We start from the raw sequence: 71,720 nt of genomic DNA on the forward strand, positions 1-71,720 counted from the left end.
GACTCACAAAAATATGTTAGGACCGAGAAAATTAGGAAAGACCAAGATTGAAAGAATAAATTCAAATGTATTTGAATTTAATTCAACTCGTTTGAAAGGAGTAGGGATCCGAAGTTTCCAAAAATGTTGAACATCTAGGAAGAGCCTCGATAAAACGATAAAAGAAAATGAGGACAAGTCGGAGACCAAGAATTGAGATAACCAAGGCATTGGGATTTATTTGCAAGTGTGTCAACGGTTAATTCCAAAAGAATGGAATATTTAATAATAGCTCCATAATTATTAGGAGGATATGTTATATAGAGAAATCACCAGGTGAACTCCCTCGGTTTAAATGGACTGAAAATCCATACGATTTAATTATTTGATTTGAGATGCAAAGATTAAAGACATGATGACATGCAATGCACATATGCAAATGAAAACGATGAACCAAACAAATCACACGACGATGAACCAAACAAATCACACGACGAAACCCGGAAACATGGAAGGCATCTGAAGCTCCGGTCTTGGGGCGTTACAAACAACATGTTAGACATGAAGTTTGGGCTTAGGTCGGCCTGAGGTCAGAGTTCACGCGGTGACCACGCATGTGCACGATGCCAACCTACATGTCGTCGTGCTTTGTGTGTCGCTGAGCGCTCTATTTCGCGCGTGCTCACTGCCCCGACTGCCTAAGCTTGCCAAACTTCGCCACAATCTTTGTCCAAACCCTCTTAACTCCCTCCTGCCGCTCGCCGACGCCGGAGCTCGCCGCAGCGAGCACGGGCGCGGTCCGGCCAACGTAACAGAGCGTTGCACACTGTTCTCGTCGTCCCCCCCATGCCCCTGTGCTCGTCCCCGCTCGCCCATAGTTCCCGCGTGAGCTGCGTCGCCTTCTCCCCCTCTCACTGACGCCGTTCATCGCCGGGCGCCGTGTCCAGGTGTCCACCGGCGGAGCCCGATCCTCCCTCGACGCTCGGCTATATATAGATCCCTCCCCAGCCTCCTCCGGCACCATCCACTCCACCCACGCACTCCACGATCTTGTAGAAAGCCGTAGCCCGGCCGGGCAGGCCGTGGGCCGCCGTCCCCGAGATCGACCTCGTCGGCGATCCCCTCGAGTCGTCTCCGTAGCTCCAGCCCCTCCCAGGCTCGGGCCTCCCTTCCAGGGCCTCCGCCGTGCCTCGGTGGTGCTGTTCCGCCCGGTTGGAGCCCCCGAAGTCGCCTCTGGTCGTCGTCGTCTTCATCTCCGGCGACCTCTGCTCTCTGCCTCCGCTAGAGAGGTTGTTTCCGACGCCGTTCGACCACCCCTAGCTACTCTACGGGTATGGGCAGGTGCGCCTCCGTCTCCTCTTTCAATCCCTCCCTCTTGTTCTGGCCAAGAAGCTCTCCTCGCCGGTGTGTGCTCCGGCGGAGCCGCGCCGTCCTCTATTTCTCTCTCCCCTCCCTCTCACCTGACTAGCGGGGCCCGCTAGTCAGCCACTCAGTACGCGCGCGAAGCGGTACGAGTGGTGGCGCCCGCGAGGCTTTACGCCTTCGACGTCACCCCCCTAGTCTGTTTTTATTTAAATTCAAATTTCCTTTTTTTCCAGAGAGCTTCAAACAGCCAAAACTCTTTAACCATAAGTCCAAATAAATTGATTCTTTTTTGCATTGTGTTCTTTATGAAGAAATCTAGCAGCTCACCAAAAATGAGATTTTTCTCTGCTGTCTAGATTTTCTGGTGAATTTCAGAAGGGTTATTGATGTTTTCTTTTGGTGTTTGTAAATATTTTCAGAGAGTATAGCTTGTCTTGAGGGTCACCAGGAGGCTTGTGAACCTCATCTGCACCAAGGCAAGCCACAGCAATATTTTCATGGTGCCATTACAATATTTGTGATTTTACAACTTGAATGAATGATTTAATCCATGCATTTAAATCACTATTATATTATTTATATTCTGTTGGTTGTTTGTTTAGGTTGTCATGCTTAGTTTACAGAAAGGTTGAAGCTAACTAAGTTGGTAAATTAATGAGAAGTAAATTTTGTTATGAAGAAGTAATATAGTTATGAATATAAGTAATTATTTGGAGTTATTCTTCTTGCATGAGAAAAATCATAAAATTTGCTAGAAAAGATTCTGTTTAACGTGAGGTTTAATTCTAACCAGAGAAATGTCATGAGTTGTTGATGTTTATGCTTAGTGTGGATATAGTTGACCCAGTTATTTCCGATGATATATGATGCATATGTTTGTGTTGCACTTGCATGGCATGTTATGACACCGGTTACTTTCACGTTAAGTTGAACCTGTTAATAACCCAACTTGAATATATCATTGACCGGGTCATGGTGCCACTGAATTGAGTTTTTCCTAGTGCAACCACATTTGCCTTTATGGGAAGGCCTTTATTCGGTCCGTTGTCATGCCTCTGGTCAGTGCCTCCAACGAGGGAAGGTTATAGGCATGCAGTACCCTGGCTCGGTAAGCAGACATAACCTTGTGTGCCCGTTGTTGAGATTATGGTACCGTGTTCCCGTGTGGGACGTTTATGTTTTGGCCACGACGGTGGTCGTTGGTGTCTTTCGTAGACACGGGGCCACCCAGGAGTAGCCCAGTGGGGAGTGAGTCGGAGTGGCCGGGAGAGTGTCATGGCAATGGAGGGGTTTCGTCTGAATGCCGTTGGTCCACCCAAATGGGAGTGCGAGGCCATGGGTTCCGTGGTGTGGGTACAGTGTGCTACCTCTGCAGAGTGTATTAATCTATCGATAGCCGAGTCCACTATTACGAACATGCTCGAAAGTAGGTCACATCACGGGTCAACGTTTAATAAATTTTGCACACTAAGTCATGAACTTTGCACTATGTATGATGGCGGGAAGGCCATCTTGATGTTTGAGACCAAGTGTTGTCGTGGCTGTGATCACCGGTAAGATCACGAGGTAACCTGAGTTAAGACCACAAAGCTGGTATGTTCGTGATCCAAGAGATCACCGTTGGTAAGACAGTACGAGGGATTTTTCTCACAAGAGCTTAATCACATCATGTTGGATATATTGTTGCATGATTAATAATTGGTTAATTATCATGATATTGTTTGTCATTATGTTTATGCTTGTTGTGAGCTTGCAAGTACATTCAATGTACTGACCTAGCGTGTCATGCCAGATTTCAGGAAAGTCTCGTTGGAAAGGAGTGATGTTCGCGTCTAGATCGTGTCCACATCGGTGTCCATGTGCTATGGAGTTCTGCTACGACGTTTTCCCGCTGCTGCGTAGTTGTTATGATCGAGGCCCCTTTATGTTCACTAAATAATGTACATATTGTTCAGCCGCACTGTGTGTGCCGCTTGGCCTCGCCACCTGTTGTAATATAAACTTTGGTCCGCTAGCATCAATAAAGCAATTGTTTTCTGTACCAATATGTTGTGTGTTGCCAGAAGACATGATCTCTGGGTTGGCAATGCATGGTAAACCGGTCGCTCTGAGCCGTGGTGCCATAGTGCATATTCCCATTTTTCACGTCATTGTTTGGATAGTACTCGTCGTCATCTATCCAACAAGCTTGAGTTTGCTCAATTCGAAGCTCATATGCAGAAGTTATGGCAATTCTCGTTTTCTTGCTGCATTTGTTTTGCTGGGGCTTGCTTGATGCACCCCTGCAGTAGTACCGCTCTGGGCAGCTGTACTACCGTTTGCATGCGGCAGTACCGTCCCAGTCGGGCGGTAGTACCGCTTTTAAGTCGTACTTCTACTATTCCAGTACCGCTGCACTTCGACTTATTTGGGGGGTTCTGTTTTTGTGTCAGGTTCAGCTATAGTAGGGCGGCAATGAGGTGTGGTAATACCGCCTATAAGCGGTAGTACCATCCCGGTCGGGCGGTAGTACCGCTGCTAGGGTACTGCCTTCGTTCTCTGCTCTGCGCTACCTCCTCTACTCCTGTGTTCTGCATCTCTCACCATAGTACCACTAGGATAAGCGGTAGTACCGCTGCGAGGCTCTACCTCCCCTATGTTCCTCGCCTTTGCTCTATTTTCTTGAATCTGCCGCCCGAGCGGTAGTACCTCTCCATGGAGCGCTAGTACCGCTTGTTAGACTTCGTCATTACATGATATATGTTACTTTGTGTTCACTACTAAATCACAAATCATTGTTAATTAAAATTGGCTTTGATATACCTTGCGATCCGGGTGGATCCATTACTTGAGCACTATATGCCTAGCTTAATGGCTTTAAAGAAAGCGCTGCCAGGGAGGCAACCCGAAAGTTTTAGAGAGTCATTTATTTCTGTTGTGTGCTTTTATAAAGTTTAAAAACAATAATAATGTGCCAAGATTTGCCTTCAGGATGTTTACATTGCTTGTTGGTTTGTGTGGTGTAAGACAGAAACTTTGGCTGTAGTGCGCGATTTTACATTTTTTTTACTGGAACATCAAACGGTTCTGAAACTTTTTGCACTGTCTTTCTATAGAATTTTTTTATTTTTCCTAATTTTTTCAGAATTTTTGGAGTACCAGAAGTATGGTGAATGTTCAGATTACTGCGGACTGTCCTGTTTAAGACAGATTCTGTTTTTGATGCATAGTTTGCTTGTTTTGATGAAACTATCGATTTCTATCAGTGGATTAAGCCATGGAAAAGTTGTATTACAGTAGATACAATGCAAAAACAAAATATGAATTGGTTTGCAACAGTACTTAGAGTAGTGATTTGCTTTATTGTACTAACGGATCTTACCGAGCTTTCTGTTGAGTTTTGTGTGGATGAAGTGTTCGAAGATCGAGGAAGTCTCGATGTGAGGAGAAGGAGGAGAGGAAATAGCTCAAGCTTGGGGATGCCCAAGGCACCCCAAGTAAATATTTAAGGAGACTCAAGCGTCTAAGCTTGGGGATTCCCCGGAAGGCATCCCATCTTTCTTCAACAAGTATCGGTATGTTTTCGGATTCGTTTCGCTCATGTGATATGTGCAAATCTTGGAGCGTCTTTTGCATTTAGTTTTCACTTTTCTTTTATGAACCATGCAGGTATGAGATAGTCCATAGTTTATTTAGAGAATTCTCTTTGCACTTCACTTATATCTATTGAGTATGGCTTTATAGAATGCTTCATGTGCTTCACTTATATCATTTGAAGTTTAGATTGCCTGTTTCTCTTCACATAGAAAACCGCCATTTGTAGAATGCTCTTTTGCTTCACTTATATTTGTTAGAGCGTGGGCATATCTTTTGTAGAAAGAATTAAACTCTCTCTTGCTTCACTTATATCTATTTAGAGAGATGACAGGAATTGGTCATTCACATGGTTAGTCATAAAATCCTACATAAAACTTGTAGATCACTGAATATGATATGTTTGATTCCTTGCAATAGTTTTGCGATATAAAGATGGTGATATTAGAGTCATGCTAGTGGGTAGTTGTGGATTGTAGAAATACTTGTGTTGAAGTTTGTAATTCCCGTAGCATGCATGTATGGTGAACCGTTATGTGATGAAGTCGGAGCATGATTTATTTATTGATTGTCTTCCTTATGAGTGGCGGTCGGGGACGAGAAATGGTCTTTTCCGACCAATCTATCCCCCTAGGAGCATGCGTGTAGTGCTTGGTTTTGATGACTTGTAGATTTTTGCAATAAGTATGTGAGTTCTTTATGACTAATGTTGAGTCCATGGATTATACGCACTCTCACCCTTCCATCATTGCTAGCCTCTTCGGTACCGTGCATTGCCCTTTCTCACCTCGAGAGTTGGTGCAAACTTCGCCGGTGCATCCAAACCCCGTGATATGATACGCACTATCACACATAAGCCTCCTTATATCTTCCTCAAAACAACCACCATACCTACCTATTATGGCATTTCCATAGCCATTCTGAGATATACTGCCATGCAACTTCCATCATCATCATATACATGACTTGACCATTCATTGTCATATTGCTTTGCATGATCGTAAGATAGCTAGCATGATGTTTTCATGGCTTGTCCGTTTTTTGATGCCATTGCTACGCTAGATCATTGCACATCCCGGTACACCGCCGAGGGCATTCATATAGAGTCATACTTTTTTCTAGACATCGAGTTGTAATATTGAGTTGTAAGTAAATAAAAGTGTGATGATCATTATTATTATAGCATTGCCCCACTGAGGAAAGGATGATGGAGACTATGATTCTCCCACAAGTCGGGATGAGACTCCGGACTTTAAAAAAAGAGGCCAAAGAAGCTCAAATAAAAAAAGGCCAAAGAAGCCCACCAAAACAAAAAAACAAAAAATGAGAGAAAAAGAGAGAAGGGGCAATGTTACTATCCTTTCACCACACTTGTGCTTCAAAGTAGCACCATGTTCTTCATATAGAGAGTCTCTTGAGTTATCACTTTCATATAGTAGTGGGAATTTTCATTATAGAATTTGGCTTGTATATTTCGATGGTGGGCTTCCTCAAATGCCCGAGGTCTTCATGAGCAAGCAAGTTGGATGCACACCCACTTAGTTTCCAGTTTGAGCTTTCATACACTTATAGCTCTTAGTGCATCCGTTGCATGGCAATCCCTACTCCTCACATTGACATCAATTGATGGGCATCTCCATAGCCCGTCGATTAGCCGCGTCGATGTGAGACTTTCTCCTTTTTGTCTTCTCTACACAACCTCCACCATCATATTCTATTCCACCCATAGTGCTATGTCCATGGCTCACGCTCATGTATTGTGTGAAAGTTGAAAAGGTTTAAGAACGTCAAAAGTATGAAACAATTGCTTAGCTTGTCATCAGGGTTGTGCATGATTTGAATATTTTGTGTGGTGAAGATGGAGCATAGCCAGACTATATGATTTTGTAGGGATAACTTTTTTCGGCCATGTTATTTCGAAAAGACATGATTGCTTTATTAGTATGCTTGAAGTATTATTGTCTTAATGTCAAATGATAGACTATTGCTTTGAATCACTCGTGTCTTAATATTCATGCCATGATTAGATTACATGATCAAGATTATGCTAGGTAGCATTCCACATCAAAAATTATCTTTTTTATCATTTACCTACTCGAGGACGAGCAGGAATTAAGCTTGGGGATGCTGATATGTCTCCGTCGTATCTATAATTTTTGATTGTTCCATGCCAATATTATACAACTTTCATATACTTTTGGCAACTTTTTATACTATTTTTGGGGACTAACATATTGATCCAGTGCCCAGTGCCAGTTCCTGTTTGTTGCATTTTTTTGTTTCGCAGAAAATCCATATCAAACGAAGTCCAAATGAGATAAAAATTGATGAGATTTTTTTTGGAATATATGTGAATTGTAGGAAGTGGAACCAACGCGAGACGATGCTCGAGGGGCCCACGAGGCAGGAGGCGCGCCCCTGACCCTCGTGGCCACCCCGTAAGGCGATTGGTGCCCTTCTTTCGCCGCAAGAAAGCCAATATCCGGATAGAAATCGTGTTCAAATTTCATCCCAATCGGAGTTACGTATCTCCGGAAATATAAGAAACGGTGAAAGGGCAGAATTTGGGAACGCAGAAACAGAGAGAGACAGAGAGACAGATCCAATCTCGGAGGGGCTCTCGCCCCTCCACCACCATGGAGTCCATGGACCATAGGGGAAACCCTTCTCCCATCTAGGGAGAAGGTCAAGGAAGAAGAAGAAGAAGAAGGGTGGCTCTCTCCCCCTCTCTCCCGGTGGCGCCGGAACACCGCCGGGGCCATCATCATGTGAAGGCGATCTACACCAACACCTCCGTCATCTTTACCAACATCTTCATCACCTTCCCCCATCTATCTACAGTGGTCCACTCTCCCGCAACTCGGTGTATCCTCTACTTGAACATGGTGCTTTATGCTTTATATTATTATCCAATGATGTGTTGCCATCCTATGATGTCTGAGTAGATTTTCGTTGTCCTGTCGGTAATTGGTGAATTGCTATGATTGGTTTAATTTGCTTGTGGTTATGTTGCTGTCCTTTGGTGCCCATCATATGAGCGCGCGTGTGGATCACACCATATGGTTAGTTGTATGTTGATAGGACTATGTATTGGAGGGCAAGAGTGACAGAAGTTTCAACCTAGCATAGAAATTGATGCGTCCGGGATTGAAGGGGGACAAATATATTTTAATGCTATGGTTGGGTTTTACCTTAATGAACGTTAGTAGTTGCGGATGCTTGCTAATAGTTCCAATCATAAGTGCATAGAATTCCAAGTCAGGGATGACATGCTAGCAGTGGCCTCTCCCACATAAAACTTGCTATCGGTCTAGTAAAGTAGTGAATTGCTTAGGGACAATTCCGCAACTCCTACCACCACTTTTCCACACTCGCTATACTAACTTTATTGCTTCTTTACCTAAAACACCCCCTAGTTTTTATTTACGTGCTCTTTATATTCTTGCAAACCTATCCCGTTACACCTACAAGGTACTTCTAGTTTCATACTTGTTCTAGGTAAAGCGAACGTTAAGCGTGCGTAGAGTTGTATCGGTGATCGATAAAACTTGAGGGAATATTTGTTCTACCTTTAGCTCCTCGTTGGGTTCGACACTCTTACTTATCGAAAGAGGTTACAATTGATCCCCTATACTTGTGGGTTATCAGGGCCCACAAGCCCTGGGGGCGCCCCCCTGGGACGCACCCCTATGGCTTGTGGCCGCCTTGTAGGTCTTCTAGCCACCTCTCCAAGTCTCGTGGGTTTCTTCTGGTCTAAGAAAAACCACCGTAAAGTTTTGTTCCGTTTGGACTCCATTTGATATTCCTTTTCTGTAAAAGTCAAAAACAAGGAAAAACAGAAAGTGGCACTGGGCACTAGGTTAATAGGTTAGTCCCAAAAATAATATAAAGTAGCACATTAATGCATATAAAATATCCAAAGCAGATAATATAATAGCATGGAACAATCAAAAATTATAGATACATTGGAGACGTATCACCACTCAGCTATATTCCTCCCATTATGTCTAACATCTTGCTATTTCTCCCTGGTCGTTTCTATCTCCTGAACTCCTCATGTTGCATCTTGTGCCTCACGACGTGATGTTGCTACTCTCTCGCAAATACAACAATGTCACAAAACATCATACATCTGACTATTTGTGTTCCATTTTTTGTTCTGAGCAACCACGCTAGCTATGGGATTGTGTGTTGCCATTTTGATGGAATTCATGTCCCATTACTACATGTGAGCGATTCTTCTTGTTTTGGTGCCAAGAACCACTCTTGTCCCCATTGTTGCCAATACCCATTCTTTGTTGTTTTGGTGTCGAGAACAATTACTGTCTTTGCCAAGTTTAGGTTGTTATCATCCATGTTGCAACAATATCCCGTCTGTTATGATGTCCGATGCTGGCAAGGGCGAAATAGACAAGAATTAGAATAGGGTCGTGGACTCATTCTTGGCTTCGTCTGGCGATAGATCAAGTTCCAAGGGTTAAGATAAGACAGGATGATTATCCTCTGAAGGTGATACAGGAGCTATGACTAGCTGTTTTATATGCACTGCAGGAATTAGGCGATAACATAACCTTGAAATGTGCTTCAGAACCCCTTGATGTATGGTGGATCCGATAAACCATCAATTTTTGGAAGCTGTTTGTAAAATGGGAAATTCCATGTATTAGTAGCTTTTTGGTGATATACCAAGTTGTTCCTTTCTGCAGGGATACTTGAGGGGGCAAAGTTATCGATGAGGTATTTGCAGCCTTGCAAAGGTCTAGCTTTACCCCAAATGTTGTGCAACATCGTACCTGGGGAAATCCCAAAATCTTGTACAATGATTCAGGGGAAAACACCACGGTGACTTTGATCCGAGGAAAAATAGTTGTTCATAAATATACCACGGTAATTTGTATGTAAATATCATGATAATATATGCATTATAACCTTGATAATTCAGGTACTAACACCCGATAACATTGACACAGTGGAAAAAGGTTAATGAAAAATATACCCCTGGTAATTCTGTGTAAATAATATGATGATATATGCATCGCAGACCTGATAACATACATACAAACACAATGGTAACTTTGACAATGGGGAAAAGGTTAATGGAAAATATACTCTGATAAATTTTATGTAAATAACATGGTAATATATGCACCGCGGACTTGCTAACTTACATACAAACACAACAGTAACTTTGACGCTGGGAATTTTTTAATGAAAAATATACCCCTGATAAATTTTGTGTGAATAACATGGTAATACATGCAGTGCAGACCTAACTACTTACATATAAACACAAGGTAACTTTGACCCGTATAAAAACATAATGAAACAATACATCCGATAATTTATATGTAAATAGTGTGGTAATATATGCATCATAGACCTGATAAATTACACGCAAGTACGACGGTAACTTTCACCGAGAAAAATGTTGCTGAAAACTTCCTTTGATAAATTATGTGTAATAGCATGATAAATTATGCACCATAGAGCTGATAACACATGTGCAAACACCATGGTAATGTTTGATCCGGGGAAAAAGTTGTTTTTGAAAACATACCTGTTAAGTCATGTGTAATAACATGGTAATATATACACCGCAGACATGATAACTTACTCACAAACACCATGATTACTTTTTAACCGAGGAAAAATAGTTGTTAATAAACGGTAACTTCTGAGTAAATAAGTTGATAATATATGCATCGTAGAGTTCATAACTTACGCTCAAACACATTGGTAAATTTGCCCCGGGTGAAAAAATTGTTGAAAACATATCCCGATAACATTTGTAAAAATAACATTGTAATTTGCAGAAGTGGTAACTTACTTAACGCAGGAGTGGTAACTTTTAACACTAAAAAAAGTCGTTGGAACATACCAACATGGGATCTACTTTCGAAGGTCTTGTCGCGACGATTTTTTTTTGTAAAAACATATTTTACATCAGACCCGCGTTTTACGTACCAACGCATTTGAATTTTTGAAATGTGGAGAATCTAGGATGTCATGATATCCTGCGTACAAACATCAAACATATTCCAGTAATTTCTGTGTAAATAACATGGTATAGGCACCACACGCGTGATAATTAGGTACAAAACACCGCGATAACTTTTAACGAGGAAAAAATTGTTGGAAAACATACCTCCAATAACTTATGTGAAAATAGCACAGTTATTTATAAATCGCATACTCGATAACTTACATACAACATCACGATAACGTTTGGGAAAAGAGTTGTTGAAAAATATCTTCCCGTAACTTTATGTGAAAATAGCACGATAATATATGAACCACATACAAAATAACTTATGTAGAAACAGCGCGATAACTTTTTTGACCGGGAGAAAAAATTGCTGAAAACATACCCTAAGTAACTTATGTGAAATAACACATTAATATACAAATTGCAACCCAATAACTTACGTAAACACTATGGTAATTTTGATCAAGGGGGAAAAGTTGTTAAAATCATACTCCCACGACAACTTATGTAAAAATAGGACGGTAATATACGAACTGCATACCCGATAACTTACGTACAAACACCACAGTGACTTTTGACTAAGGGGAGAAAAAGTTGTTAAAAAACATAACCACAATAACTCATATGAAAATACTAGATAACTTGCATACCACTGGCGTGGTAACTTTTGACCTAAAAGGAAAATCATCGGAACATAACAATATGAGATCTAGTTTCGAAGAATTCATCAACACAGATTTTTTATGTGAAAACGGTTTTCGCATCAGGCCGATGGTTTGAGCTACAAAACATTTTAAATTTTTAGAATAGGGAGAACCTAGCATGACATTAACTTTTCTGTCATCTAGTGCATGCATGTAATTAAAGAAAAAAATGCACGTGTTACTTATATGGCACATGTGTGCCAAATATCAGTCCTAAACTTTTAAAATTTGGCTAAAAAGAAAACTATGTAGCCAGCAACGAGACATGCACTGACCTTGATTTATTTTACTCTTGGTTTCAAACGGAGGGAGCTTATCTCTCAAGATGTCTGCATTTCTTTTCTGCTCAAGTCGTCGGTTGCTTGTGTAACCGATCACAATTGACTCGTGCGACGAGATGGGCAAAAATCTTTTCTATACTTCAACGACCATAACCGTTGGCAACGGTGCGTGCACGCCCTTCTAGGACATCGCACCACTTATCTACTACGCTTCCTCTTGGAATACTTAGAAACTTCGGGAAGCCCTCGAGATGATGCTTGGGTTCGCAAGATCAAGGTCACTCCCAAGTTCACCCTCGAACATATTCGACAATTTATTGAGTTTTGGTCCACCATCCGCGACTTTTCTCTTGAGGTGCACGCCGAAGACGACATTGTGTGAAAACACACAAAGCGAGATATACACTGCCAAGTTCACCCACTTGGCCCAATTCTTTGACATCGTCCACTCCCCCATGGAGCTTGCGGTGTGGAAAGCCTGAGCCCGCCCAAGGTCAAATTTTTCACGTGGTTGGCCATGCAAAATAGGGTATGTACTGTTGGCTATTTGGCCAACCGGGGGTGGCCCAATTGTGGGCTTTGTCCTCTTTGCAAGCGCGTGCAAGAATCCATCAACCACCTCTTCAGATGCCGGTACACTACTAGACTTTGAGAAATGATAAAAAATTAGCTCCAGCTCGAAAGCATCAACACTTCCACTTGACACGGCCAACCGAAGAGTGGTGGATCAGGCTCTCCGACTCTACCATACCGAATAGGAAGGCCATGGCTATCCTCTCCTGCTCACCTCTTGAACAATCTGGAATGGAAGGATCTTCCAACTCAAAAGTGTCCCGCCAACGGTTCGACTAGTTAACCTCAAGATTGAGGCTCAAACTTGGGTCACCGCGGGTACAATGAAATTGGGATCCATCCTGCCGGGAGAGTAGGCCTTTTGTAGCGGTGTAGTAACACAAGCATTAAACTCGTTTTCCCTCTTAATTAATGAATGAGGCAGGTCTTTTGCCTCATCTCAAAAAAAAAATCACACACAGCCAGTCAGCCACACATAAAAAAAATGTGAGCTGATGTATACATGCTTTGGCTTTCACGCTAAGCAGGCTTGTGAATTGGAATTGATATCACATCCCTTAGTAGGTGAGCGCCCTTATGAAAAAAGGCCAACAATATCTTAGCAACAACTGAAAGAAAGCACACGCTCATGTTATTCCGGAAGGAGTGATCCTTTGGTCAGGTCTGAAAACATCAAGAAGGCGTACAACTCCAGAGGAACTGGCAAATTATCTAATGGGGAAGTAAAGTGGGGCAAAGATCTAATTTTCCCGATTATCATAGTTTACCCCATTTTGTCACCCAGGCTCTCTAAAACTCCAGAGGAACTGGTTAATCTCCATTTACGGAAGATAAACACCAAGATTAATTATTGCAACTTGCTCAAATTACATTTGTGTATAAACTATTAGGATATCAAAATCGCTCTTATTCACTGAAGAAGGCCACAGCAACCCTACAATGTGAAGAAACAATGGCGGCCTCCTTGTGCAAAATCAAATCTTAGCACCATGTCAGGATAAATCAAGTCTCAACCGTCCACGAGGTCAAAATGGCTTTTTTTCTCTCTCATTAAGCTCCTATGTGCCGCATGGTTTACCTGCGCTTCCGAGATTTGCCTCTAGATTTCCCCTTCTTTTCAAGATTTTTTACCCGATACCCAAGAGCGGCAGCATCAGGTTTCTCCAAAGAAGACTGCTGGGCTGCCGTGAGTGCTAAAGGTGACTTTTCTGAAGGTACTGCCTTGGATCCACCAAACATATTCAAGGCTGAATTCAGCGCAGGTGCAGACGGAGCTTCCCAAGCAGGAAGATTAAACAACTTCCTCACAGCGGGTCGACGAATAACTGATAAAAGAAAAAATCAAAGTATCACATGTTATGAGCTATTAGACCATCAAACAGAACCTAATGCCTTGCAGCAATCATCGTTGTCTCAGTTTTTAAAGACTCGAAACATACTCACCAATACCATATACGAGGGAGAACAAGTTCGACGTGACCCAGTAACAGAAAATTCCCTGGAGAAGGAGAAACCATTAGGAGATTAGGACGAAATTGTTGAATACTGTGAAAATGGATATATTTAGCACACTTGACTAGCTCCTCTAGAAAATACCCATAGGTGAAAGATCTCAATATTATTATACCTTGGCAAAATTCATTGTGAACGGGACTGTCATGAGTGCCATTCCTCTAGAAAATGTCTTCATTTTATCAGCCATAGAATTGCCCTCCATTCCTTCCTGCAGGTTAAGCTGACATAACACAATATATTCACTATATTAGAGTGCAGTACTGGAAAATAAAGTAGCCAGCACAGCAAAATTTTCAAATTCACAATCAGCGGTAAGAAATTCTGGATGTTCAGTAAATAAAGGGTGCCATTAAAGCAGAGTTGCCAACTGGATGCAGACATGAAGAGTTTGTTTACCTTTGTAAGTGTTACAAACAAATGCACCATTTGACAGGGATACATGCTTATGCACTTATGCAAGCAAGATGGTATAGAACAGAAACGGAAGGAAATTCAGGTCTGGATCGTATGTAAAAAATGATCACCCCTAAATCCTGCAACACTAAGCATGCAAGCAAGAAGCAGCGGCACACCAAGTTTGAATGCACAATTATGGACAGATACACAGACATCACAATCACACCAGACAAACTGCATACCTCCACTGTGACCAAGAAGGTCAGTGCTGCTAACACAGGACAGATGTAAAGAGGATCCGGGGTTGTCAGATCAGTAAACCAAAATACTCCTCCTGCTTTCATTGAAGGGACTTTCTCAACCATGTTATTTATCTACAATCAGAAAAACAGCAAGGTAAATAGTACATTTATTTTCTTCAACAGATAGTATAACATGGAACAATCAGATGGGCAGAAAGAAGCAGGACTCACAGCAAAGAAAAAGCTCATGAACATTGGCCCTTGGATTAGCATTCCTTTTAGTGGACTAAATGGACTAACACCATGCCTAAAGGAAAAATACCAAAAGTTAGAGTAACTGCACCAAAGAGCAGTATTTCTAATACATCATGCACCACATAAAAAAAAAGCTATCTTCACGATGTGTTCAATAGTGAGTAAGGTGCTCCCAAAATTTTGAACATGATCATTTAACACAAAAATAGACATCTGTTGTCATTTTTATTGAAATAAAGACAAGAATAATCTAATGAAGGTTACATACTTTTGAAAGAGTGCGGTCATTTTATACTTCCCCTCTAACGCTGCTTTTGGATCCGGACTCTGTATGAAATAAACTTGAAAGGTTAAAGCATGAGCTGCATGAAGTATCTAACTAGCAGAAGTTAAATAACTGTTCTCCATGACCCACTCTCTCATGAGTTGGCAGTACATAGTATATTCTATACAACAAAAGCACAATATCTCACATCCATTGCATCCTTAATGGCTTCCATCTCTGGTTTTATTGCCTGAAAATTGGACAGGTTTGAAAGAAAAAAAATAATCAGCTGAGAATTTACATGAAGGAAAATTATTCCTTACCTACTAAAGTACTACCGACAAAATAAATTCTCGGAAGACTGAAAGAGTAAAAAACTAAACTAAATACAGTGATAGCATAGCATGTGACTTGCTAAAGATATCTTATGAATATAAGACATGTTAAAACCATGGGCCAAGCTTGAAACAGCCTACCAAAAAAGCCAATCCCAACCATGGAGCAGCCCAGCCCACCGGTAGACATATATTTTTTTCAATTAAAAATATCAAATTGATTACTTTAAAGTAAAAAAAATGGTGTCTTGTAATCACTTCCCTATGAAGCGTTTCAAAATTAGTTCAAGCTTCCGGGCTGAAAAGAAAGCATGGGGCAGGGCCAAGCCGCTGATGAACAGGTATAAGAAATAGCATCTCCATGATTCATAGAAGAGTTTGCTGATTGGAATGCAGTATTTTAAAGGTAAATGTTTAGAATCGGCCAGTCGCCTCGCACGCACACCTTTGATTGGTCGAGCCCAGGCGCGAGAGCCATGCCTCCTATATTGGCCCCGCCCACCGACAGTGACCTTATCCTATCCCCTCGCGTGCGTCCTCTTCTTCCCCCAATTCCCCTCCTCTCGCACCATCTCTCTCTCTCTCTCTCTCTCAGGCAGAATAGCACCCACCTGCTCCCTGCTACCGAGGGCATGGCCACCCTCCTCCTCCTTTTGCGACCGGCGCCTGGGCCACCATGACCGGAGACCCTGGAAGCTGTGACCAGCCTAGCCAGAAGCTGCGACCAGCGCCCCGGAAGCCGCAACCGGCACGCTGGGCCGCCGTGACCGTCACCCCCCTAGAAACTGCAACCAGCTGAGCCAGAAGCTGCAACCGTTGCTGGGGAAGCTGCAACCGGCGAGTGGGGAGATGTGACCGGCGTCCGGTGTAGATGTGAATGGGGCGGTAGTGGAGGATGTTGCGACCGGCGACGTCCGGTGCTGGGACCGACGACCGCCCGTGGCGAGAAGCTGCATCCGTGGTGCCTGCAAGCTATGACGGCGACGACCATGCACCACGACATTTGCTGCAACCGGCATCTCTGGTTGCTGGAACCGGCGATTCAGGATGTTGGAACTGGCGATTTGGGGTGCTGGGACGGTTCTGAGTGCTCGAATGGCAGTGTAGTTTTTGCTGGAACCAGCGACTAGCGGTGCTACAACCGCTCACAGTGGGAGCTGTGACGGTGATGGCAGCCGACGGTGACAGGAGCTGCGACCGCTGAACGGTGGTGGTACAACCGCCTACGGTGGAGCTGCAACCGTAGCGACGGCGGAGCAAGGTGTTGTGCCCGTCGACAGCAGAGCTGCAAGCAGGGGGGGGGGGGGGGGGGGGGCACAAGAGGGCATGTCGACGGCATCGATACAGGGACATGCTACTACAAGCTGCCGGCGGTGCTGCAAGGAGTGTCTGGCGTCTACAGCAAGCATGGAGGTGGATGGCAGAATCGGACAGCGCACGCGTTTCCATCTAGCGGCCACGGGCAACCGGCCCAAATTTCATCCGGCCTACCGGTGCCTAGCATGCCCTATTTTAAATACTACAAAGAGTCAAAATTACAAACAAACAAAAAAAGTAAAAGACATATTAGCGCAGTGCAAGGGGCATGTGTTTTGGACAGGAGGGACCAGCATTGCATCACTACATGATTTCATGTGGTAAAGATAAGGTTTCAAGACTGAGTGCCATGATTATGTAGTTGGTAACACCCAAAAATCACATAGTAAAGCAGGATTCGGAACTGAACAGGGGAACTATATGTACATGAATAAGAAGTAATTCACACAATAGGAGAAACACAAATATTTACATAAGAGGTAGTTAACCACCTCACCACTCTGCCACAACAACTCGACTGCTCATGTGTCTATCTGGCAGTCTGGTCATGTAGGGAAGACAGTGATTACATGTTCCCCCAATGACACTAGTTAGGGCATCGCAGTGGATTATGGTATAATTCAGCTTATCCAACCAGCTTTTGTCCATTTTGGTGTTTGTTTAACCAACTTATCTCTAGTTCGCTATTTTCCCGCAGCAGATTACAAAATAAGCACAGTGCAGCAACTATAAGCAACCTTACACTTAGATCTGCATAGGTTTTGACCCACACGTACACTAGCACATGAAGCAAACAAACGGGCTAGAAAATGCACGCTGAATCAGACCGAGGGCACTTTACATTTAGCTTCTGGGAGGACTTCAGCTGGCTAACCAGCACTGGTATCGTAGCGGTCCGGATCAGCACCGTCGTTAACACGATACAAGCCCACCTGAGCACCAGACCAAATCCCACATGAGAGGCGTATATGAGCAAACCGAGCACACGGCCCAAAGAAACAGATCGCGAAGCTTACCAGTTGAGACCGGTGAAGGTATGTACGTAGTCAATGAGGTACTGCAGCGCGGCGACGGGGAAGAAGGAGTCGGCGGCGGCGGCTGCCACCTCCCCCGGGAACGGCGCCGGCACCGACGAAGCCACCGCCTCCGCGGCGTCGACAAGGACGCTCGCGGCAGCATCAACCTCTCCGGGTGGGTCCGGGGCGGGGGCGGAGGAGGAGAAGCCGCGGCGAGGTAGCCCCGAGTGGTGGAGAGAGAAGGGGAGGAGGTGGTGTAGGGTTTGGGCTGCTCTGGAAGCGGGCGGGAGCGGGGAGCGGAATGACGGGAGTGGCTGTGGCTGAGATGAGGGGCTCGGGGGGTCGTCGTCGTTGGAGCGGGTGAGCAGATGCGGGACGGATGGGTGGAAGCGGCGGGTGAGGTGGTGGGAGAAGCGGGAGGCGAGGCTCCTCCGCGCGGCGAACGCCATGGCCCTCGGCTTGGTGGGGTGGGGTGGAAGGCGACGCTCGGAGAGGAGGGCGGCGGAGCCGAGACGGCGGCGGGAGGAATGGGGTGTCTGAGCCACCGAGGACTCTAGAGTGGGCTTCCCGCCTCCAGGTGTTCGTTGTGGGCTTTTCTTGTTGAGGGTTTTTCAGTACAACGTCGTGGGTCAGATGTGCGGGCCTGGCCCATCAACAGTTATAAGATTGATCTAAAAAACCTAAAAGGGAGATTACACATAATTCGTCACTGTTTCCCTCCACACACAAAAAACATAATTCATCACTCTTCAAAATTCAAGTCATGACACGAGTCATCAGTGTTTTCTTCGTAAAAATGACAGATCTAGGCTTGATATCCAGTTATTTTCTTCGCAAAAACAGTCAAGTCATCATTGTTCTGAAAAATCTATTGTTGTCCCTCCCAATTCCTTCACAATGAAACTGAGAAGGCGTACAATGTCATCAGTGTCGATGAAATCTTTCTTACAAAACATGGTGTCAATGAAGGCCAGGAGATCTCACCATACCTAAGCTAGCACATGATGAACACGTCAGTATGCTACCTATTCGTCTCCAGTAGTAGCCAGCTACTCTACTCCTGGAACCAGATAAAGCATAAGACTAGGAGATTGCTACCCGGTAAGTGGTGTAGTTCATCTCGAAAAAAAAGTGGCGAGTATTAGTGTCTACATTTAACCGTCTTTGGTCGATTTCATATCGGACTCTTCTCTGTGAGTGCTACCATCAGAAGATTTCTTTGTCTCTGGGGAAACGGGCTCTTCCTGCTCTTTGACAGAAGGGGCATCATCTTCAGCAGTTGGGCCCTTCTGTCCATCACAAGAACATTTTCTTTGTTTCAAGGGGGTGCCATATAGTACTTTCTGCACAGCTGGCTGTTCGAGAGCTGCAAGCAATCAAAGCGTGTTTCTATATGTCAAGTATAATGGAGAAAGGACCAAACAAATTTATTTATTTATTTTGTAAAGAAAAAGGACCAATCAAAATACAAGGCTCACCTATCCTTTCTGCAAGACTTAGAGAACTCCAGGTGACCAAGGAACAAGAAATCGCCTGGACAGGGCATAGATTTGGAGATGCTTTAACATAAGAAAGAAGGGGAACCCCAGAATGTTTACGTGCTTTACTTCAGAATGTCTGGAATATCAATTAATAGTATAGTAGTAGATGCTCTGTAATGCACTATTTATTGGAGAAAGAGCTCACCGGCTAGCTGCTGACATGGTAATAAACCTAGAAGCTACATGGAATTGGAGATTTTACTGCAGAGCTAATGAATTCCATCATACATGTACCAGCCAATTCATCCGAGAGCTTGAAAAATTGAATGTTTTTTTATAAGCTACCGCCCCCATAAAATAGTTGTATGGTCACAGAAACAGTAAATCATAGTGATCCCCCCTTACGCTAATATGCTCAATGATGCATACTGTATTTATATTATTAACATGTCAATCGTTTATGAACATATATCCAATACAAAAGTACAATCAGAAGAACAAGTATACGTTCATTCTGTTTTCTGTTACTGAAGTCAAGGTATTAAGAAAAAAAATACTACATGGGGAAGCATTTTTTAACTCTTTACTTTTTAATTGGTTAAAACATAAAACCCAGATATATGATCCTATTACATCACAGAATGAGAAGCACGGGCCAACCAAAACATATGGGAAAAAGAGATATAAATCTTAGGATCAAACGCACCTATTATCAACACAGTGCACATGTGCACTTCAAAAAATTCCCAAACATATTACTCCCTCCGTTCCGAATTACTTGTCGCAGGTATGGATGTATCTAGATGTATTTTAGTTCTAGATACATCCATTTCTGCGACGAGTAATTTGGAACGGAGGGAGTACATTACTAGAACATGCTATCATACGTGCAAGCCCAAACACGGTGGAAAAAATAATATCATGAGTGCATTTTACATAAAGACATGTTCTCTTTTTGTAATGTGCACATATAGCAATATTTTTCCATGCATATATATTCTAACATGCTCAGGCACTATGGTTTCTTTATGGATTTTACCTTGCATATGATCCTAAGAGCACAGAACCCGTATCCAAGCTCAGCATAGAGGGTTCAGCTTACAGAATCATATATTCAATGTTTTGATAACAAAAGATTCAAAGGATGAGCAAATACTCCACAATACCTGAGGAAGGGTTGCTGTCAACAACATAGATAGAAGAGATATTACTCTCAGAGCTTCCCTTGCTTCTTTGTGCATCGTGCGAGAGCATTTTTTGCATTTCGTTGAAGCACCGTACTTGAGCTACAAGCCAAAAACTCTTATTAGCTATCCCTCTGTTTGGAATTGTAAGGCATCCACCGTTTCAATACTTATCTTTGACCAACAATTAGTTAAACAATATGTATGTTATGTGATACAAAATTGATTTCGTTGGGTAGTTATTTTATATATGAATCCAACAGTGTCGATCTGTATCATGTAATTTTATACATTGTTTAACTAAATGTTGGCCTAAGATAAATCCTAAAAAGCTGGAGGCCTTACATTTCCAAATGGAGGGAGTAACAGTTAACACTGAATCTGACAAAGTAATTTTATCAAACACGGATGCCTTAGGAGGCTTCCGTACAACAACCCAAAATTATGAATCAACTATTATAAGAAAAGGGCCTTAAAGAAGTAAAAGGAACAAGATGAAGAGACAGCTATAAACAAAAAAAAGAGTCAAATTAGCAGCGTTCGGCAGTGCAAACTGACATCTGAGTGTTATTGACACATCGTAAATTACACAGAGAAATTAAACAATACAGCATACACAAACTTAAAAGTAAGAGAAGTAATGGATGGATTGATGGCACAGTAGATGAGGACTATAGGTAAAAACCTTCAAGGTTCACGTCAAACAAGTTTTAAAGAAAAAGAGATTTCAGCCCAAACAATTAGATACATGCATTAAATCGCCAAAATATCTCTAGATTGTAGATTAAATCAATTGCACATACCAAAATGCAGGAGTTGTGCATAAAACATAAAACTTTGTAAAGGTTTCAAGGATTCTTAAGAACTAGACTGTTCACTGCTAATTGGTCATAATCATGTGCCCATGACAAACAATCATGTGTCTTGATTCAATTACAGTCGCTCCAAATGATCAACAACCAATGCACAGACAACTAAAGACAACAGATTACTAACTAATATGAATTGAGTGCTATTTGTAAGAAACACCACGTTCCACTAGTGGATCTTCACTCATAAATGTGCCCCTGGGGAGCTTTCAATTCTTGAAATGGTAAAGAAAGATCGCCAGTGTGCATTAAAATAAAATTATCTCCAAGATCTAATGTTAATACATGCAGAAACAGCATAGTATTGCCAAAAAAACTAAAGTAAAAAACTAGTAACTCCATTCCATAATTCTTGTCATGGTTTTAGTTCGAATTTGAACTAAAACCATGACAAGAATTATGGAACAGAGGGTGTACATTTATTCATAAACAGAACTTAAGTAAGCAGACACACAGAACTTAAGTAAGCAGACACACAGAACAAAGAGGAAGAAACTATTAATGATGTTCTCCATCTACACTTCAGCTTTGTTCACTCAGCAAACACCACTAGCATTACTCATAAGTACTACTTCCGTTCCAAAATAATTGAAATTCTACATTTTCCATAAGTCAAACTTGCTTAAGTTTGACCAATTCTACAGAAAAGGGCAGCCCGGTGCATGTAGCTCCCACTTGTGCAGGGTCCGGGGAAGGGTCCGACCACTTTGGGTCTATAGTACGCAGCCTTTCCCAAGGCAACAGTTTTACCGCTGCGCCAAGGCTCCCCTTCACCAACTCTATAGAAAAAAGTGCTAAAATCTACATCACCAAATACACATAGAACAATATTTCATAAAGAATATAATGAGACTAATTTGGTGTTCAAAAAATGTTAATATATTTTTCTATAGCCTTGGTCAAACTTCAACAAAATATCTTATGCGAACAGTTTTCTATAGCCTTGGACAAACCCAGACCTTCAATTATTTTGAAACGGAGGTAGTACATTTTTTATGGTTTAAACTTAAAACAACAAAATATCTTATGCGAACAGTTTACTGTGGAAGCATTGACAACCTAAATAAAATCAAATGAGCAAATATTCAAAGCAAGTAATCAATGGGATCTCAAAATTTATAGCACAAGAACAAAAATATATTTAGATCTGAAGAAACTGTGAGCATACCTCTGAGGTAAGCATGATGAACAGTGATGTTATCATGGGAAAGATGCAAAGAGCATCAGGGGTTGTCAGATCAGTAAACCACAATGCTCCACCCCCTTTTAAAGATGGGACATTGTCAACCATGTTTGATATCTAGAAGCATGATAGAAGAATGAAATAGTCTGTGAAAATGGAAACGGTGAAGATGGTTGTAGTGGTAACGGGAGGTACCAAAAGTTAGCCAAACAGAAGGAAGCACGTGGTGTCAACTTACAGCAATGTGAAGAGTTATCAAGGTATACGGTGTCACAATTACTGGAAGATATAATGCAAGACCTAGCCTGTGTGAACAAAGGCAAGCATTTAGATCTTGGAGAAATCCATGCAAAGCTTCCTATGACAATAAGTAGGAGCAAAAGAAATTTTGTTTTTTATAGCATATAAGGTTAAATTTGTTAGCCAAAGGGAATTTAGCTCAATACAATAAGAAAGCAAAGAGATCGGCAATAATTTGGAAAGGGAAATGCCAGAAAAGCTACACAACAGCATAAATTATAATTATTTTAGTTATGGCTAGGGAACACACCACAGCACCATAGGATTATTAATGCAAAGTTAGAAGTGAGGAGTTGGCATTATAGTTTGCACTTCAGAATTCAGATATGCATGTACATGCCTATATTTTCATAGCAAATAGGAGATATAATCAACTATATTTACTAAACTGTCCAGCAAAAGTGACCCAACTGGCTGAAGGTAGTATGGAGTATGGACACTATAGAACTACAAAAGAAAGAAAGAAACAATAGTTTAATATGACATAAAAGGTATGTAAGTACATCATATATATGCATTCGTTTCCATAAAAAAAGTATGTGCCTCCATGCAAATGATGCAATAATTTGATTGAAGTTGTACATGTGTAATTTTATTCTCAACTTTTTCTTAACAAGAATCCTTGTCTTCTATAAATACAAGATAAAAAGTACAGGATAAAAGGTCGGTCTGTATAAGCCAGCATGTCTGGAAACAAAAATACAAAAGGATGTGCCAAATCGGTATCAAACTGAGTGTATGGACCGATATTTAGAAACTCGTATTATTAAAACCAAAGCTTATAGTGGTAGCCTCAAACGCTAGCTCCAACGTGAAGAATAATAACATGGAGATATAAACCTTCAGCTGAGCTACTGCGATAGGGAAGGGAGAGAAGGTCATGCATGCTGTGTTAGCTCCACTGGCGACACACACTGAAAATGAGCAGTTTTCACTACACTATTCCTGCATTTTGTATGCCTATGCATATTGTAACCGCCCTCCGTTGGATGCTGTTTCCTGAACGGTGGTAGCAGTGTGCAGTCAAAACAATGTGCAAACAATGTTTAAACAAAACCTGTGCTAATGTAGTATCAACTATCTTATCTCGATTGAGTGGCTCACCTCTCGAGGATCCATCGGATGGTAGGGAACCTCGTTGATAATGCTCACAGCATGGTGGATTTGGAAGCAGTGAAACGCTGCCGTCTTAAACATCAATAGACTTATAGACCTGATATCGCTACGCTGCTCGTCAGTATACGTGCAGAGTCAGGATTCTGGGCTAAGGCAGGGGCAACTGGCCTACAGGCGTTACTACCAGCAGAGCTTAGTTTTCTTAGGGGTGCGCATACGATGTTGCCGTGTTGGCCTATTTGTAGGCCTGGTGTACATAGGTTGTTTCTATATATCATAAAATCAAGACGCAAAATTTTTCTAGTTTATCCGAAATATATATATGCAAGTGTGTGGACTGTCCCTGCCCATGACTGAAACATGCACTCATGGTATAATGTGTATTAACTTGGACAAGATTAGCTCCATTATCGCTGCTTCTTGCACATGATGTGCAGAAAGTTAGCTGGTTAGAGTAGCAAGCCCTGTGATCGGCCACCGTTTGCTATGGTGATGACTGATAACCACCTACATAACTACATTAAGTGCCAATTTAAGAATCTGGTGCACAACATATGCCACAGAATGTACATGCATGTTTTTCCTTTGTGTCATGCATAAATGCTTAGTGCAAAAATAACAAGTTCATAAGATCGTGCTTTTGACATGGATCATTCATTCCTGATTAAAAAAAGGCTATTAAAACCGCATAAAGAACTTAAACTATCTACCCTGGAAACAAGTTGTCGGAGTAAATAACCATGGGTAGCCTAGCCGGCTCCCCCTGGCCCTTCTGAAAAAATTACGAGCCGATTCGGCCCTCAAGAATCCAAGACACAGGGCCGCCTCCCCCTTGCCGGCTGTCTCCAGGCCGGCTATCGGAAGGCAGCCCGACTTCAGCCCTTATGAAGAGAAGCCGCGGGAGGGCCGGCTCCGAGAAGGCCGACTCCAAGAAGCCAGCTCCCATAAAACGGTCAAGATCGTACCCTCGAAGTCTGCATCCACATAACGGCGATGTGACGGGGCGTGGCTACAGTGAAGCCTGCCACCCCCGAATCCCGAAGCACGCCTGGCACAGTGCGCCGTACGGGTGGCCATGACCCGTCCGGCGCAGCACTGTTGCCACGTTGACCCTGATGTCATCCACGACGGGCTACCAGTACGGCCTACGGGCGGTGGGCCCCTTCGGGCAGAGAGACACCCGAAGGCGGCCAGACCTCCTCCAGTCGGCTCAAAATAGAGCCGGCTCCTCACAGCCGGCTTGCCACCTCCCTCGAAGAAGACGCCCCATTAAGGAGACAAGACGCGGTGGGGCTACCGTGATTGCCCACTGGGCGGCGGCACTGTAGCCACGCCTACTTCGGCGAAGCCCTCGCCACCAAGATTGAGCAACAGTAACCAGCCGCCGACAAGGCCCTGACAGTGGGGCCTGCCTGTCGACCAAGGAGCCGGCAGCCGGCGGGACCCACTAGCCGGCGGGCCCTAGCAGCCGGCGCAGAAGCCGGAGAGCGTAGACACAGACGGCTGGGCCCCGCGCCCAGCCGGATTACCATTGTACCCACGGGGGGCAGGCCTATGTAAACCCCCCGGAGCATCCATGCAAAGGGAGATCAATCCTTGCTAGTCTCAAACACCACATAGGGAGGAGAAGAGAGCAAGCCGTGCCTTTCTTCCTCCTCTCGCCAAACAGCTCAAGGAGCACCGTGTAGCTACTTGTTTATCTAGTGACCATGCGGAGACCCCGCAGAGCAGCAGTAGGGGTGTTATCTCCACGGAGAGCCCCGAAACTGGGTAAGATTCGCCGGCGTGCATGTCTTCGCCTCATCCCGTTTTCAGGCACCGGCGACGTCTTACTGGCTCCCACAATGATAAGCCACCCGTTGGCATATGTCGCACCTACCACCCGACATTTGACGCCCACCGTGGAGCCAGGTGCACCGCCGTCCGGAGACCTGTTCTGGACGGGAACCCTCTTCCTCACCCGCGAGCGTAGCCAGCCCGGCACGCCCGATGGCGCTTGCCACGACGTGCTACAAGGCGTCACCAACATCTGTGCGGCGAGCAGCCTCGCTGATCTCCTTAACAAGACTCTCATCTCTGACGAGCTCGCCTCCGACGCAGGCACCGACCACCTCGTCAACCTCCTCGGCCAGCTCCACGTCTCCGGCGAGCCTGCCGTGGACTTGGAGTCGATTGGCTCCACCGATCCGATGCCTGTCGACTCCGACACGGCCTCACTCGACACGTTCCCCACCAACGTCGCGATCTACAACGACCCGCCTCCCCGGGCCGAAGGCTGCGGCGCTGTCACCACCGAGGTGATGGTCATCGGCCACGGCGGCGCTTCTGACGAGAGCGCCCACGACGTCCCGCACGCGGCGGTCCACGACTTGTCCATCCCCCTCCCGGCCGATGCCGACGCTGAAGCACTGGAAGCTCGCCGCCTTGCCCTCCTCGCGGAGGGCCGGAAGTTGGTTTCCATGAGACGCCTCGCTGAGGCCCACCGACGCGAGGCCGACCGCGCCGCCTTTGGCACGCCGCCCCCAGGCGGGCCTAACCGGGCCGGCGTTGTCAGACAGCGCTGCGTTGTCGTCGCCGATACGCTAGGAGTCGACCGTCCAGTCTACGCTACTCCACTCGAGAACCTGCGCGCCGCCCAGGCGGCCGTAGACGAGCTAGATGGACTGGGGGCCTGATGCCGCCCTCCACGAGTCGGCAGGTGGCCACGGTCGAAGACGAGCAGCCCGAAGCGCGGCCCGCACCCAAGAAGCAGAGGGGCGGCAAGCCGGCTTGGCAGCCGGCCTTCTCCTACGAGCAGACTCTCGACGCCCCGTGCAAGTTCCACAGCGGCGCGAAGCCGTCCAACCACACGACCCGGAAGTGCCACTGGCTCACCCGAATCTCTAAAGGCGAAGGGCTCGCACCGCCTCCGCCTGCCGGTCCGCCGCCTCCGGCTCCGCAGCCGCCGGCCGCTCGGCCCGTAGTCGGAGCCGTGCACGATGAGTTCCCCGACGAGCATGCCGCCTATATCATCTTTACAAGTCAGCCCGAAGACCGGCGCAGCAAACGCCGAGAGCACCAAGAAGTCAGCATGGTTGCTGCCAACCCCGCCGAGCACATGCACTGGTCAGAAAAACCTATCAGCTGGAGCCGGACAGACCACCCAGAGGTGATGCCGTCTCCCGGCTCTTATGCGTTGGTTTTGGATGCCACCCTTGCAACGGATAGACGCGCTGCCCGATTCTCCCGCGTGCTGATAGACGGCGGGAGCAGCATCAACATTCTGTACCGTGACACCATGGAGAAGCTGAATGTCAAGACGAAGCAACTCATGCCTACTCGGACTGTGTTCCATGGCATCGTACCCGGCCTGTCCTGCGCCCCCATTGGCAAGATCAAGATTGATGTACTTTTTGGGATAAGGAGCATTTCCGCCGGGAAGCGATCTGGTTTGAAGTGGTGGACCTGGAGAGCCCTTACCATGTATTGCTTGGCCAACCTGCCTTGGCCAAGTTCATGGCAATTCCTCACTATACATACCTCAAGATGAAGATACCGAGCACCAAAGGCGTCATCACCATAGCCGGCGATTACAAGAAGTCCTCTGAGTGCGCAGCAGCCAGCAGTCGACTGGCCGAGTCCCTTGTGATTGCCGAAGAAAAGAAGATGTTGGACCGAGTCGTGGCCATGGCCGGCAAGCAGTCGGCCTTGTCCCCCGATCCCAAGGAGCATGATGCTCAAGGATCTTTCCAGACGGCCAAGGAGACGAAGAAGATACCTCTTGACCCCGAGCACCCAGAGAGGTTTGCCGTCATCGGGGCAAACCTAAACAGCAAATAGGAAGGCGAGCTCGCCGATTTCCTCCGTGAGAATCGGGACATCTTTGCATGGTCCCCCAAGGACATGCCGGGCGTTCCGAAGGAATTCGCCGAGCACAAACTACACGTCTGAGAAGACGCAAAGCCAGTCAAACAACCCCTCCGCCGACTGTCAGAGGAGAAACGCAGGATTGTGGGAGAGGAGATAGCCCGGCTTCTGGCAGCCGGCTTCATTATGGAAGTTTTCTTTCCAGAGTGGCTCGCCAACCCGGTCCTCGTGCTAAAGAAGAACGACAAGTGGCGCATGTGTATAGACTACACGAGCCTCAACAAGGCCTGCCTCAAAGATTCCTTTGCCCTGCCAAGGATTGACCAAGTGATAGACTCCACGGCCGGATGCGAGCTGTTGAGTTTCTTGGATGCTTACTCGGGGTATCACCAGATAAAATTAGATCCGGCAGACCGCCTGAAGACCGCCTTCATCACGCCATTCGGAGCCTTCTGCTACCTGACTATGACATTCGGCTTGAGAAATGTCGATGCCACTTTTCAGCGTTGCATGCAGAAGTGTCTCCTCAAGCAACTCGGCAGAAATGCCCATGTCTACGTAGACGACATTGTGGTGAAGACGGAGAAGCGCGGCACCTTGTTGGAAGACCTCAAGGAAACATTTGAGAACCTACGCCGGTTCCAAATCAAGCTTAACCCCAAGAAATGCGTGTTCGGAGTACCAGCCGGCCAGCTCCTAGGCTTCCTGGTCTCCGAACGCGGCATCGAATGCAACCCAGTAAAGATCAAGACCATTGAGAGAATGGCGATTCCCACCAAACTTCGAGACGTCCAGAAGTTTACCGGATGCTTGGCCTCCCTGAACCGCTTCATCAGCCGGCTCGGAGAGAAAGCTCTTCCCCTCTACCGCCTCATGAAGAAGACCAACCACTTCGAGTGGAATGACCAAGCCGATCAAGCTTTTCACGAGCTGAAGAAGATGCTGGCCACGCCGCCTGTCCTGACGGCGCCGACTGAGAAAGAGCCCATGCTCCTCTACATTGCCGCAACCAGCCGGGTGGTCAGCACCGTCATCGTAGTCCAACGCCCAGAAGAAGGCCGAATCCAGCCGGTCCAGAGGCCGGTGTACTATTTGAGCGAGGTGCTGTCTACCTCGAAGCAGAACTACCCGCACTACCAGAAGATGTGCTACGGCGTGTACTTCGTCGCCAAGAAGCTGAAGCCCTACTTCCAAGAGTATCCCATCACGGTTGTATGCACCGCCCCGCTGGCCGAGATCATAGGCAGCCGGGATGCATCCGGCCGGGTGGCGAAATGGGCCATCGAGCTGGCCCCCTATACGATCTTCTACCAGCCTCGCACCGCCATCAAGTCCCAAGCATTGGCCGACTTCCTCGTCGACTAGGCCGAGACCCAGTACCTACCGCCGGCTCCCGACTCCACTCATTGGCGCATGCACTTCGATGGGTCCAAGATGCGCACCGGCTTGGGAGTCGGCGTCATCCTCACCTCTCCCAAAGGCGACAAGCTCAGATACACGCTGCAAATTCACTTTGCCGCCTCCAACAACGTGGCCGAGTACGAGGCGCTCATACACGGGCTCCGGCTTGCCAAAGAACTCGGCATTCGCCGGATCCTATGTTATGGCGACTCGGACTTGGTGGTCCAGCAATCATCCGACGACTGGGATGCCAAGGACGCAAATATGGCAAGCTACCGCTTCCTCGTTCAGCAGATCAATGGGTATTTTGAAGGATGCGAGTTCCTCCACGTACCACGAGCCGACAACGAGCCAGCTGATGCCCTGGCTCAAATAGGCTCCACTCGGCAAGCAATACCAGCCGGTGTCTCTCTACAACGCCTCCTCAAGCCGTCTATCAAGCCGTCTCCAGAGTCCGATTCCATCTTCGTGCCGCCTGACCCCGACGCAGCCGGCTCGAAGAACCAAGCAGGTGACCTGGGGACTTCGATAGTCGGCCAGGGGGTATCAGCAGGCGGCTCGGGGACTTTCGTAGTTACGCCCGACCCGGGGACTGCCTCACCTGGCTCGGGGACTACGGTAGTCGGCCCGGAGACTACACCAACACAACAGGCGGCGGCCGACTCCAGCATTTCACCGCCCAGCCCGCCCGCCCTGGTCGCAGCGGCCGTTTTGGCAATAGAAGAAGTCGCAGCTCCGTCATGGGCTCAATCCATCCTCAACTTCCTAATAAACCAAGATCTGCCGGCTGACGAAGTAGAGGCAAGACAAGTCCAACGCCGAGCTGGAGCATACACAATCGTCAACAGAGAACTCGTCAAGCGCAGTGTCACTGGAGTCCTCCAGCGATGCGTTGAGCAAGAGAAGGGCATTGCAATCCTCAGAGACATCCACCAAGGAGAATGCGGCCACCATGCGGCCTCAAGATCACTCGTCGCCAAAGCCTTCCGCCATGGTTTCTTTTGGCCGACTGCTTTGGATGACGCCAAGGAGTTAGTTAAACATTGCAAAGGGTGCCAACTCTTCAGCTCCAAGCAACACATGCCGGCTTCAGCACTCAAGACCATTCCCCTCACTTGGCCCTTCGCCGTTTGGGGACTGGACATGGTGGGCCCATTCAAGACGGCGCGAGGCGGCATGACACATCTGCTTGTCGCCGTGGACAAATTCACCAAATGAATTGAGGCAAAGCCGATCAAGAAGCTGAATGGGCCGACTGTCTTGACATTTATCGCAGATATAACAACTCGGTACGGCGTGCCACACAGCATTATCACCGACAATGGCACGAATTTCGCCAAGGGAGCCTTGGCACGTTTCTGCGCGACGCAAGGCATCCGGTTAGACCTAGCGTCCGTCGCCCACCCGCAGTCAAACGGCCAGGTCGAGCGAGCCAACGGCCTCATCCTTTCCGGCATCAAGCCCCGACTGATCGTACCACTGGAGCGTTCAGCCGGCTGTTGGCTCGATGAGCTGCCGGCTGTCCTCTGGAGTCTGCGCACTACACCAAACAAGTCAACCGGCTTCACTCCTTTCTTCCTCGTATATGATGCCGAGGCGGTCATCCTAACTGACATCGAGTTCGACTCGCCTCGGGTAACCATGTACACGGAAGCCGAGGCCAAGGAAGCACGAGAAGACGGCATCGACCTGCTGGAGGAAGGCCGGCTGTTAGCCCTCAGCCGGTCCGCCATCTATCAGCAGGGCCTGCGCCACTACCACAGCCGGAAGGTCAAGCTAAGATCCTTCCAAGAGGGCGATCTTGTGCTCCGGCTGATCCAGCGAACAGCCAGCCAGCACAAGCTCTCGGCCCTTTGGGAGGGCCCTTCGTCATCAGCAGAGCCTTAGGCAACGACTCCTACTACCTGATCGACGCGCAGAAGCCGAAGGCACGAAAGAGAGACGACTCCGGCAAGGAGTCGGAACAACCATGGAACGCCAACCTCCTCCGAAGGTTTTACAGTTGAAATGCAGTATGTATCACGCTAACTTTTGTACTAAGTACGAGACAATAGGCCCCCGAGGAGAGCTCGGAGACTGCCATCTTTTGTCTATAAATGAAAAGTATCATGCTTATGGCCTTGTCATTGCATTCACTTTTTTCCGTCCGGCACCGGGTTCGACTAGTCGGCCCAGGGACTGGCCGCCTGGAGTTATATTAGAAGTCCTACCCGCAGTCAGACAAGCAGTGTGCCGGCCCCCAAGCCTCCTCTTGCCAAAAGTCGCAGTTCGAAGAACCGGCTGTCCGGCTAGCAAGAGTTAAGGGCAGGAACGGGTGCCCACACGAAAAACGGCTAGGGACTAACGGACTAATATAACAAAAGCCGATTTTTCTCCCACCGCCGACCGGCTACCAGAGTAGCCGGCCGGCCGGCTTCCATTCACCTCGCTCCAATCTAAGAAAGCTCGAGTACTTGCCTTCCCAGAAGGGGAAGGCAGTAAAGGAAACAGCCTAAGGATAAAAAGCATACGTAAATGAAAGCCAAACATGCACACAATCATATTTACATAAAAGACCTTCAAAAGGCCAGCATTCGACATAGTTTGAATACACCCCCAGTGGGTGGAACTGCGCAAGTTTGATAAAGTTGTTCAAAAGGCAACAAGCAGAAAAAAACAAGGACGGCAAACTAAGCCAAGGGAGCGATTGGCGAGTCGGGCAGGTCGGTGGAGACGGCAGTGCCGGCTGGAGGAGTGGCCGGCTGGCGAACCTCGGCATGATCACCGCCTCCCGCAGAGGGCGCGCTAGCACGCGCCTCGTTGCTGGAGGCACGATCAGGCTGAGGCTGGCTGGCCGCTTCGCCGGCCGGCTCAACGTCTTCGCCCTCCTCTCCTTCGTCGTCTTCGCCTTCATCGCTGGAGGCAATCTCCTCTGCCGAGTCTTCACCCGCTGCCGGGTCCAGCCCGAACCACTCCTCCGGCTGGGCAACGCCGTCGTCATTGATCTCAGGAGCGAAGACGCTGATGTCAGTACACTCGGCAATCGTCGAAGCGCGCTGAGCGATAGCCGGCCGCACCTCCTCCAACTCTTCGTCGGCCTCCAGCCGCCAGGTGCGCAGCTGGTCCAGGTTCAGCCCCGGATACCAGGCTCGGACGAACTCCAGCGCCCGCCCAGCTCCAAGCCGGGCTGCCGACGCCTTCCAGGCCTCGAAGCGGCCAACCGCCACCTCCAGCCAGTCGGCAGCCGACTCGGGGTGCGGGAAATCGTCTCGCTTGGCCAGAGGGCGGCCAACACCTGCGCCCGGCGCGCTGGAGGCGGCGGAGCATACGGTGAGCCGGCTGCAGCCGCGCTTGGACCGCCAAGAGTTGCTCCTCAAGCGTCCGACTCGCGTCCAGCGCGATGTCAACCCCCGCCTGACGGCGCGCTTCGCGATGGGCCTCGATGGTTTGGGTAGCGAAGACGGAGTAGCCGGGAAAGTAGTCTGCACAGAGGATAAAAAGTAGCACAGGTCAGAACACGAATCAGGCGGCAAGGGGCATGCAAGGAGCGAGGAAGGCGGCTTACCGTCGATCAAATCCTCAATACGGCCGAAGCCTTCATTCAGCGCTTGCCTGGTCTCAGCCCAGCCCGCCGCTTCGGTCTCGAACTCAGCCTTCAGGGCGGCTTCATTATCCTGCGCCTTCTTCAGGGCCGCCTTGTGGCTCTCCTCCTGGTCAGACAGCTTCTTGGCCAGGCGGTCACGCTCCAGGACCAAGGCGTCGTACTCAGTTTCCTTGGCGCGAAGGGCGGCCTGCACCTCGCTGAGCTGCCCCCTCAAGTCGGCATTGGCTCTTGCAAGCATGAAGACAAAGGAAATTAATAAGGTGAAGTCGTCAAGGAAGATCCGACCCGGCTGCTCAGCAGTCGGCCCGAATTTCGGAGACTACACCCAGTGGGTGTGCTGACGCGCCCCCACAGGAGATGAACGAAACAAATACGCACTCCGGCTGCTGGTCAGGTCCTCGGTTCTCCTGCCCAGCTCCTGAGCCTGGGAGTTGAAGGCGGCTGCACGGAGGTTGTGATATTCCTAAAAGATTATACAGAAAGGATAAGTTTAGTTGTCAGAACCTAGTAAGTTCCAAGCCGCCTGCGCAGCAGCCGGCTCAGAACTCGGGGACTACACCCAATGGGTGCGCTGACGCGCTCCCACGGAAGAAATCGAAAGAGCAAAATAACCAAGGATAGAAGACTCACCCGGATGACGGCCCGCGTCAAGAGAAACTCTTGAGTGTATCGCTGCAACGAGGCGGCCTGAGCTTGAAGCCGGTTCCGGACCTCCTGGGCCGCCGCGTTCAGCTCGCCCGTCCCCCCGCTGGGAGTCCACTCGGACGTGCTGACGCTCGCCGTCTCCAGGGCCTCCGCCGTCTGGCTGGCGCCCGCTGCTCGGTGCGGTTCCGGCGCGGAGGCGCCACCCCCTGCGCGCCGGCGCAATGCCGGCTGCACCTCGAGGCCGGCCCCTGCCGCCGGCTCGCCCCTGGACGGCTGCTCTGGCGCCGCAGCTGATTGGCCGCGTTGGCCCGCTTTAGTCGGCGCCGTCTGCGACGCCCCCTCCACGAAGATCACGGGGTCCTTCCGCCTCTCCATCACCGGCGGGCCTTGGTCGACCTCCTCTGACGGGGGCACGAAAACGTCGGGGGCCACGGCACGGAGGGGAACAACGAGCAGCGGAGGCCGGTTGTGCGAGGCCTCCGCCTCCGTCTCCGCGGCTGCCGCCTTCGCCCGGGCCTTGGCCGCCGCGTCGGCCTGCTCCTTCGTCGCCTGGGCGGTCCTTCGCTCCGCCGTCTCCTGCGCGTTCCGCTCCGTGGCCTCCTTAAGGTCGGCGCGGGGATCCACGCAGCGGGAGCTTGAAGACCCTCCAGTCGGCCCGACTACGGAGCCGCCAGGACCTCGCTCGAGGGAAAGCGGCGCCCTGTCCGGCAAGAAAAGAAAGGTTTAGAAGAGTTTCGGACGAAGAGACAAAAATATATACGCAAGACATTCGACGACTTACGCAGAGATCGCCTGCGGCTGCTTCACCACCTTGCGGAAGCGGGCCCGCCTTCGCGGCCGCCTCATCCCGCTTGGTCGCCGCCATGGAGGCCTTGGATTTTTTCAGCCGACTGCCGAAGAAGGTCGACGCGGCCCGGCGCTTCTGCGCGCCGCCACGGGCAGCCGGCACGGCAGAAGAGCCCGTGCCCTGATGATCGGGCGCCGGCTGGCGGTGCGGGGCGACTTCGACCTCGTCGTCATCCGGCCAGTCCTCGAAGCTGGCCCCGAGTCCCGCGCCTCCGGCCTCATCACTTTCCCCCACGATGGCGTCTTCCATGGCGGCCGCTCCCAGGTCCGGATCGTCGGCGTCGTCCACCGTGCGGTCGGGGAGGAGCTGGCGCTCTACCCCAGCGGCCCCGGCTGTCGGCGGGAGAAGAGGGTTCTGCAAAAGGCAAACCAATTGATTAAAGAGTCGGCTATCATGAGGCCGGCTACAAAAAAGAAAGAAAAGAAGAAAGAACTTACGGCAGGCGGAGGGTTGGCGCGGGAATACGGCTCCTTGCCGTATCGCCAATCCTCGGCGAGCTTGCAGTTGGAGATATAATTCACCATGTAAGACACCTCTACGTGAGGCATCTCCCTGATGCTCAGCCGGCACGGGTCGAAGCGGCCGCCCATTTGGCAGATCATGTGAGGCCGGCCTTGGAGCGGAAGAACCCGGCGCTCCACGAAGGCGGCCACCAAGTCGGCTCCGGTCAGGCCCTCCGACTGGATCATCACCCGAAGCTGGGAGACGGCTGCATTCCCGGCCTGAGATAGCGACCTGGCCCGGTAGCTCCACGAAGGCTGCCTCCCAGCCGGCGGGCCGGCTACGTAAGCCGGCAGGTTGACGTAGTCGCCTTGCTGGGCGACGTTCTTCATGTAGAAATAAGACTTCTGCCAAAGCTTCACCGACTGGATCAGCGGAATGGACGGGAACGGATTGTTCTCGCTCGCCTGCCTCATGGCAATGAAGGCTCCGCAGGGGGCGGGCACGCCCGCGACGACGGTGCCGAGCTTGCTTTGGAAAAACTCCCCCCAGAGCTCGAGCGTGGGGAGAACTCCAAGAAAACCCTCGCACAGGGTGACGAAGGCCGACAGCAGCATCACCGCGTTGAGCGTGAGGTGATGCGGCTGGAGGTGGTAGAACTCGAGGAAGGCTTGAAGGAATCCGCTCGCCAGGAGGCCGAAGCCGCGCAGGCAGTGCGAGCGGAAGATCACCCGCTCGCCCTCCTCCGGTGCCGGCGAAATCTCCCTCGCCGGCGCTTGACGAACCCGCACAAGGTCCTTGCCGGGCAGACGCCGCGTCCGGCGGAGGAACTCGACGTGGTCCTCATGGACGTTGGAGCCATCCCACGAGCTCGACAGCGCCATGGGAGCGATGCGGCGGGGAGCAAGACTAAGCGACGGCGAAACGGCGTGGCAAAGGACTGCTGCGGCGGGGAGCAAGACGAAGCGACGGCGGAACGACGCGGCAAGAAGTTGCTGCGGCGAAGAGAAGGAGGGCGAGAAGGGGCGGAGTGAGGGAGAGCGCGCGAGCCTCTGCCGCTCCCCCTCCTCCTACTACTTATAGACCGCGCGGCGGAGCCGAGGAGGCGCGGCGTGGGGGAACGTGAGGATCAACTGCGCCCACTCCCCCACGTCCCGCGATTATTGTGCCTTGATGGCAGAATAAAAACCGCCGCGGGAAGGCGAGCGGTCCATGTGGGCCGCAGAAGATCCGCGCTCGGACCGAGGCCTGCGAGTGGCGGGCCCGGGCCTGCGACGGCGCCCCATCGCGCGCGTGCGTTGGCAGGATTTCCTCGTCACGTGGCCCGCGTTCCCGCCTGCGAGAAACAGAACTTTTCCGAAGACGGCGCGCACGGGATAGGAAGCTGACCTAGCTTCTCGTCCCTTTGTCAGCCTCGAAGCTCGATCAGCTTCGGGGACTACTGTCGGAGTAAATAACCATGGGTAGCCTAGCCGGCTTCCCCTGGCCCTTCTGAAAAAATTACGAGCCGATTCGGCCCTCAAAAATCCAAGACACAGGGCCGCCTTCCCCTTGCCGGCTGTCTCCAGGCCGGCTATCGGAAGGCGGCCCGACTTCAGCCCTTATGAAGAGAAGCCACGGGAGGGCCGGCTCCGAGAAGCCGGCCGCGAGAAGGCCGACTCCAAGAAGCCGGCTCCCATAAAGCGGTCAAGATCGTACCCTCGAAGTCTGCATCCACATAACGGCGATGTGACGGGGCGTGGCTACAGTGAAGCCTGCCACCCCCGAATCCCGGAGCACGCCTGGCACAGTGCGCAGTACGGGTGGCCATGACCCGTCCGGCGCAGCACTGTTGCCACGTTGACCCTGATGTCATCCACGACAGGCTACCAGTACGGCCTACGGGTGGTGGGCCCCTTCGGGCAGAGAGACACCCGAAGGCGGCCAGACCTCCCCCAGTCGGCTCAAAATAGAGCCGGCTCCCCACAGCCGGCTTGCCACCTCCCTCGAAGAAGACGCCCCATTAAGGAGACAAGACGCGGTGGGGCTACCGTGATTGCCCACCGGGCGGCGGCACTGTAGCCACGCCTACTTCGGCGAAGCCCTCGCCACCAAGATTGAGCAACAGTAACCAGCCGCCGACAAGGCCCTGACAGTGGGGCCTGCCTGTCGACCAAGGAGCCGGCAGCCGGCAGGACCCACTAGCCGGCGGGCCCCAGCAGCCGGCGCAGAAGCCGGAGAGCGTAGACACAGACGGCTGGGCCCCGCGCCCAGCCGGATTACCATTGTACCCCCGGGGGGCAGGCCTATATAAACCCCCCGGGGCATCCATGCAAAGGGAGATCAATCCTTGCTAGTCTCAAACACCACGTAGGGAGGAGAAGAGAGCAAGCCGTGCACTTCTTCCTCCTCTCGCCAAACAGCTCAAGGAGCACCGTGTAGCTACTTGTTCATCTAGTGACCATGCGGAGACCACGCAGAGTAGCAGTAGGGGTGTTATCTCCACGGAGATCTCCGAAGCTGGGTAAAATTCGCCGGCGTGCATGTCTTCGCCTCATCCCGTTTCCAGGCACCGGCGACGTCTTACTAGCTCCCACAATGATAAGCCACCCGTTGGCATATGTCGCACCTACCACCTGACACAAGTCATGCCCTTTAACTAACATTGTTTTGATTCTCAGATGAAACAATCTAACATCACTTTCCAAACGACTTCACTTCTAAACAGATCTTGTCATGGTTAAACGCTTGAAAGGAAAAATCATAGGGGAAACACACGATTTTATCTTCTCCCTTCCATGTTAAGATTAAACATCCCCCATATCTCTTATTTCATCCAGCAAGAACTACTTAAAAGTTAAAACATAAAGGACATTTTTTTCAGAAAGAAAACATTAGCGCTAACACCGTCGGAACACGCTTTATAGTGTCAAGATATAAACATAAGTAAGCATATTGCATACTTTTTGAGTGAAGAACATGCTGCACGCTCAGCTTCTTCTCTTGATGCATCGTCCTTAGCCTGCAGCAAATGATTGCATACAATTAACTTTCTTTTCTTGACAACATAATATGCAGGTTGTACAGTACATTAGGAGTACCAAAAAATCTAAGAGTTTCACTTTGCTTGTTGCAGGAATCATGAATAATGTTAGAATACCTACATTATTTACCAACTTGCTGGTTTGCTGCATCTCCTGACACATCTCCTATGTAAGTTTGAAGCATGAAAAGGGGTAGGGTTTAAGCCTGTGGTCAAAACATAATTCTTCACAATATACAACAGTTATACTTTTCTGAGTTGGCTCTGTAACAAGTTAGGGCATTTTTGCAATAAAAATGAGTTCTGCAAGAGCTTCATACAGAACAACTGTTATCCTACAGGATACTGGAAAAATTCTCACACTCAAAAAACAGGGCATTGAAAAGTTAACATCCAATCAATTCATTTACTTGGATCTGCCTAACAGACATTTACTCATGGATATTCCATTCACACTAACTCAGGGATATTGCATTCAGAGCACACATTTACTCGTGGATAATGCATATTTGCTGATATGTAGTACAAGAGTGTTGTGTGGCCATGTGGGTCCACAAAAAGGTGTTGTTCACAGACTAAACCTACCAATTTGTAGTTGTTGGATGGAATTAACTCCATGCAAAGAACTCAACTTTGCCTGCAGAAAGTTAGTTTAATATCTAACTCATGACTAACTGGGTACATGCAACTACTGACTATTAAAGGTATGAACCTACTTGCTTACAGCGCCCCAAATAATTGCAACAAACATGGATATTTTGAATTGTTTCCTTGTGGTTGTGGGTCTGCAGAAGGGTGCAGTTTACAGCCTAAACCTGTCACTTTGTAGTTTCTGGATGAAAGATTACTTAACTCCATCCAATGAATAGCAAGTTTTCATGCATAAAGTTTGTTTCATTATCATGAACAAATGATGATATAATATCTACTTCCTCTGTTCACTATTATAAAATGTTTTGGATATTTCAATATGGACTACATACGGACTGAAATGAGTGAATAAACACACTAAAACATGTCTACATACATTCGATTTAGAAAAAAGTTGGACTATCTTAGTAATATTGAACGGGGGAGTAGCTTATGACTAATTGGGTGATGCAGCTGCTACACTACAAGATAAGATGTTAATGATGCATGGGAACAATAACCGACGCAAAAATCCATAGCAAGATCTTACATATACTCGTTTCCTGGCAAGCATCCACAATGGGCACGACACAGACCGTAAGAGCACAGTGGAGAGAGCAATGGAAATCCACCTGCAGTGAAATACACGAGGAAAATGATGTAAGCCAGAGACAATTCCAACGACGCGGTGAAGGGCAAAAAATCCTCAAACCCCTAAACCCTAACCAGTTCAGACCAGTGAAGGAATGGACCGCGTCGATGAGATGCTGCACCGCCGCGACGGCAATCGACGAGTCCCCTGCGGCCAACGCCACCTCGCTGGGGAAGCTCGCCGGGGCAGCCACGGGCGGCCAGGCATCGGCGGCGCCGGTGAGGACGTCGGCGAAGTCAATGTCGCCGGAGGAGGAGGAGAAGCCGCGGCGGGGTGGCCCGGCGAGGAGGTGGATGCCGAATGGAAGGAGGTTTAGGGTTTGAGCTGTCCCGCAAGGGGAGAACGCGAAGCGCAACGGACGCGTTGCGGGTGAGAGAGGAAGGGGCGAGGGCTTCCGGGGATCGCCGATGGAGTTGGATGGGAGCAGTTGGGGGAGCGCGGGATGGAAGCGGCGGGAGAGGCAATCGGAGATGCTAGGCAAGGCGAGGCTTCTCCGCGCAGCCGCGGCGAACGCCATTGCTGCTCGGAGCGCGGTGCGCCGGCCACGAGGGAATGCGACCGTGGAGGAATGGCCGGTCGGTCGAACACGATCAGTTTCAGGTGAAACTCCTGGCCACACTTTTCGCCACGTTTTTTTTATCTTTTTTAGAGAGAACACCAATTTTATTGATTACTCGACAATATTATACAGAGTTCCCTCGATACAGTCCCCAACATAAAAAAACACATGGATTAACTGAATACATACAAGCTCTGACTAACAAATAAGCAACAATATTCAAATGCCGATATGTATGGTTGAAGATCATCAAATTGAAGGCAACGGCTACAATTTGAATATCAGAAACCACGACACCAATAGCAAAACAACCCATTCTTGAAGAATGAATTCTGTGCACCAAAGATAGGCAATTTGTAGCAAAGATAACATCATGTACTTGCTTTTCCAATGTCAAATGAACAGCTCGCCTGAGAGCTATAGCTTCGGCCATCTCCGATTCAAGAACACCAAGAACTGGGTCACTGCATGCCACAACGAAACGTGCCTTGTGATCCTGAGCGACAATCCATGTGCCTGATCTGTCAAGCTCAGGAAAAATGACAGCGTCAGAACTGAACATAATGGTACTAGACAGCGACGGAGACCAAGTTATACTGAAGATGTTGGTATCACGCCTGTTGTTTATTAACCGATTTGTAAAGATGCTGCAAATTAGTTCGACAAATGCCTTGATTTTCTCGGCTGTACGCAGGCCCGGTCTTGAGGGGGGCTAACAGGGCGGCCGCCCCGAGCCCCCGACGCCAGAGGGGCCCCCCGTCAGATGTGTGTTATGTATTGGGGGGTTGACCAGCAGGCGGATTGACATAGGGCGGCCCGATAAAAAAGATTGCGCAGGCAACGCGTATCTCGTTCCGTGTTTGCCATGCCGAGATCCCCTCCTATGGCAGAATTGATCTCGAGGATCTCCTGTGATTTCGCCACCATCTCCTCTCAAAATTTTCTCGTACCCAACCCACGCCCTCCCCTCCTAGGAACTCCTCAAGCACTCCAAGTTCTCTTGCAACTCTAACCAATCGCCAATCAAAAGAGGTTCTGCGCAGCACGTACGTGCTTAAGGATTAGACTATAGCCTAACCCCGGCATACTCAGTTTAGAAAGAGATGGTATTGAGATTTGGAACTTGTGAGTCCGCTTTGATAAACTGGTGCCAGGTAAGAGTTGATTGAATTGATTTAATACCTTTGCAACTATGCGTTAGTTTCCATATGCTAATTTTCTGATTCTGTAAATTTTAGCACGGCATGCCGTCTAATACTCCCTCCATTTTTGTATACAAGGTTGTAGGATCGAAAATATGTCCAGAGGAGGGGTGATTAGACTACTTGACCACATAAAAATCTAGTCTTTTCCCAATTTTAGTTCTTGGCAGATTTTAGCTATCTTAGCACAAGTCAAGCAATCTCCACACAATTCAAGCAAGCATGCAAAAGAGTATATGAGCAGCGGAAAGTAAAGCATGCAACTTGCAAGAATATAAAGGAAAGGGTTTGGAGGATTCAAACGCAACAGGAGGCGGCTGGCGACGAGGAGGACGATCCGGAGACCCAAGAGGCAGAGCGAGCTGTGTGCGGGCGAAGGGGTTTCGGTGAAATTTCCAAAATTTTACCCGTGAGTATATATAGCCCGGGCCTGTCGGTGTGACCGAGTGGAACAACTTGGTGGCACCGAGATTCATAACTGCAAGCAGTTACTGAAACTCGGTGTGACCGAAAGGTTCAAATCGGTTGCACCGAGATTGAAAAACTAGATCAACTTAGTGATCTCGGTATGACCGAAATGGATGAATCGGTCAGACCGAAACGCACAAAGAAGTTTTGGAAGTTTAAGTCTATGACGAATCGGGGACTCCGAGTGCTCCTCACACAGAGCGGTTCAAATTTGACTTGATCAAATTTTGTGATGTAGCATGAATAGAGTTTGAGACGAGAAAAGCATAGATAGCTAGAGAGGGTTCTTAGGCATTCTTGTCCATCCACTTGGCAAAAGAAAAGAAAACCAATCAATCAAAACAACAAGTGGATGTCCTCGAATGAGTAAAATATGCAATCAACATGCTCACACAATAAAATGGCAATTGAAATATGTGGCAAAGCATGCACAACCAATTCTAGCATCTATCAAACAATTTGCGATGACTAGGTCATCTATATATGAGTATATTGACTTAGGAGTCAAATGAGAACATTTGATCATAGGTCATGCTCATCGTTTAAGCACAAGTGGGGTTACCACTTTTACATAAAGCATTTGTTGTGTTCACACTATTATAGTTGCTTTAGCTCAATTCTTAGAGTAAAGCTCCCCCTAGATGTGAAATCCCCCCTAAGAGGGATGAACTAACCTTGGGTTTTGTCGATGATGACTTCATGTAGATGTTGAAGATGTGGATGCTCAATGTTGATGTAGATCATTTGAAGCTATCCATTGGAGTGAGTTGCACTTTCAATACCTACACGGGTTAGTCCCACAAGGAACAAACAAGGATATCCATATACATAAAGTGATGCACACACAAGATGATGTCTATGAAAGCTTTTAGGTTACCTTGTCTCTTGTCTTACCAACAAGAGGGTTTGTGACTCCTTGAACTAGTGCAAGATGTGGAAGTTGATTGCACTTGTTCTTGCCAAGATGATAAGAGTGAAGTATGTTGGCGGAGTCACCCTCAAGAACTCTCTAGTTCTTCTTCTTTGGGATCCACACCATCTTGATGGGAATCCTCGGTGTTGTAGTTGTACTTGATGAAGTGGAACTTGAAGTAGTCTTGGGAACCCACTTGACCAAGGCCTTAGGAGCTTCTTCAAATGCATCAATTTCCTCTTGAAGCTTGTCCTTGCCTTTTTTGCTTGTGGTCTTGTGGTGGAAGATCATCTTGAGCTTGTGTCCCTTTGAGAGAAGTAGGATCATACTTCTCTTGTTGAGGAACAAACTTCGTCTTGGGGTATTGATCTTCTTCCCACTCAACTCCATTGGCATTGAACTTTCATTCAAAACCAACACCTTGATTCTTCCGGTGCCTTCCTTGCTTGCGTACAATTTCCTCGAATTGCTTACTTCCGGCAAGGCTCTTGTAAACACCTTTCTCTATAATTCCCTTCAATAAGCTATTTTCTTGCTCAAGTGTAACTTGGCTAAGAGAATCATTAGTGGAATCAAGAGAACTACTAGAAGCAACAATATTGGATTTAGCATGATTATTGTTACTACTAGAGGAAGAATCTTTCTTGTTCTTGTTACTAGACTTGACTTGAGGCATGTAAGTGGATAAGAGTAAACGCTTGGCAATGTAAAAGAAGCAACAATATTGGATTTAGCATGATTATTGTTACTACTAGAGGAAGAATCTTTCTTGTTCTTGTTACTAGACTTGACTTGAGGCATGTAAGTGGATAAGAGTAAACGCTTGGCAATGTAAGAAGAACTTTTCTTGCGAAGATCATCATTGATTGCTTTTAAGAACTCATGCTCTTGCTCAAGGTTGAGCTTTTCAAAGCGTAATTTCTCATGAGTCCTTAAAAGTTCTCGATGATCTCCTAAGATAGTTTCATGAGCTAACTTAAGAGTGTTTAGTTCTTTAGTTAGAGACTCAATCTTCTCCTTATCATTGTCATTCGTTTTATCTTGATTAGCATGATTAATTGACGTTTCATCATAGTATTCATCACTAGAGTTGTCAACAAGTAAATCATCATCACCTAACAAGTCATCTTCATCACTATTGAAATCAACATACTCGGGGTGTGATACCTTTGGGCCTTTAGCCATGAAGCATGTTCCAACTCCTTCATTTGGTGAGTCAAATATGTCGTAGGAGTTGGTTGTCACAAGTGCTAGACCGGCAACACCTTCATCTTGAGTATATTCGGAGTCGGAGTGATAGCTTCTCTCGGAGTGGTTGTCGGAGTCGGAGCCGGATACCCATTCACCAACATGAGCTTGATGTCTTCGTTTTGTGTAGCTCCTTGATGACTTGTCCTTTCTTTCTGAATCCTTGCTTCTCCGTGAGGGTCTTCGTTCATAACGATCATCTCTACTCCTTCTTTCTCTAGATGGTGATTCTTCTCTTCTACTTCTTCTCTTGGGAGAATCTTCTCTTCTCTTGTAGGGGGGCGTACACTCATTGGAATAGTGTCCGGGCCTTCCACAATTGTAGCAGTTTCGCTCTCGACTAGAAGATCTTTTGTCATTGTAGGACCTTGACTTGGAGCTTCTCTCTTTGCTTCTACTCTTGTAGAACTTGTTGAAGTTCTTCACCATTAAGCTCAATTCTTCATTGAAGGTTTGTTTCTCACTCGATGATGTGGGGGCTTCACATGAGGCTTTGTAAGCACCACTTGATTTGTTGTGAAGTTCCTCTTTATCCTTGAGTGACATCTCATGAGCAACAATTCTTCCGATGACTTCCGTTGGCTTGAGATCTTTGTAATTGGGCATCATTTGGATCAATGTGCACACGGTATCATATTTTCCATCCAAGGCTCTTAGGATCTTCTTGATGATGAATCTATCGGTCATCTCTTCACTCCCTAAGCCGGCAATCTCATTTGTGATAAGAGCAAGCCTAGAGTACATTTCAGCGACACCTTCACCATCCTTCATTTTGAACTTGTCAAGTTGACTTTGAAGCACATCCAATTTGGATTCCTTGACGGAGTCGGTACCTTCGTGCATATCAATCAAAGTATCCCAAATTTCCTTTGCATTCTCAAGACGGCTGATTTTGTTGAATTCTTCGGGGCACAATCCGTTGAAGAGGATATCACAAGCTAGTGAGCATTGTATTGCAGCATCTTCAACTCTTCCGCGGTAGCTTCACGGTTCGGTTCTCTCCCATCAAAGAATTCACCTTGCAAGCCAATACACACAATAGCCCAAACGGCGGGGTTATGTCCAAGAATATGCATTTTCATCTTATGCTTCCAACTAGCAAAATTAGTGCCATCAAAGTAAGGACCTCTACGGTGATAATTTCCCTCGCTAGACGCCATACTCTCCTAGGTTGTGAAACCAAGGCTATGACCACCAAAAGCTATGGGAAATCAAAGCAAATGGAGACCAAAGCTCTGATACCACTTGTAGGATCGAAAGTATGTCTAGAGGGGGTGATTAGACTACTTGACCAAATAAAAATCTAGCCTTTTCCCAATTTTAGTTCTTGGCAGATTTTAGCTATCTTAGCACAAGTCAAGCAATCTCCACACAATTCAAGCAAGCATGCAAAAGAGTATATGAGCAGCGGAAAGTAAAGCATGCAACTTGCAAGAATGTAAAGGGAAGGGTTTGGAGGATTCAAACGCAATTGGAGACACGGATGTTTTTGTCGTGGTTCCGATAGGTGGTGCTATCGTACATCCACGTTGATGGAGACTTCAACCCACGGAGGGTAACGGTTGCAGCGAGTCCACGGAGGGCTCCACCCACGAAGGGTCCACGAAGAAGCAACCTTGTCTATTCCATCACGGCCGTCGCCCACGAAGGACTTGCCTCACTAGCGGTAGATCTTCACGAAGTAGGCGATCTCCTTGCCCTTACAAACTCCTTGGTTCAACTCCACAATCTTGTCGGAGGCTCCCAAGTGACACCTAGCCAATCTAGGAGACACCACTCTCCAAGAAGTAATAAATGGTGTGTTGATGATGAACTCCTTGCTCTTGTGCTTCAAATGATAGTCTCCCCAACACTCAACTCTCTCTCACAGGATTTGGATTTGGTGGAAAGAAGATTTGAGTGGAAAGCAACTTGGGAAGGCTAGAGATCAAGATTCATATGGTTGGAATGGAATATCTTGACCTCAACACAAGTGTAGGTGGTTCTCTCTCAGAAAATGTGTATTGGAAGTGTAGGTATGTTCTGATGGCTCTCTCCACGAATGAAGAGTGGGTGGAGGGGTATATATAGCCTCCACACAAAATCTAACCGTTACACACAATTTGCCAAACTCGTGGGACCGAATGGTTAAACTCGGTCGGACCGATTCAGCAAACCTAGTGACGTTAGGATTTTCGGTGGGATTGAGATGCAACTTCGGTAGGACCGATATGGTTAGGGTTAGGGCATAACGTAATCTCGGTGTGACCGATTACACAAACTCGTGGGACCGATTTTGGTAATAAGCTTCAGAGAGTTGGTCAGTAACTCGATGGGACCGATTCGCTCATCTTGACCGATTACACAAACTCGGTGGGAACCGATTTTGGTAATAAGCTAACCAGAGAGTTGGTCAGGTAAACTCGGTGGGACCGATCGCTCATCTCGGTGAGACCGAAATGTTACAAAAGGGAAACAGAGAGTTTACATTGCAATCTCGGTGGGACCGATCGCTCATCTCGGTAAGACCGAAACGTTACGAAGGGAAACAGAGAGATTACAATCCCATCTCGGTGAGACCGAGATCCCTATCGGTGAGACCGATTTGCCTAGGGTTTGTGGCAGTGGCTATGACATTTGAAACTCGGTGGCGCCGGATAGAAAGAATCGGTGGGGCCGAGTTTGACTTTTGGTTTAGGTCATATGTGGATGTGGGAAGGTAGTTGAGGATTTTGGAGCATATCACTAAGCACTTTTGAGCAAGCAAGCCATTAAGCAACACCTCATCCCTCCTTGATAGTATTGGCTTTTCCTATAGACTCAATGTGATCTTGGATCACTAAAATATAAAATGTAGAGTCTTGATCTTGAAGCTTGAGCCAAACTTTTTGTCCTTAGAATTTTGAGGGATCCACTTTCCTCATCCATGCCATGCCATTCATTGAGCTTTTCCTGAAATATTAATCTTGGAATAATGTTAGCTCAATGAGCTATATGTTGTTAGGAATTACCAAAACCACCCAGGGATAGTTGCACTTTCAAGTCACTATCAAAATTATAATTTGCAACTATACAAGGCCACTAACATTAATCGAGGTAAAATTGATGGTGTTTGCCTCGTACTAGCACCCAAGGACATCAATATCATTTGTATGCATGCGGGAGTGAGACTACCCACAATGGGAGTAACATAGGTGGTAACATCACACTTATCTAGGCAAAATAGATGATGTAGCATGTAATTAATGAAGAAAAAGAGGTATGTGGTAACATAGCTAGCTATTGTAACATCACACATAACAAGAAAAGATGAGTCTACAACCTAATAAATGGAAGTGATGCATGACACAACACATATGTTACTACCCACTATGGTGGTAGTAACATAGACTAGTAACTTATGTATGTTACTACTCTAAGTTACTCCTCACTATGACTAGTCTGAGAAGGTTGGCTTGCATTCACAACATTAATCAACCAATGAAGAGTAAGAGGGTTGGCTTGTTGTGCGTGAGAGAGAAAAACCACATTAATTAACATGACGATGCTAGGTACCCACTTACGAATCACTCGAATTACTCCATTACAGGAAGATCAAGCTGAGCTACAAGAGGTTGAGGAGGAGTACATGAGGTAGGAGCTGATAGGGGAAAGAGGAAGCCGTCGTTGCCATTCGTGATCCAAGCCCGGATGACTCTTCGCTGCACCTCCCGTGGATATTTGTAGTTTGCCTTGCCCTGGAGTGGCGCCCAATGAGGCCCGGCCCATGTGCTGATCACTTGGTGGGCTTGTTGCTTCGGCTGTCGTGGCAGCAGTTTAGGCTGCCACTGATCGACGCAACTGTGGTCGTATTTGGGTCACTGAGATCCCCTCCTCCTTAACAACCGGCTTGCCCCCAAGCCGGTGCTCGTTCTCTTCTAGCTCCGCAAAATGCAATCCTCCCTGGTCCCACTGCTCGCAAGAAGTTGCATGTTGAATTGACTGTATGAACTGCCACATGAGAAAAGCTATGGGATAATCTTCAGTTATGGATCTCATTGCATGCAAGCCAGCACAGGTACTAGAGCTCCCAGAAATACATGGCATCTCTTGTAGTTTCCTGGTGCTGTTATGGGCTAACCAAAACAGAGCAGTAGTGAGACCTGCATCTGGCCCCCAAGAGAAGCACCACCAATAGCTTGACAAGGTACTGCAATGATTAGTAAAGGTCCAAGATTGAGTCAATTCCCAAAGAGCTCCAGTGAGCTGTAGAAAGTCTGAATTAGTTCGCATATTGTTGTTGCATTATGTAGAAAATTGTGGTGAGACAAGAGGTGACCATGGAGGTTTGGGTTGCAACAAGGCCAAATGCTCTCCTGGTTGTGGAATAAGTAGTTCCAATTCAATCAGAATGAGCCCACTCCTTACCACTAGGATGCCAACGCATATGCCATAGTTGTAAGTGATTTTGTTGCGCTCCCCTGTATGATATTGGCTTCTCCACCTTTGAACCATGTCACTTATCTGCCCAACAGGATGCAACAACAGCTCAACAACCATCATGAATTGGTTCCCAGTGAGAAATGCATCCGAATAGGGGACAAAATTAGCTTGAACGAAATTAGGCTTCAGGAGTTTCCACTCATTGCCACCAGCCTGTAGATTGCTCCTATGTTGCTAGCCATGTGTCTTGTGTAATAACAGACCAACATGCAGTGACTCATCTGAAAAGGCAATAAGCTGCAGCTTCAGGTTTGTAATAGTTGTGCTTGAGCGGGAGAATCTAGTGTGACTAATATCAGTAGAAGCGAGTAGCAGCAAAGCCAGATACATAACAAAGACAGTGAATTCCAAGCTGACCATTCCAGGAGTATTGGGCAATTCATCACACATGAGCCTCAAGTGTTCAATCCGTAAATAGAGCTGACTACAAAAGCATTGCTCGAACACCACACAAGTTTTGCGGCAATGACCTGAAAGTGAAACCAAGTCTAGCCTAGGTTGAATGGTCTCTGGAGTAAACTCGAACCATGGCCATGGTCTTGGTCGGAGCTTGGTAAGCCATACCTCATATGGAGTAGTCAGCAGAACTTTTCTCTTGTCAGTACCATTTTCTGCAGCTTGGTCACTAGATGAATGCACGTTATCGCACAGGGGGGCCAAGCACTCAACTCTCACAGAGAACATGAACTGAGTGGAAGTGTTTAATGTCAAAGCAGAGGTAGCCGTGGTGCTCTCCTAACTGTTAAGGTGATCACCCTTTCTCAAAAAATTAAAAGAATCGCATGAGGTGAACATGATACCTCCTGCTGAGCACAAGTTACTCATGAGATTAAATAGAAATGGCATAATCAGGGCCCCCATAACACACACTCTCCAGAAATATTCCGTAGATGTTTGCCAAACAACCTTGCTGTTTTTGCTGCTCCCAGACTCGACAAACCATTTAACAAATAAGCCTGGGTTAGTGCACTGCTCCAGCTCAATCATAATCAACAAAGTTCTCACCAGATGGATAAAATATTCAACCACGGTAGCATGATGAGTGTCGTGAGTGGTTTTGGCATGAGCAAACCAGTTTAAGGCTGAATTGGGATCCCTCTCATTATACTGAAAGTGAAAAGCCTCATAGGAAACATGCCATGCACTGTCCTGTATTAAAATGCGTGTACTGCAGTTATCTTCAGAAGTGGACTCGAGCATGTCGTCGACTGTAACAACAAGATCATTCCGATAACCAAACGAACCCACTGAGCCTTTATCCAAACTCTTGAGGTTCGCAGAAACATCTGACTCACGTGCGATTGCTATACCATCTCCTGGATCTGGTTGATGAAGAAAATAAGATGCATCCCGGTACTCCTCAAGGCAAGCTTCTAGTTCAGTTGAGCGTGCAACTGCAAGCGGTCCAATTGTACTAATACTTTCAGGCACTTTATGTTGAATTCCATTGGTGCAAGTCCTGTCTGAATCGGTTCCATTAATAGGGTCGTCCTGAGGAACATCTCAGATTGTCAATCGAACTAGACAAGGACTGAAGCAAGACCCTCCACGTGATTGACTATGGATACGTGAACATGGTTCTTCCAAGTAGCTTGCGACTGACAGAGGTCGGAACGACGGCCACAGACTAGGCCTGAAGAGGGGTCCCATGTGATAGAACTGCACTTGTACAGTGGGTAGCCATGGTTGATGTCCGAAGGAAGGCAGGTGCAGACGCTCGGTGATGGCAGTGTCATGTGTCTCGTCGGCACTGTTGATGGTGGCAGTAAGAGGCTTCACCCAGTCGCTTGCAGGGACAGGGCAGTCTGCCCAGCGCATGGTCAGCGCTGGTGCAGCGAGGTTGCTGGAGACGACGAGAAGGACGCCGTGCTCCCCATCGCTCACGACCAGGGTGGAGGTGTCAATGGAGGGTAGTGGTGAGGTATCCAACTCCTGTACGACGGCCTTGGGGTCGATGTTGATGGTGGTCGCCACTAGAGGAACGAACTCCTCGTTGAGAGAGGTGTTGGTGCTGATGGTGGGTGGTGCCCACGCGGGTGTGAGCTTCTCGACCTCCTTGTCGTTGATGTCGACTGCGCGCTCGGGGCGCAGGGTTGTGGTGGCGTCGTGGACCTCGTCGACATGGGTGACGGTGATGACCTGGGTTGAACATTCCGTCGAACAGGTGACTGGCACCATCTTGATGGAAGCAGGGGACGCGCCGGGGGTGAGCTCCAAGGTCTCCTGGGCCTTGGTGGTGGAGGAGAAGACGTCGTGGACGACCGCCGGGGCTCTGGCGTCGTCGGTGAGGCCGCCATCGGCTGCCGTGCCCATGGGGCAAGCCAGCTGCGGGGTCGAGACGCCCGTGAGGATCTTCAACATCCGCCGTGCTGCTTGTCCACGGCGTTGTAGCGTGCCATGGTCCGCGCATGGTAATCGACCAAGTAGGCCTTCAGCTCCGGATGCATGGTGGTGGAAGAAATTGATGAACTCAAAAAAAAATTGGGCAAAAATTGGACGAACTCGGGAAAATTTGTGGCGAATCAGAAGAGTGGAAGGAGGCTCTGATACCACGATGCTAGGTAGCCACTTACGAATCACTCGAATTACTCCATTACAGAAAGATCAAGCTGAGCTACAAGAGGTTGAGGAGGAGTACAGGAGGTAGGAGATGATAGGGGAAAGAGGAAGTCGCCGTTGCCGTTCGTGATCCAAGCCCGGATGACTCTTCGCTGCACCTCCCGTGGATATTTGTAGTCTGCCTTGCCCTGGAGTGGCGCCCAACCAGACCCGACCCATGTGTTGATCACTTGGTGGGCTTGTTGCTTCGGCTGTCTTGGCAGCACTTTGGGCTGCCACCGATCGACGCAACTGTGGTCGTATTTGGGTCGCTGACAGACAAACAAGGTGACAAGCTAGCTTGCAACATTGACTTAAACATGCATTGATTTTTACCTTGGTACCTGTAATATGGGTTTGTGGCCTTGTATACAAAAATAGAGGGAGTACATATGCATCCGGCGAGGAAAAGAAAAAAAAGGAACAAGCAGATGAGTTTATATAGTTACAGAGAGGATCGATTGATAACTTTTTGTAAGAGTAAATATGAGGAGTTGAAGAAATCAAGGCATGGCATTTGTTCTGACCGAACTACTAGCCTTAATCCAGAAGACACGGGCACAAGGGCAACTAGTAGATGAAAACACTGTAAGTGATTATGAGCACATATTTAATTCGTCTTGTATAGAATCAGCTAGTTTACACAAAAAAACCAATTTTTATTATGGATATCTATCATCCAAAAAATTGGGATACCATAATAATTAACAAAGAAAGGGAAATAATAGTGGAGAAGGCGGCCTATAATAAAAATAGATAGAGTTAGATTTTTTATTGAAGATAGTATGTAGAAATTATTCGATATAAAAATTGTGTTCGGTGGACTTTATATATGTATTGAGAACATTTGATATAAACATATATTAATTACTATTTTGATATTTATATTGAGAGGGCCTCAGTTATAGTTTCGCTCAGGATCCCCAAAATCTCCGGACCGGCCCTGGCTGTACGTTGAGGATAGAGTGCCTCTGGGTTATTTCTAGCATAGTTTCTAGCTTCCCAAATATGCCATATAGTCAATGCCAATATAGTATAATATTGATCCAAGGATCAACCAAGGGAATCAAAAAGCCGTTTTTTTAGGATATAAAATTATGGCGTTGTAGACAGATCCCATAAGTATCCTTGATCACGTCCCAAACATCTCTAGTATGAGGACAAAAGAGAAGGGCATGCTCCACAAATTCTAATCTATTACAAAAAAAAGAAGCAAAGTACTTAAAAAGAAGAGGTAAATACATTAAGAGTCTTAGAACTTGCACGCGACGGTCAGTTTAATGCACAAACTTGTAAAATACGTGATTTTGATTATCGAACTTGCGTGAGCGTGCAAATACGGTCACATATCCCGTACGCGGACGTATCCGATGCTTGCTTGGCAGGCCAGAGTGTGCAAGGCCCACTGTCAATGACAAAAAGGCACTCGGTGCGACTTGTTCTTGCTTAAAACAGCCTCACCTTTGTTTATTTGCAGAAAAACAATCATCATTGGTACCAAAAATATGCTCCAGCGAGGAGCGAAATACAGAAGCGCGGGTGGTGGGTCTTCGGTCTAGCTAGCTCAGGTACGCACAAGAAAGACCCAACCATTGCAACAGGAACATTTACGTGTCTAACATGAGATACAATTTCACTTATACTGAAAACGTCCGGGATTATCAACTAAATATGTGTCGTGCACATGACGTGACTTAATACGATGTTCGACACATGTTCTTGCGTAAAATGTAGAGTCAACAGTTTATGAAATATAAACTTGTGTATTACATAAAATATATTTATTTAACACAGACATTTAAAATGTTATTAAATAAAAAAATAATGAATACAAAAAGAATTATACACTCGTGGCTTATATTTAAATTATACAGAATGATGAATACAATATTTATTAAATATTTATGAATATTCACTTGTGTATAATTCTTAATCATGATTTATATTCAAAAAGAATATATAATTTACATATTAGACACGATTAAATATTCATAACAAGACTTTAGATTTTATATTATGAATATTTTACTTATACAAACATAAGATTTTGAAAACGTGTGTATAATTATTGAAATTCTTGTATAATTAAAATAATATTTATGAATAGTAATTATAAAAATACTTATATTATTATGACACAATTTTTTTAATTAACAATATTATCTTAAAATAATACATGAACAAAGTTTTCTGCTTCAAAAATTTCAAAAAAACGAACAGGTGCAACTATACATACATTTTTTAATTATTACTATTTTTAAAATTATTATTTTTATTTTTAAAGTTATTCTACAAATTTTGAAAACAATGTTTTTACAATTATGAATATTTAAAAAATATTTGTATTATAATTATGCAAATATCTTTTACAATTCATAAATATTATTTTAAAATAATAAATGAACAATATTTGAAAGTCATTTTATTATTGAGATTATAATTTACATACTACATATCTATTAATCTGTAAAAAAAGGAGAGCAGATGCAAAATAGGCCGCACAAAATGGAACCCATTTCTGCTACACGAGCTCCTTCGTTATAGTACAGTAAAGCAAAATTATACTACGTAAACATCCATAGGATTGGGTTGGAGTGGCTTGGCCGGATTGTATCCTCGCCTTAGGCATGTGTTCTAGACTGGGCGACACACTTCTTCGTATTTAAATTTCGCTATATACTGATAAGTGGGACCCACCAGTTGTTAATTTTTCACAAATAACAAAGGCTATGGGGTTTTGTGCAAAAACACGCCGCGCTGAGCGCCATCTGTTGCTGACAGCAGGCAGCCAAGCATCGGATACACCCATGTACGGGATATGTGACCGTATTTGCACGTCCGCACAAGTTCGATGACCAGAAACATGTATTTTACAAGTTTGTGCACAAAATTGACCGTCGCGTGCAAGTTTGAAGACTCCCGGTGTATTTATACCTCTAAAAAGAACGTAAGGTTCTCATTTTACCTTTCTTTCCACTACCTCTTCGTCTAACTTTCCATGTATATAATAATCAATCACATTAATTTACTTACCTCCCGAACCAATTTCATTTTAATTTACTTACCAAATTTCTAATCAAAATATAAGGTAATTCAAGGTCAAAAATTGATAAACATTTATTTACACAAATGCATTTTTAACACAGTACAGACGCAAGCGCTCAAACATACGCGCATACACTCACCCATATGAATGCACACACGCATACCCTACCCCTATGAGCGCCCTCAAGAGACTGAGCCGGCATATTATCTTGAGATTTACGAAGTCATCGTAGACGTTTCGTTGTCGACGGGGTCCATTGACAGATAAATCACAAGTTAACGTACTACCCCCTCCGTTCTATAATATAAGACGTTTTTTTACACTAGTATATAGTGTAAAAAAACGTCTTATATTATAGGACGGAGGGAGTAGAATTTTTATATCCCGTTACAACGCACGGACATTGTTCTAATTTAAGTTATAAGCAAATCTGATCTAAAATACTAAGTCACAGCAGGCAAATTTGATCAAGTTAAGAAATGTATGGTTCAAGCCACGCCAAGTTAAAAATGCATTCGTGAGAAAAAAGGCTCTGTCATGCACATAAAAAAATGGCAAATATTCATAAGGCAATCCACAACATTCCTAAGACATTAAGCACCTGAGATTATGCAAATATGGCAAAGATAACCTATGTTAAAAAGTTGTCAAACTATATCAATGCGGGATCTATTTTCGAAGATGAGCTCATGTGAGGGTGCGACAGTGAAAACGATTTGTAGTTTGATCACTCGGTCAAAAGATATTTTTATTTAGAATCTGAATCTTGTTAAAATAATACATAACCTACCACACCTTCGATCCCGTAACTCTGGTGATTTTGATAATGAAATCATACCATTCCATCGACAAGAAAACACACATAATATCATTAAAGAAACACATAATATGATCAAAATTTAGTGTTATAATATATGGATTTGTTAGCTTTTATCTAGAAGAGTGTTAACTATATCTTGCTCAGCTCCTCCGATTCAAGTCTTCTCTCCCACCAAGTCATGCATTTTAGTCTACCACAAACAAGCCATGTATTTAACTTATAAATTATAATTATTTTTGCATTACTCTATGCATGTAGCACTGTCATATCATACATGCATGTTAGTCATTTTTCACATTTTTGTTCGAAATGGCATTTTTAACTGTAATACTTTTTTTTAATTTCTAGATATATTTTTTTTACTGATTTTCAAGATTATATTTTGTTTTCATTAGATTTAATTATTTTTAGCAACTATTTATACATTTCTTTAACAAAGTTTCTGCAGCAACGGGCAAAGCATCATCTAGTTTACATGAAGATTCATGAAGATGTTCCCTTTTTGTTTGATTACTTTATGTTGTTTTTTCGACGTCACACACAATTACAGCATGCTCATCGGCGTGTAATTATAGCACGCCCGCCGGCTATGCGCAACTACAACATCCCACTTCAGCCGAGCGCAACTCTAATTGCAAGCACGCCAGCCGGCTATTGCGCAAACGTATGCTCACTAGGAGTTACTACACACAACTGCATGGCAACTATATTTACGTATTTTCTAGAGAGAGAAAAATACAGTAAAGAGGGTGGAGAAACAAAAGGAGGAAAAATAAGTGAAAGGAATAAATGAATCCTGTTATGTGTCATGTATGGTGAGATCTACTTAAACCTCATCTAAATGAAAGGACCCTACAGAATAAGGACATATGGCAGATCTTCATTTGATATCAGGCAAGTTTCTTCACAAAAACGCGATAAATTTGCTCTTCGAAGACCAAGCCATCAATGCTTAAGAAAAATGAAGCTTCTGCTCCCAATTTCTTTTCAACCATCATATTAGAGCTAACAAACTAAAGATACGATAAGCTAAATCACGTCAGTATGCTACCTACTCATCTGCAGTAGCAGCCGGCCACTCTAATCCTGGAATGGCAACGTAACTATCTAGGCTCAGATACAGAGCACAAGACGGCAGTTCGTTAGGAGATTGTCGTCCCAGCAAGTGGACATGCTGCGATATAAGTCGGTTCTCACTTTACCTTTCTTCCCACTACCTTTTTGTCCAATCTTTCATGTATATAATAATCAATCACATTAATTTACTTACCTCCCGAATCAATTTTATTTTAATTTACTTACCAAACTTCTAATCAAAATATAAGGTAATTCAAGGTCAAATTTTGATAAACATTTATTTACACAAATGCATTTTTTAACACAGTACAGACGCAAGCGGTCAAACATATGCGCATACACTCACCCATATGAACGCACACACGCACACCCTACCCTTATGAGCGCCTTCGAGAGACCGAGCCGACATATCATCTTGAGATTTACGAAGTCACCGTTGGCGTCTCATTGTCGACGGGAACGTCCATTGACAGGTAAATCACAAGTTAACATACTACTCCCTCTGTCCCATAATGTAAGACGTTTTTTTACACTAGTATAGTGCTAAAAAACATTTTATATTATGGAACGGAGGGAGTAGAATTTTTATATCCCGTTGCAACGCACGGGCTTTGTTCTAATTGAAGTTATAAGCAAATCTGGTCTAAAATACTAAGTCACAACAGGCAAATTTGATCAAGTTAAGAAATGTATGGTTCAAGCCACGCCAAGTTAAACTTGCATTCGTGAGAAATAATGCTCTGTCATGCACATAAAAAAAAGGCAAATATTCATAAGGCAATCCACAACATTCCTAAGACATTAAGCACCTGAGATTATGCAAATATGGCAAAGATAACCTATGTTAAAAAGTTGTCAAACTATATCAACGCGGGATCTATTTTCAAAGATGAGCTCATGTGAGGGTGCGACAGTGAAAACGATTTGTAGTTTGATCACTCGGTCAAAAAATATTTTTATTTAGAATCTGAATCTCGCTAAAATAATACATAACCTGCCACACCTTCAATACCGTAACTCTGGTGATTTTGATAATGAAATCATACCATTTCATCGACAAGAAAACACACATAATATCATTAAAAAACACATAATATGATCAAAATTTAGTGTTATAATATACGGGTTTGTTAGCTTTTATCTAGAAGAGTGTTAACTATATCTGGCTCAGCTCCTCCGATTCAAGTCTTCTCTCCCACTAAGTCATGCATTTTAGTCTACCACATAAGCAAGCCATGTATTTAACTTATAAATTATAATTATTTTTGCATTACTCTATGCATGTAGCACTGCCACATCATACATGCATGTTAGTCATCTTTCACATTTTTGTTCGAAATGGCATTTTTAACTGTGATACTTTTTTTAATTTCTAGACATATTTTTTACTGATTTTCAAGATTATATTTTGTTTTCATTAGATTTAATTATTTTCAACAACTATTTATACATTTCTTTAACAAAGTTTCCGCAGCAACGGGCAAAGCATCATCTAGTTTACATGAAGATTCGTGAAGATGTTCCCTTTTTGTTTGATTACTTTATGTTGTTTTTTCGACGTCACACACAATTACAGCATGCTCATCGACGTGTAATTATAGCACGCCCGCCGGCTATGCGCAACTACAACATCCCACTTCAGCCGAGCGCAACTCCAATTGCAAGCACGCCAGCGAGTGCGGATTTTTGGAGGCCGAGCTCCAGTGAGCTCGGTATTTTGAAAAAAATCAAAAAGCGTATTTAAAAGTTCCAAAAAAACCTAAAAAGATACCATGAAAACTTATATGTATTCCACAAGAACGTGTTAGATTTCGTCGAAAAATGTTGTGATTTGTAGGCTGTACAAAAATAACAAATTTCTGGCCCAATAACAAAAATAAAAGGCCCGTTAAAAATGTGTATTTGTCTTTTTCCTGTACGCCACATGTAAACGTATAATACTGTGAAATTTTGCATATACATAGTATACATATGCATGTGTGTTCAAAAAATAAATTTGGAATTTTTCATGCTCCAAAAAAATAAAAATTGAAAACAAGCTCACTGGAGCTCGGCCTCCATTGGCATTTTCCGGCACGCCAGCCGGCTATTGCGCAAACGTATGCTCACTAGGAGTTACTACACACAACTGCATGGCAACTATATTTACGTATTTTCTAGAGAGAAAAATACAATAAAGAGGGTGGAGAAACAAAAGGAGGAAAAATAAGTGAAAGGAATAAAAAATCCTGTTATGTGTCATCTATGGTGAGATCTACTTAAACCTCATCTAAATGAAAGGACCCTACAGAATAAGGACATATGACAGATCTTCATTTGATATCAGGGAAGTTTCTTCACAAAAACGCAATAAATTTGCTCCTCGAAGACCAAGCCATCAGTGCTTAAGAAAAATGAAGCTTCTGCTCCCAATTTCTTTTCAACCATCATATTAGAGCTAACAAACTAAAGATACGATAAGCTAAATCACGTCAGTATGCTACCTACTCATCTGCAGTAGCAGCCGGCCACTCTAATCCTGGAATGGCAGCATAGCTATCTAGGCTCAGATACAAAGCACAAGACGGCAGTTCGTTAGGAGATTGTCGTCCCAGCAAGTGGACATGCTGCGATATAAGTCGGGATTATACCAAATTTAACGTCTTTGGTCGATTTCTTGTCAGACTCGTCTCTGTGAATGCTGGCATCAGAAGATTTCTTTGTCTCTGGAGAAACTGGCTCTTCCTCTTCTTTGACAGGAGGCGGGGAATCTTCAGCAGTCGGGCCCTTCTGTCCATCGGAAGAGGAACATTCTTGTTTTAGTAGAAAGGGGCCACCGTATAGTACTTTCTGCACATCTGGATGCTTAAGAACTGCAAGCAATGAAAGACGTGTATTGTCAAGCGTAATGGAAATAAGGCCAAACTGAATTGCAAGGTACAGGAGCCTGTGACAGGTCTCACCTATCTTTCCTGCAAGAGTCAGACCGCTCCAGGTGACCAAGGAACAAGAAATCGCCTGGACAGACAATAAATTTGGAGATGATTTGACATCAGAAAGTAGGGCAGTATCAGCATGTTTACAACCTAAATAGACTTGCTTGAATACTTAGTAGTTGGATTTAATCTTCCGGCCTTTATAAAAGACAGTAACCATAATGCAGTATTTAAGAACCCACGGAGACATGGTAATAAACCTACTGTCTCAAGGCATTGAAGAAAACAAAAAAATTAAGCCGGTTACCATTTTTAGCTTTATTTGAAATAGGAGGGGCGGGGGGTAAATACCTTCCTATTCTGAGGGTGTTCAGGCTAAATTCAACAATGTAAAATTATTCAATAACAAAAAACTCTAAGCATGAGCAAGTAATCCACTCTACCTGAGGAAGGGTAGCTGTCCACAGCATAGGTAGAAGAGACATTGCTCTCACAACCTGCCTTACATTATCTTCCATCTTGCGAGAGCGTTCTGTACGTTTTGCTGCAACACCATAGTTGACCTAAAAGCCAAAAACTCATATTAGTCATCCCTCCATCCATTTGGAAAGGTAAGGTGTCCACGCTTCCCAGTGCTTATCTTTGACCAACAATTAGTGAAATTTATGTGGTTTCTGTGATAAAAAATTGAGTTTGCTAGGTGGGATTTTAATACAAATCCAACAACATCAGTTTGTATCAAATAATGTACACATTGTTTAACTAAATATCGGAATCCTGAAAAGCGTGGCCAGCACTGGCCAGTTGCCACCTTACATTTCTCAATAGAGAGTAACACTTAAGAAAACAAATTAATCTCATGGAAACAGTGTACAGTGGGAGTACAGACAAACTAAACAAAATCTAAAGGAAAATTAGTTGAAGGATGCGATAAATGGCATCTCGAACTTTGTAGCACAAGAACAAACATACATTTAGATAAGAAGAACTGTACACATACCTCAAAGCGAAGCATGATGAACAGTGATGTTATCATGGGAAAGATGCAAAGAGCATCAGGGGTCGTCAGATCAGGAAACCATAAAGCTCCACCCCCTTTTAAAGATGGAACTTTCTCAACCATGTTTGATATCTAGAAGCATGACAGAAAATTGAAATGACAAGAAGTCTGTGAAAATGGAAACAAGAAGGTGGTTGTGGTGGTAAGAAGCGATGCATAAAAAATTGGCTAAACAGATGGTTTACATGTGAAATCAACTTACAGCACTGTAAAGAGTTATAAAGGTATATGGTGTCACAATGATGTGAAGAGTTGGCAGAAAACCAAGCCTGTGTGAACAAGAGCGAGTATTTAGAATTTAGAGAAATCCATGCAAGGTCCCTAAAACAACAAGTAGGAGCAAAAGAAGTTGGATGTTGTTTATGGCACACGGTTAAATTTGTCAGTCAAAAGGAATTTTGATCAACGCAATAAGGAGCACAGAAGTCAGAAGCAACAATTTGGAAGGGAAAGGCCAAATAAGCTACACAGCAAGATGAATTATTATTATATTGGCTAGACCCAGGCACTCACACCACGGCACCATAGTATTAAGAAGGCAAAGTAGGAAGTTTGCACATGCACTCTAATTTCACAGTAAATAAGCAAATATTAAAGGAAATTATTATCGTTAAACTGTCCAGCAAAAGTGACCCGATTGGCTGAAGGAGGTATGGGGTATGGACATTATACAACTTCCAAAGTGTTTGACTGGAACAACACTCTTTTTATGTTTGAAATTGCAAATGCAAGAACACAAATAAAAAGGGCCTAACTAAATTTCCACGTTCATACATCCAACTTCAACACTAGAAATGATTTTTCAGTCCCATGGAGCCATGGCTCCACACTTTGTTGCAGTTAAATGCATTTATGTCTTCCTGGGGATGTATATATATCAATCTACAGGGAGCCGACAGTAATTGGACAGGATTAGTGCGGTTTTCTTAATATATTGTGCTGCACAGTGCACAGCCCCCATCAAAAACAAGCTCTACTACTCCCTCAGATCCATATTAATTGACGCACACCTAGTATAACTTTGTACTAAAGTTGTACTAAGTGTGCATTAATTAATATGGATCAGAGGGAGTAGATTTTTCTTAAACTGGGTTGTCTGCTAGGCCAAAATCATTCATGTCTCGGATGAAACAATCTAACATCTTTTTCCTATTGAATAACTTTTAGGCAGATATGTGTCATGATTGAACACTGGAAAGAAAGAAGATAGGGGAAGCACAAAACTTCCTTTTCTCTCTTTCATGTTAACACTAAACATCACACACGTCTCTTCTTTCATCCAGCAAGAACTATGTAACATTTAACGGTATTTGCTCAGAAAGAAAACATTAGCGCCCGCAATAATGTCACAATACAAGCACAAGTAAAGCATTTTACATACTTTCTGACCATAGGATCTGCTGCATCTGCAAGTTCTTGTATTGATTTCTCACCCTTAGTCTGCAGGAAATGATTGTGTATAGTCAAATTTCTTGACAATAAAATATGTGGCTTGTACAGTGCAATAGGAGTAGTACAAAATATAATAGTGTTTCGCTTCCCTTATTGCAGGGATCTTACATACATTCTTTACCCACTTGATGTATTGTTCAAGGTCCTGACGCATACCCTATATAAGTTTGAAGCATTAAAGAAAGTAGGGTTAATCCTGTGATCAAAACAAAGTTCTTCAAAGTAAAATATGACAATTAAAATTTTATTTCAGTTGGCTCTGTAGTTAGTTAGGCACTTTTGCGATGCATGGGAATTCTGCAAGAACTTCATACGGAGCAATTGAAACCTACAGGATACTGGAGAGCTTCTCACATTTCCTAACACACATTTTACTCAGGGGTATTGCATTCATAGCACACATTTACTACATATTCCCCACATGTGAGTTTTGGGTCTACAAAAAGATGGCTGATTAAAATTGTTGCTTGGTGGTGGGATTAACCCCGAGCAAAGAATCTTAACTTTGCATGCAGAAATTTGGTTTACTTCTCATGACCAACAGATGGGATAAAATCTGACCTGTGACTAATTGGGCACAAGCAACTTCTGGCTACACAAGATACGAGCCTACTTACTTATAGCGCTCAGTATAAGCAAGTGTTCTAACATGCATAATAAAGTAAAACCAAAGGGAGGAACAATGGTAAATACATAAGATCTTACATATAGTCGTTTATTGACAAGCGTCGAAATTGTGAACATCCCACAGCGTAGCAGCACTGTGGAGAGAGCAATAGAAATCCACCTGCAGTGAAAACAATACACAAGGAACATGATGCACACCGGAAACGAAATTCTGAAGACAAGGTAAAGGGCACAAATTCCTCAAACCCCTAAACCCTGACCAGTTCAGACCGGTGAAGGAATGGATCACGTCGATGAGATGCTGCACCGCCGCGACGGCCATTGATGAGTCCGGCCCATGCCACCTCGCCGGGGAAGCTCGCTGGGACCGCCGCGGACGCTGCGGAATGGGCGGCATCGGTGAGGGTGTCGGTGAAGCCAGTGTCGCGGGAAGAGGAGAAGCTGCGGCGGGATGGCCCGGGGAAGAGGTGAAGACCGAACGGGGGGAAGCTTAGGGTTTGGGATGTCCCGCGAGGGGCGAGCGCGAAGTGAAACGGTCGTGGTGCGGGTGGGGGTGGAAGGGGCGAGGGTTTTCGAGGATCGCCGGAGGAGTTGGATGGAAGCAGCTGGGCCAGTGACGGATGGAGGCGGCGGGCGAGGGGGCCGGAGAGGCTACCGGATGCGAGGCTTCTGCGCGCGGCCGCGGCCAACGCCATTGCTGCTCGCAGCGCGGTACGCCCGAAAGAGAAGGGTGAAGTTCCCTTTTTTGGGGGGAACTAGTTATTTGCCAGTGGGTTTGCAACACGGCATATGTATTCGGTAGTTTGCATCGTTTTTTCCTCCTTAATATCTGTGATTTAACTGGGGTGCTGTGGAAGGTATGAAAATACCAAGACCTTACGAGACGTCGAAATTACCCACGTGCACGCCGGATCCCACTGACGTGATACATGAGCAAATACAATCAACGAGTGTCGTAAGCATGGACGCAAGATCTGCTACAAGGGGCATGATGCTGGAACAATGTAGTCGTGAGGTTGTCGACGGATATGAACCTTAACCGAGAGCTCCAACACAGCTACATCAAAACAGTTTGAAAAGTGGGAAGGTATCTTGCATCATCGAAGAGCAAAGATCGACCGAGACTGCAAGCTCGTCACAACACAACATGCGACATTGGAGGGAATTGAGCAGGAGTCGATGTCGAGGCAACATACGATAGGCAGAGGATGTGAACATATGGTAGCGCAACTTCATTTATCACTGTAGCTTAGGACGGGGGTGATAGATCCCTTTTATATTGGGTTTTTTGAGAGTACTTTGCTTGTTTAACCATACTATGTGTCGGTTTTGTTCATTCACTATCCGATACATCGAAAATAAAGAAACATTGTATCTTGCTTGATTGAGAAAGAAATTGATAACTTTCCCTTTCGAGATAATTGGATCTGGCGACAAATTAAGAGAAGACGACGCCCGATATAAGCGCGGCCGCTCGTACCAGCCGTTGGAGCCTTCCTCTCAACTACACAGACAACTTTCGTAATCGAGCGAGAGGTCTCAGATCAACAGGGTAGATAGAACCATCGACCATAGCAGAGGGAGAGAGATTCAGAGGAGAATTACTTCACTTGGATCCGTTCTGGGTCCCTCTGAATCATGTCTCCATCGGCAACACGACCATTTTAGAGAAATGTCCAACTTGTAAGGCCATGTTTGTAAACTACGTTTGTATTTTGATAAATAGATCGTGATGTGTTTAATCATTTATCTTGTTGTGACAAATTATGATAATATCGATATGGCCCCTTTCATTTGATCTCTGTGTTCAGTTATTACTCTTCTCTCATGGGCAATTAATTCTCCTCTGTATGAGAGATGTTAGGGATTAGCAAGACTCGTTTGTGCTTAATCTTTTTTTTATGTATTTGTGAGATTACTTTGATGATTGGTTGTCAAGTTGATTATTTGTGGTGTATGTAATGCTTGTTGTCCAATTTACAAGCCTAGACAATATCCAAAAACCTCCATAGGTAAGCAGTTATCATCCAACAAATATGTGACCTCTAGGTGACATGGAGAAAGTATCCAGTGCACTAACGGGACTGGTGCACCTGATGCACCAGCTACTTATGGGCCGTTGGATGGAGAATAAGAGGGGAAGATTCAACCTCAACGTGGGCCGATGGAACATTTGCAAAAGGCACTTGACAATTTTTCATACTGGTCCTCATTTTTGTAGAAATGAGTAAAGCTGGACAAAATTCATCTCCCACCTCTTCTGTATACTGCTTCTTTTTAACGGCCGGCATGAGCTACTACCAGAATACTTATTTTGCTTCATTTCACATAGCTAGATCCTGCCATGTCCACTTTACATTGTACCCGTACCATTTGTGTGTGGAAGGAAATGTTACAACAATTTTTCGGAGACACTGTAGATGTTTTGTATATGTATTTTTTAACAAAAAAACATGACACCAGTTTTAACGCTAGGCAACATCAGAATATCAGTAATCCAGTTCATGATGTGGAAATTGCGTCACAAATTTATTGGACATATGTGAAGAAAATATGCCCTAGAGGCAATAATAAAGTTGTTATTTATATTTCCTTATATCATGATAAATGTTTATTATTCATGCTAGAATTGTATTAAACGGAAACTTAGTACATGTGTCAATACATAGACAAACAGAGTGTCACTAGTTTACCTCTACTTGACTAGCTCGTTGAATCAATGATGGTTATGTTTCCTAACCATAGACATGAGTTGTCATTTGATTAACGGGGTCACATCATTAGAGAATGATGTGATTCACTTGACCCATCCGTTAGCTTAGCATGATGATCGTTTAGTTTGTTGCTATTGCTTTCTCCATAACTTATACATGCTCCTATGACTATGAGATCATGCAACTCCTGAATACCGAAGGAACACTTTGTGTGCTACCAAACGTCACAACGTAACTGGGTGATTATAAAGGTGCTCTACATGTGTCTCCGATGGTGTTTGTTGAGTTGGCATAGATCGAGATTAGGATATGTCACTCCGATTGTCGGAGAGGTATCTCTGGGCCCTCTCGGTAATGTACATCACTATAAGCCTTGCAAGCAATGTAGCTAATGAGTTAGTTACGGGATGTAGCATTGCAGAACGAGTAAAGAGACTTGCCGGTAACGAGATTGAACTAGGTATTGAGATACCGACCATCAAATCTCGGGCAAGTAACATACCGATGACAAAGGGAACAACGTATACCGTTATGCGGTTTGACCGATAAAGATCTTCGTAGAATATGTAGGAACCAATATGAGCATCCAGGTTCCGCTATTGGTTATTGACCGGAGACGTGTCTCGGTCATGTCTATATAGTTCTCGAACCCGTAGGGTCCGCTTAACGTTCGGTGACAATCGTATTATGAGTTTATGTGCTTTGATGTACGAAGGTAGTTCGGAGTCCCGGATATGATCACGGACATGACAAGGAGTCTCGAAATGGTTGAGACATAAAGATCAATATACTGGACGACTATATTTGGACATCGGAATGGTTCCGGGTGAGATCGGGCACTTACCGATGTACCGGGAGGTATATGGGCCTTATTGGGCCATAGTGGGAGAGAGGAGAAGGGAGCAAAGGAGGGGGCGCCCCCAAGCCCAATCCGAATTGGGAGGGGAGCCGGGCCCCCCTTTCCTTCCTCCCCCTTCCTTCTCTCCTAATCCAACTAGGGAGGGGGGGGATCCTACTCCCGGTGGGAGTAGGACTCCCCTTGGGGCGCGCGTAGGAGGCCGGCTCCCTCCCCCTCCTCCACTCCTTTATATACAGGGGAGGGGGGCACCCCATAGACACACAAGTTGATCATTGATCTCTTAGCCGTGTGCGGTGCCCCCCTCCACCATAATCCACCTCGGTCATATCGTAGTGGTGCTTAGGCAAAGCCCTGTTCCGGTAGCATCATCATCACCGTCATCACGCCGTCGTGCTGACGAAGCTCTCCCTCGACACTCTACTGGATCGTGAGTTCGTGGGACGTCACCGAGCCGAATGTGTGCAGATCACGGAGGTGTCGTACCTTCGGTGCTAGGATCGGTCGATCGTGAAGACGTACGACTACATCAACCGTGTTGTCATTGTTGTCATAACGCTTCCGCTTACGGTCTATGAGGGTACGTGGACAACACTCTTCCCTCTCGTTGCTATGCATCACCATGATCTTGCGTGTGTGTATGATCTTTTTTGAAATTACTGCGTTTCCCAACAGTGGCATCCGAGTCAGGTGTATGCGTAGATGTTATATGCATGAGTAAAACACAAAGGAGTTGTGGGCGTGGGTATATACATATTGCTTGTAGTCCCTAGTTGATTCTTGATTCGGCGGTATTGTTGGATGAAGCGGTCCAGACCGACATTACGCGTACGCTTACGTGAGACTGGTTCTACCGACGTGCTTCGCACACAGGTGGCTGGTGGGTGTCAGTTTCTCCAACTTTAGTTGAATCGGATTCAACGAACAGGGTTCTTTCTGAAGATCAAAAAGCAATCAATATACCGTGTTGTGGTTTTTGATGCGTAGGTAAGAACGGTTCTTGCTCAGCCCGTAGCAGCCACGTAAAACTTGCAACAACAAAGTAGAGGATGTCTAACTTGTTTTTGCAGGGCATGTTGTGATGTGATATGGTCAAGACATGATGCTAAATTTTATTGTATGAGATGATCATGTTTCGTAACACAGTTATCGGCAACTGGCAAGAGCCATATGGTTGTCGCTTTATTGTATGAAATGCAATCGCCATGTAATTTCTTTACTTTATCACTAAGCGGTAGCGATAGTCGTAGAAGCAATAGTTGGCGAGACGACAACGATACTTCGATGGAGATCAAGGTGTCAAGCCGGTGACGATGGTGATCATGACGGTGCTTTGGAGATGGAGATCAAAGGCACAAGATGATGATGGCAATATCATATCACTTATATTGATTGCATGTGATGTTTATCCTTTATGCATCTTATTTTGCATAGTTCGGCGATAGCCTTATAAGATGATCTCTCACTAAATTTCAAGGTATAAGTGTTCTCCCTGAGTATGCACCGTTGCTACAGTTCGTCGTGCCGAGACACCACGTGATGATCGGGTGTGATAAGCTCTACGATTATATACAACGGGTGCAAGCCAGTTTTGCACACGCAGAATACTCGGGTTAAACTTGACGAGCCTAGCATATGCAGATATGGCCTCGGAACACTGAGACCGAAAGGTCGAGCGTGAATCATATAGTAGATATGATCAACATAGTGATGTTCACCATTGAAAACTACTCCATCTCACGTGATGATCGGACATGGTTTAGTTGATGTGGATCACATGATCACTTAGATGATTAGAGAGATGTCTATCTAAGTGGGAGTTCTTAAGTAATTTGATTAATTGAACTTTAATTTATCATGAACTTAGTACCTAATAGTATTTTGCATGTCTATGCTGTTGTAGATAGATGGCCCGTGCTGTTGTTCTGTTGAGTTTTAATGCGTTCCTAGAGAAAGCTAAGTTGAAAGATGATGGTAGCAACTACATGGACTGGGTCCGTAACTTGAGGATTATCCTCATTTCCGCACAGAAGAATTACGTCCTGGAAGCACCGCTAGGTGACAAACCCACTGCAGGAGCAACGTTAGATGTTGTGAACACCTGGCAGAGCAAAGCTGATGACTACTCGATAGTTCAGTGTGCCATGCTTTATGGCTTAGAATCGAGACTTCAACGACGTTTTGAACATCATGGAGCATCTGAGATGTTCTAGGAGTTGAAGTTGATATTTCAAGAAAATGTCCGGATTGAGAGATATGAAGTCTCCAATAAGTTCTACAGCTGCAAGATGGAGGAGAATAGTTCTGTCAGTGAACATATACCCAGAATGTCTGGGTACCACAACCACTTGACTCAACTGGCAGTTAATCTTCCTGATGATAGTGTCATTGACAGAGTTCTTCAATCACTGGCACCAAGCTACAAGAGCTTCGTGATGAACTATAATATGCAAGGGATGGATAAGACGATTCCTGAGCTCTTCGCAATGCTAAAGGCTGCGGAGGTAGAAATCAAGAAGGAGCATCAAGTGTTGATGGTCAACAAGACCACCAGTTTCAAGAAAAGGGGTAAAGGGAAGAAGGGGAACTTCAAGAAGAACAGCAAGCCAGTTGTTTCTCAAGTGAAGAAACCCAAGTCTGGACCTAAGCCTGAGACTGAGTGCTTCTACTGCAAAGGAACTGGTCACTGGAAGCGGAACTGTCCCAAGTATTTGACGGAGAAGAAGGATGGCAAAGTGAAAGGTATATTTGATATACATGTTATTGATGTGTACCTTACTAATGCTCGCAGTAGTGCCTGGGTATTTGATACTGGTTCAGTTGCTAACATTTGCAACTCGAAATAGGGGCTACGGATTAAGCGAAGATTGGCTAAGGACGAGGTGACGATGCGCGTGGGAAATGGTTCCAAAGTCGATGTGATTGCCGCCAGCACGCTACCTCTACATCTACCTTCGGGATTAGTTTTAGACCTAAATACTTGTTATTTGGTGCCAGCGTTGAGCATGAACATTATATCTGGATCTTGTTTAATGCGAGACGGTTATTCATTTAAATCAGAGAATAATGGCTGTTCTATTTATATGAGTAATATATTTTATGGTCATGCATCCTTGATGAGTGGTCTATTTTTACTAAATCTTGATAGTAGTGATACACATGTTCATAGTATTGAAGCCAAAAGATGCAGAGTTGATAATGATAGTGCAACTTATTTGTGGCACTGCCGTTTAGGTCATATTGGTGTAAAGCGCATGAAGAAACTCCATTCTGATGGACTTCTGGAATCACTTGATTATGAATCACTTGGTACTTGCGAACCATGCCTCATGGGCAAGATGACTAAAACTCCGTTCTCCGGAACAATGGAGCGAGCAACAGAGTTATTGGAAATCATACATACTGATGTATGTGGTCCAATGAACATTGAAGCTCGCGGCAAATATCGTTATTTTCTCACCTTCACAGATGATTTGAGCAGATATGGGTATATCTACTTAATGAAACATAAGTCTGAAACATTTGAAAAGTTCAAAGAATTTTAGAGTGAAGTGGGAAATCACCGTAACAAGAAAATCAAGTTTCTACGATCTGATCGTCGAGGTGAATATTTGAGTTATGAGTTTGGACTTCATTTGAAACAATGCGGAATAGTTTCGCAACTCACGTCAGCTGTAACACCACAACGTAATGGTGTGTCCGAACATCGTAACCGCACTTTATTAGATATGGTGCGATCTATGATGTCTCTCACTGATTTACCGCTATCATTTTGGGGTTATGCTTTAGAGATGGCTGCATTCACATTAAATAGAGCACCATCTAATTCCGTTGAGACGACACCTTATGAATTGTGGTTTGGCAAGAAACCCAAGTTGTCGTTTCTTAAAGTTTGGGGCTGCGATGCTTATGTGAAAAAGCTTCAACCTGATAAGCTCGAACCCAAATCAGAGAAATGTGTCTTCATAGGATACCCAAAGGAGACTGTTGGGTACACCTTCTATCACAGATCCGAAGGCAAGATATTCGTTGCTAAGAATGGATCCTTCCTAGAGAAGGAGTTTCTCTCGAAAGAAGTGAGTAGGAGGAAAGTAGAACTTGACGAGGTAATTGCACCTTCTCCCTTATTGGAAAGTAGTTCATCACTGAAATCAGTTCCAGTGATTCCTACACAGTAAGTGAGGAAGCTAATGATGATGATCATGAAACTTCTGATCAAGTTACTGCCGAACCTCGTAGGTCAACCAGAGTAAGATCCGCACCAGAGTGGTACGGTAATCCTGTTCTGGAAGTCATGTTACTTGACCATGACGAACATACGAACTATGAGGAAGCGATGATGAGCCCAGATTCCGCAAAATGGCTTGAGGCCATGAAATCTGAGATGGGATCCATGTATGAGAATAAAGTATGGACTTTGGTTGACTTGCCCGATGATCGGCGATCCATAGAGAATAAATGGATCTTCAAGAAGAAGACTGACGCTGACGGTGATATTACTGTCTACAAAGCTCGACTTGTTGCAAAAGGTTTTCGACGAGTTCAAGGAGTTGACTACGATGAGACCTTCTCACCCGTAGCGATGCTTAAGTCCGTCCGAATCATGTTAGCAATTGCCGCATTTTATGATTATGAAATTTGGCAAATGGATGTCAAAACTGCATTCCTTAATGGATATCTTAAAGAAGAGTTGTATATGATGCAACCAGAAGGTTTTGTCAATCCAAAAGGTGCTAACAAAGTGTGCAAGCTCTAGCAATGCATTTATGGACTGGTGCATGCCTCTCGGAGTTGGAATATACACTTTGATAGTGTGATCAAAGCATATGGTTTTATACAGACTTTTTGAGAAGCCTGTATTTACAAGAAAGTGAGTGGGAGCTCCGTGGCATTTCTGATATTATATGTAGACGACATATTGTTGATCATAAATGATACAAAATTTCTGAATAGCATAAAAGGATAATTGAATAAGAATTTTTCAATGAAAGACCTCGGTGAAGCTGCTTATATATTGGGCATCAAGATCTATAGAGATAGATCAAGACGCTTAATTGGACTTTCACAAAGCACATACCTTGATAAAGTTTTGAAGAAGTTCAAAATGGATCAGGAAAAGAAAGGGTTCTTGCATGTATTACAAGGTGTGAAGTTGATTCAGACTCAATGCCCGACCACTGCAGAAGATAGAGAGAAAATGAAAGATGTTCCTTATGCTTCAGCCATAGGCTCTATCATGTATGCAATGCTGTGTACCAGACCTGATGTGTGCCTTGCTATCAGTTTAGCAGGGAGGTACCAAAGTAATCCAGGAGTGGATCACTGGACAGCGGTCAAGAATATCCTGAAAATACCTGAAAAGGACTAAGGATATGTTTCTCGTATATGGAGGTGATAAAGAGCTCGTCGTAAACGGTTACATCGATGCAAGATTTGACACTGATCCGGATGACTCTAAGTCACAAACCGGATACATGTTTTTATTAAATGGTGGAGCTGTTAGTTGGTGCAGTTCCAAGAAGAGCGTCGTGGCGGGATCTACGTGTGAAGCAGAATACATAGCTGCTTCGTAAGCAGCAAATGAAGGAGTCTGGATGAAGGAGTTCATATCCGATCTAGGTGTCATACCTAGTGCATCGGGTCCAATGAAAATCTTTTGTGACAATACTGGTGCAATTGCCTTGGCAAAGGAATCCAGATTTCACAAGAGAACCAAACACATCAAGAGACGCTTCAATTCCATCCGCGATCAAGTCAAGGAGGGAGACATAGAGATTTTCAAGATACATACAGATCTGAATGTTGCAGACCCATTGATTAAGCCTCTCTCACGAGCAAAACATGATCAGCACCAAGACTCCATGGGTGTTAGAATCATTACAATGTAATCTAGATTATTGACTCTAGTGCAAGTGGGAGACTGAAGGAAATATGCCCTAGAGGCAATAATAAAGTTGTTATTTATATTTCCTTATATCATGATAAATGTTTATTATTCATGCTAGAATTGTATTAACCGGAAACTTAGTAAATGTGTGAATACATAGACAAACAGAGTGTCACTAGTTTGCCTCTACTTGACTAGCTCGTTGAATCAATGATGGTTATATTTCCTAACAATAGACATGAGTTATCATTTGATTAAAGGGATCACATCATTAGAGAATGATGTGATTGACTTGACCCATCCGTTAGCTTAGCACGATGATCGTTTAGTTTGTTGCTATTGCTTTCTCCATAACTTATACATGTTCCTATGACTATGAGATCATGCAACTCCTGAATACCGGAGGAACACTTTGTGTGCTACCAAACGTCACAACGTAATTGGGTGATTATAAAGGTGCTCTATAGGTGTCTCCGATGGTGTTTGTTGAGTTGGCATAGATCGAGATTAGGATTTGTCACTCCGATTGTCGGAGAGGTATCTCTGGGCCCTCTCGGTAATGTACATCACTATAAGCCTTGCAAGCAATGTAGCTAATGAGTTAGTTATGGGATGTAGCTTTATAGAACGAGTAAAGAGACTTGCCGGTAACGAGATTGAACTAGGTATTGAGATACTGACGATCAAATCTCGGGCAAGTAACATACTGATGACAAAGGGTACAACGTATATCGTTATGCGGTTTGACCGATAAAGATCTTCGTAGAATATGTAGGAACCAATATGAGCATCCAGGTTCCGCTATTGGTTATTGA

At 45.4% G+C, this 71,720-nt stretch overlaps 3 protein-coding genes and 1 long non-coding RNA gene across 4 annotated transcripts; all 4 read right to left on the bottom strand.

Moving 5' to 3' along the window:
• Window positions 1–13,070: 13,070 nt before the first annotated feature.
• On the bottom strand, window positions 13,071–18,381 carry LOC125510776 (mitochondrial inner membrane protein OXA1-like). Its single transcript, XM_048676043.1, has 9 exons — window positions 17,803–18,381; window positions 17,628–17,718; window positions 15,343–15,384; window positions 15,138–15,196; window positions 14,846–14,921; window positions 14,615–14,746; window positions 14,089–14,196; window positions 13,905–13,959; window positions 13,071–13,786 (listed from the first exon to the last, which is right to left on the bottom strand). The coding sequence occupies exons 1-9, from the start codon at window positions 18,249–18,251 to the stop codon at window positions 13,536–13,538; spliced, it is 1,263 nt and encodes a 420-aa protein (XP_048532000.1). The 5' UTR covers window positions 18,252–18,381; the 3' UTR covers window positions 13,071–13,535.
• Window positions 18,382–18,653: 272 nt separating this feature from the next.
• Window positions 18,654–39,598, bottom strand: LOC125510786 (mitochondrial inner membrane protein OXA1-like). The gene is made up of 9 exons (XM_048676053.1): window positions 39,077–39,598; window positions 38,901–38,982; window positions 37,842–37,886; window positions 37,641–37,699; window positions 22,758–22,824; window positions 22,505–22,636; window positions 20,450–20,569; window positions 19,281–19,335; window positions 18,654–19,168 (listed from the first exon to the last, which is right to left on the bottom strand). The coding sequence occupies exons 1-9, from the start codon at window positions 39,517–39,519 to the stop codon at window positions 18,957–18,959; spliced, it is 1,215 nt and encodes a 404-aa protein (XP_048532010.1). The 5' UTR covers window positions 39,520–39,598; the 3' UTR covers window positions 18,654–18,956.
• On the bottom strand, window positions 23,498–24,778 carry LOC125510794. The gene is made up of 2 exons (XR_007284748.1): window positions 23,924–24,778; window positions 23,498–23,818 (listed from the first exon to the last, which is right to left on the bottom strand). It is a non-coding gene; the product is annotated as an uncharacterized LOC125510794 (long non-coding RNA).
• An 18,088-nt stretch (window positions 39,599–57,686) lies between the features above and the next one.
• Window positions 57,687–62,200, bottom strand: LOC125510802 (mitochondrial inner membrane protein OXA1-like). The gene is made up of 9 exons (XM_048676068.1): window positions 61,709–62,200; window positions 61,527–61,608; window positions 60,934–60,978; window positions 60,751–60,809; window positions 59,572–59,638; window positions 59,310–59,441; window positions 58,753–58,872; window positions 58,337–58,391; window positions 57,687–58,246 (listed from the first exon to the last, which is right to left on the bottom strand). Exons 1-9 carry the CDS (start codon window positions 61,843–61,845, stop codon window positions 57,969–57,971), a joined length of 975 nt encoding a protein of 324 aa, XP_048532025.1. The 5' UTR covers window positions 61,846–62,200; the 3' UTR covers window positions 57,687–57,968.
• Window positions 62,201–71,720: the final 9,520 nt, after the last annotated feature.

This window comes from Triticum urartu, chromosome 1 (genome assembly GCF_003073215.2).
Source record: "Triticum urartu cultivar G1812 chromosome 1, Tu2.1, whole genome shotgun sequence".
Classification (NCBI taxonomy): Eukaryota; Viridiplantae; Streptophyta; class Magnoliopsida; order Poales; family Poaceae; genus Triticum; species Triticum urartu.

What these genes read in the sequence shown, in the direction of transcription:
- LOC125510786 (XM_048676053.1), bottom strand. Translation starts at nt 39,519, where the DNA reads ATGGCGTTCGCCGCGGCTGCGCGGAGAAGCCTCGCCTTGCCTAGCATC. An exon ending in TCCTTCACTGGTCTGAACTG is followed by an intron (nt 38,983 to 39,076) that starts GTTAGGGTTTAG and finishes ATTTCACTGCAG; the next exon opens with GTGGATTTCCATTGCTCTCT. An exon ending in GCATGTTCTTCACTCAAAAA is followed by an intron (nt 22,825 to 37,640) that starts GTATGCAATATG and finishes TTGTTCACACAG; the next exon opens with GCTAGGTCTTGCATTATATC.
- LOC125510776 (XM_048676043.1), bottom strand. Translation starts at nt 18,251, where the DNA reads ATGGCGTTCGCCGCGCGGAGGAGCCTCGCCTCCCGCTTCTCCCACCAC. An exon ending in ACCTTCACCGGTCTCAACTG is followed by an intron (nt 17,719 to 17,802) that starts GTAAGCTTCGCG and finishes TCTGGTGCTCAG; the next exon opens with GTGGGCTTGTATCGTGTTAA. An exon ending in TCATGAGCTTTTTCTTTGCT is followed by an intron (nt 14,747 to 14,845) that starts GTGAGTCCTGCT and finishes TTCTGATTGTAG; the next exon opens with ATAAATAACATGGTTGAGAA.
- LOC125510802 (XM_048676068.1), bottom strand. Translation starts at nt 61,845, where the DNA reads ATGCCGCCCATTCCGCAGCGTCCGCGGCGGTCCCAGCGAGCTTCCCCG. An exon ending in TTATAACTCTTTACAGTGCT is followed by an intron (nt 59,442 to 59,571) that starts GTAAGTTGATTT and finishes TCATGCTTCTAG; the next exon opens with ATATCAAACATGGTTGAGAA. An exon ending in GGACAGCTACCCTTCCTCAG is followed by an intron (nt 58,392 to 58,752) that starts GTAGAGTGGATT and finishes TTGTCTGTCCAG; the next exon opens with GCGATTTCTTGTTCCTTGGT.